The sequence below is a fragment of the Trachemys scripta genome, chromosome 1 (genome assembly GCF_013100865.1).
Source record: "Trachemys scripta elegans isolate TJP31775 chromosome 1, CAS_Tse_1.0, whole genome shotgun sequence".
Classification (NCBI taxonomy): domain Eukaryota; kingdom Metazoa; phylum Chordata; order Testudines; family Emydidae; genus Trachemys; species Trachemys scripta.
Genome location: NC_048298.1, coordinates 248,737,693 through 248,809,781, shown reverse-complemented (window position 1 = coordinate 248,809,781; position 72,089 = coordinate 248,737,693). Strand labels below are relative to the sequence as shown.

Genomic DNA, 72,089 nt, shown 5'->3' with positions numbered 1-72,089 from the left:
ATTTTCTGTCAGAACTAGACTTTTTATAAAAAACAATTTTGAGGCTAATGGGGAGAAGCCAAAGTGAGCCCACCAGGCAAAAAGCAGTAAGCTCACAAGCATTAAGAAATCTGTTTGCCGGGAGGCCAAGTGGTTTTCTGCAGCTCTTAAAAAAATAACAAAAAGCTATTTTGTGCTTGAAATTAAAGAAAACAAAGGATGCCTCCTACATGTCTATACCTGAGATTCTGGAATATTACATTCTTGTATAAAATGTGTGCCAACCAAACTGCAATAGCAGCAAAATACCTAGGACTACAATGTTGCAAGCTAGCTGCAATAATATGTGCATACATAGATAGCTACGTTTACTCTTCTACCATCTTTAAAAATATTCAATAACCTATGGAGGCCCTGTGAGGGAAAGAGGTAGTTCGTATTATATCCATTTTACAGATGTGGAAAGTGAGGTTGGAGTGCTTTGCAAAATCAGTGTTAGAGCTGGGATTAGAATGTGGGGAGTCCTAGCTCTCAAGTCCATGCACAGCTCATTAGATTCCACCTCTCTGAATACATATTTGATGGAAGATTTTCATTTCCATTATATGGGCAGGAGGGAGGGGGAAATATTCTACCTGCTGATTAAGAGAATTATTTCCTTAGGAAAGGGCTCATTAAACATCCTTCCAATGCTGTGTTCTGTTGAGGGCACTGTTAGGATTAGCTGGGTTTAAAATTCCCACTGTTGACTAAAATCTAATGTTCCAAAGTGGCCTAACATAAGACATGCATTTCCGAGCAGGGAATAACATAGATTGTAAATAATCATCAGCAACATAAAGGATCAGATGAAAATGTGGACACAGAGCCTGATAAATGATAAATGGTCAGATTCTGTTCCGGGGGACCCCCCCCCATAAATCAATGTGCCTGCAGGGATTAAGTTTTAAAACTCCTTACAAATGTTGCTCTTATATTGGACTGGCTCACCTTCCTCTCTTCCAGCCACCCAGCTCCAGCATGGAGCAACCAATCTAGCTCCCATGAAGTCTAAGTCAGAACTCCCTTTGACTTCAGTGGGAGAAAGAATGGGTCCTGGCATCTCAACCCATTGCCACCTGTCCCCGCCCTCCCAAAGACAGAGGCAGTCTCCTTAGGAAGTGGGCACAACATCCAGACTATATAGAATTGGGAGGAGAGGGGAGGTCTTATCTTCCCTCCCCCTTCCATGCTCACAAGCTGTCACTACAAGTTATCTTCCCACTTTTGAGATCAGCCAGCAAGTCTCCTGAGTGGAAAATAAGTGTTATAAGGGGGGGAGATGAAGGTAACAATCCTGTCCACAACTGCCTCTTTCCCCATATCTCGAGAGCTGACTATGCCTCTCCTTCAGCACTCCCTCCAAGGTTGCAGAATGAGAAAGAGTGGCCCCTGGTTGGCACAATGGTACCTTCCAAGCATCATGTCAGCTGGATTGCCCCTTTAAGATGTAATGTCAGATAGTGATTGAAGATGGGTGTAACTATGTGCTGCCTTTTCATCTCAGGTCTGGAAGATTTCTGAGAGCATGACAGAAATATGAGATTGTACTTTGGCAATACAGACCTCTCCTTCAAATGTAGGAAGGCCATTTATAATCTTTGCACTGTAAAACATGTGGATTATGTAATCCTTGTATTCCAGACAACCTGACAGTAGTCGAATTCGTTTCTGCTTCAATAGTGTTCTGTGAATATTGCGGTTTTAGACACAGCCTGGTTAGGTGAGATCTTCTCCTGTCGCCCGGCTTGTTGATTTAACACCGCCTCGGTTACTAACACCTGCTGACGAGACAGCATAGCTTGGCAAAGTAATCCTCAGGAGTCTATGTCTGAATCTATAGAGAGTGCATCCCTAATCATTAATGCAGGGCACACCCTCGCTGGTCATTTAAAACATATTCTTAGCCAAAAGAGAATTAATGTGTAGGTTTAAATTTCGCATATAGAGCTCCAAAGTTTTCAAATCTCTTAAAGAACAAAAGAATGATTATGCAGCACACTACAAAAGTGTGTGTGTGCGTGCGTGTGTGTGGATCAACTTTTTGTAGACATGTATTTAAAACCGACCAGTGAGGGTTATATATATATGTATGTAGGTTTCTCCTCGCTGCATTATATTCTGGAGTTTCTCACTTCCCATATGAATTCTTGCTCTACTGTATCCTACAAGTTGCTTATGAAGAAGTATGCTCCTGTTTTAATCCTATATTCTCATCAAGTATTTCTCTACTTGTCATCTCTTCCCAGCTTTATACAAAAAGAACAGGAGTACTTGTGGCACCTTAGAGACTAACAAATTTATAGAGTTACACTTTTCACTACCTAGACGCCTTGATTTGTATGTTATATCCCTCAACAAAAATATCTTCCCCTGATTTTTGTTTCCTCGCCGTAGTCTGGATTACTCAGGTTTAAAAAGCAAAGGACTGTTTTCTAAATTCCTCTGTGTGCAGACTTCAGACAAATCCACACAAGGAAGGCAAACGTGGAAAGTCAACCCAGCGCGTGCACTGGGTAACGGATAAGTCTCTTGCCCCGTAGCAATCACAGATTTTCAGGCGCTATTTAGCCAAGACTTGGTTTAGCCACGTTTCTAAAACTGCCAACTTGATAAACACCCTGGTTTCCTGGAATAATTGGCACGAGGCACCCACCGCAAATCCACACAAAACCAGGCATCCCAACCAGTAAAGAGTCTGTGCGTTTGGATTGTATTGATCAGCTTTGGGTTCCCGTGTAAGAAACTGACAACAACCTGAAGGGCCCGTGCCTTGGGGCCCGGATGTCCCTCTTTCTTTTGGCGTCCCTGGGCACCAGGGCCGTGGCATACAGCAAACAATGACGCTATTCTTTGCCAGCCGGGTGCGCGCAGTTCCCGGGACTCTGAGCAACGCATCCTCCCGCATCGGGCAGCGCCCGCCGGGTCGCCAGGGAAGATGGCAGCGGGAGTTAGGCGTGGGAGAAGATAATGAAGAACTATTAATGAGTGAATACGCTCCGCCCCTCCTGTCCTGGGCAAAACCTTTGGGTCCAAAGCTGTTGCCCACAGCCAGGCAACGCGTCGTGCCGATGGGAGTAAGGAGGGCAACGTTTGGCCCTTGGTTTTCGGAACCGCTGGGACCAATTTCCCACCAAACAGCCGCGCGATGGGCTCTCTGGTGGCGCTGGGAAGTTTGCCTTGGCGGCCCCCCTGCCTGGGGGCGGTTGTTGAGAAAGGAGCCCCCTTTGCTTGGCGCCTGGGCAGGATGGGGTGGGGGGTGCCTGGGCCTTTCCTAGGGCCAGGGCAAGGAACAGCCCTGCCCATCTGGCTGTGCCTGTGTCGGCTCAGGTGCGGGGCGGGAGGAAGAGAGCAATTGTCTAGTCCCAGCAGCGTTTTCTCTCTGTCTTTCGCTCCCTGGTCTCCGGATTCTGGCCTTTGCTTGGAGCTGACTTTCAAATCCCATTTCTTTTTTATTTTGAACCCAGCTCAAAGCAAGGCACGTGCATTGTAAAACATGTACTTCTTCGGCCCCTGGGAGAGAGAGGTGCCCTGCCCCACGGATGACTTGGTTTATTGAACAGGGGAGTAAAAAAAGCCAACTCTGCAGAACCAGCCAAACCATACCCGTATATATGCCTTTAAATAGCCATCCCCCCTCCCCCCTCAAGGACTCTTTCTGCTGAGGTCTGTTGTGCCCTTCAGGGACCCACCAACCATAGGGGCCGCCGATGGGGATATTGAATGCCAGCCTTTATTCAGTTTGGATGCATCCTGGAGGAAAATCGCCACGATTTTACTTCTCTAATGAACATGATCCTGAAGATATTTGTCTCATGGCCGACGATTCTGCTAATCATAAATGGGGGGGGTTAAGTTGTGATCACACAAATAGATACTTTGGGGGGGAATATTAAATAAAACTGTAGCAAAGGCGGGGGGGAAATCTCTTGTTTCTACGGTGGTTTAAAGGGGGGAAATGAAATACCGTTTAAACAAGTTCCATAGTTAACAAATGCTGCTAAATCCTTAGATCTCCAACTGATTAATGTCTCCAAGTACCTTGGGCATACGTTCCAATATTTAGTTACCCCTCAGGAACTTGACTGGGTCTTCGCTTTCATTTTTTAAAATATCTTCTTAGGGTTGTTGTTGGTTTTTGTTGTTGTTTGTTTTGTGTGTGTGTGTGTGTGTGAGAGAGAGAGAGAGAGAGAGAGAGAGAGAGAGAGAGAGAGACGTTAATAGTTTTCTGCTTAAGATCATAATAATGTTGGGTTCCATCAATGAATTCCTAAAACTTCACCTGTGAGCCTCGTCTGCCAGGCTTGTATCCATGGGAACGTGGTTCATTGTCAAGTACCCGGAATTTAAGTGTCAAATAATACAGGGACACTACTACTAACAATCAATGAAGGTTAGGTTCAGTTGTAGAACCGATAATTGGTTACATTTCTCCAACCGCTGCAGGATATAACAAACGGCAAACGCATCTGGCATGTGAACATTGCCAACTAGAGAACAGACCTGTAAGTGCTGACAAAGTAAATGGAAAAAGCAGGGCTCCGTAATATCCTTGTGCAGCTTGTTCTGTGCTCTGACTGGGGAGATGGAGTCGCATAAAATAGTCGAAGATCCCCCGTGAACGGATGATGGACAGTTTAGAGAGAGACTTTTCCTCTGGCATGGAAGGGGAAACAAAATTCAAGGGCTGTCCCTGGAAATTAGCCTCTGTTGGCAGTGCTGTTTAAAACACCGGCTGGGGCTCTTTCCTGGCTAACCACCAGAAAACTTGAACTCAGAAGAGTTGGTTTAGTTTAATACTCCCTGAATACCGTTAAAAAAAATCCCTCTTGAGAGGCAGGAATTATTTTGTTTTAAAGGCTGTACCCTTGAGCCCATCCATAATTCTCGGGATTTTGCTCATGATTTTAAAGAAGTTTTATGTCACCTCCGAGACTCTGCCTTTTTGGGGAAGTCAAATATTCCTTAATTAGCTGCTGTCTCTTAACAGAAAGCCACGGCGGCTTTTATTTCATTTTACTTTGCCATTTTAATTTACTCCCTTTCGCGTTTAATAACTAGGCAGGGAAATGCTCAACAGCTGCTGTAAAACATTCCATCTCCGCCTTACTGTTGTGTGCGCTCACAACACAACTTTCCAATATGATCTCCCATCTCCGGGAGCGGAACGGAATAGGAGAAGCGCGGTAGGCTAGTCTTAGAGCGAGCCAATGTGTCAGGGAGCTGTTTTAAAACTCTCTTTTTAAAAAATCCGCTTGGCGCGGGATACAACCTTTCTCGTGTCTTACTGAAGATGGAAGAGTAGGCTCTTGGGTGGTGAAATGCCCAGTAAATATATATTAACTCCATGTAAGCGATTTGCTCCCGCTAGTAATAGCGCTAACTCCAGAAACTTCGGAATAGTTTGTTCGCAAGGGAGCAGACTAATGCGTTAATTCAGCTGAGAGGTGGGATAGACGGTCAGAAACCCACCAGAATAAGCAGAAATGACAACCAAAAAAAAGAGGTTCATCTTTAGAATTGCATAACAGCACCTTGGGAGATACCAGGGGGGAAACCCGCTAGCAGGAGCTGCCGCTGATGTACCAGAACCCTGGCACTTTCCCTCCCAGAGATCCCCACCTAGTTTGGAGACAACGTTAAAAACGAATTTGTTAGTAAAGGGTCACTGCGTTGTTTTCAAGCCCGTGATGCTGCCTTGGGAATCCGAAGCGCAGTTTGTTTATACCAGGCACAAAAGCAATATAAAAATAGGGCTCAGCCCGGCGTGCTGGGGAGGGGGTGCGCGCCCGCCCTTCTGGCGGACGCACCTACCATAAAATCTAATATTGACTGTAAAACAAACCAGGGCTTTGAAAGTGCTCGCGCCCGACGCTTTCATAAAACCCTCCCGGCACGTGCATAACCTGCTTTGGATAACGGCATTAGTGTGTGAACGGTTCCGCCAAGACGCGTTAGACATTATTTAGGATTACGGACAGGAATGCGTACACACAGCCCAGGGTGTGTTTGCATGTGGTCAGCGAATTAAGGAAGGGTTAGGTTCTGCGTTGCTTTGGTTTTTGTACTAGTGCTGAGACCGTCTAGCTCGTTTCACATACGAAATTTGATACACTGAATTCCTGACTTGTAGCCAAATTTCTTTTCTGGCGTTGGGTTATATAACATTTTACCTTTATTCTCCATAAAATAAGACCAGCATAAACTCTATTAACGCCACAAAATTCTTTGGAAACACTGACGCTGAACTGATCTATACCGTTGTTCACACATAAAAATAATGCCCGAAGGATCAAGGAAGAGGAATAATTTGAAGTTTTTGCAACTTCCACAATTAGAAAGATATGTGTGAAAACTCGCAGCATTTGGAAAGGTCAACTCCATGGACTTGCCTAGCCCAGCAATGTAATACTTTGCATCAGGACGCCAAAATCTGAAGCAAAAAAGTGTCTGGTAGATCCTAAAGGACAATTCTGTCTGGGCCTCCTTGGTTATTATACCTCACCTTTGTCATTCAGACAAAAATAGCCCTTTCTTGCCAATCTGAAAGGTTTAGTCTCTGCAAATGCCCTTTCATTGAAAGTCGCCTTGCACATTTGAATGAAACTGTTTGGAGAAGCCTTTGCCAAATATTCAGTAACTATTTTATCATCTAAAAGGCTTGGTCTGATTTATGCTTTGGTAATAGGTTTGGCGTTTAAACAGAGCACACTAAAATGCGTTTTAATTGTAAGCTGTCTGTTTTCGTCTTTCAAGAGCTCTCGAGCAAAATGAACTTTATTTCACTGAACATGATGCCCTCCCTGGCTGTAGTAGTGTACGTTCCTTGTTAATACCGCATTATACCATCCTTCCTAGTCCCCTTACAAAAAGAAAGGTTCGGCATTGCAGTCCTTGCGATATTGAAAAAAGGAAATTCGGTTTGTATAGTAATTTTGAGAATTATATTGTTTGGATTTGTAACCAAGTGTTTTCGACAAAAGGGTCAGGTGAGGCTTGTCCCTTCCTTAGACATTTATTAAAATAAAACAAAATGTAATTATTAGTCTCTTCTGAATTTTTAATAGATTAGAACACGTATGCAAAGTGAATAATGCAAGCCATATTTTGGCTACTCGCAAACCACCATGATTTCCCCCCCCCCCCCAAATCTGGCCATTTCCGTCAAAAAGGATGTGAAGCTACTAAGATACTGACATATACACAGCTCCCAAACAGCATTTCCCATTTTTGTATATACAATATTTTCTGTTTTATGTTATAAATAGCCGTATAAGGCTATTCCAAATATTCCAGCATCTCAATGTATGTCTTTTGGTTTGCATTTGGGGGAAATAATGTTAAATATTCCCCCAAATTTGAAATATTTTCTGGATATGTACAGTCATATAACGTTGTATTTGTATTTATTTTTAACATTACTATTGTATTTTTATTTTAAATATTTGCTTTCCTAATAATGAATGTTGTAACCACACTTGATCGAATGCTGCTTTTCTTACTCAGATCCTTTTAACTGCAGCTATAGTTTGAGGAAGGCGAGTAGGAGTTGGTTTTCATATACAGAAGAGCTCAGATTTTGTTACTGTGCATTGAGGTGATCACAAAGTTCCTTAATGTAGGCGGAACTCTGAAACAGTTTGATTAGGACAAGACTCTGGGGCTTGCAAAAAAGAGGTGTTCAGGCTGCATATTCATAAAGCGGTTAGATTCACAGCTGTCATGTATGAAATACAACCAAAGAAATGTTTGGACAGCCAACTCTTAGTCAGTCTAGGCTTTAAAAGCAATTAGGTCAGAAAGTAAAGATAATGAACATTACATCACACCTCAGTGATAAAAAAAAATTGTCCCCTGTTCATTGCAATGTTTTAAGAAGGTCAAAGTCTCATTAACCCTGTCGATTTTAAGTAGCTAAGGGCTGAGCTCGTCAGCCTGGAAAAAAAAAGTACCGTATGGGTAAAGATGAATAGTTTAAATATGGGCAGCACCCGAAGAATAGTTTGGCTAATAACAGGGTGAGGCTATAGACACACCTATGCGCTCTCTCCGCCCGGGCTTTGAAATGTTTTGTATCTGATTTTTCATAACTTAATATTTCTCGTTATGGGTGGACCTGACTTTGAGTCGGGAGTCTTCTGATTTATTACGGTTTTCAATAACACTCCTTTTCACGTTAGTGCAAGGTTGGGTGGGTTATTTTATGAGTTGGTCAATGATCTATTTCGAGAGTGCAGCGATCGAGCGAAATATGCAGTATTACAATAGATCAATGCGGCTTTTCCTGGCCAGGGACACGTTTGTGACACCTGAGTTATTGCTGTTTGTTCTGACCCCGCCTCCCTCCACATACACCCCTGGCACCACAGACCTCCTCGGTATTACGCTAACGCTGCCTCTGAGTGTTTCTCTGTCTAGGCGCGCACAGGGAAGATGCGTTCCAGGGGCCGGGGAAGGGGCGATGTTATTGCGCGTAGCGTGGTGTAACGGGTTCTAGAAATATTTTTTTCTTTACAATCTGCTAAAAAGCGAAAGGTTAAAATGCACGGGGACCGTGCTGAACGCAGCTCCTTCCTCGCCAGCCGTGCCAGCCAGGCTGACCCAGCTGAGCGATCGTGTCAGAAGGCTTTGAGAAGGCGTGTGAATTCTCCAGGTTAGCAGCCGCGTTGGAGGGAAAGGCAGCTCTCCGAAGTGCTCTGCGCGCACACACACACACACACACACACACACTTAGGCACGGCTAGACAAACCGACAGACACATGCGCACAGCGATGGCAATGATAGACACGCACAGGCTTAGAGAAAAAGTCCCAGTAGGTGCCAAAAACACAGGCGTACAGCCAGCCAGATGCCTGCAAAGCCACCCAGCTCACATATGTAAAAACACACACTCAGAGCCAGCCACCGAGTCAGTGTCTGGCGCGCACACACACACACACACACACACACACACACACACACACACATGCCGTTACATGCAAACATCTATCCAGAGAAATCCAATGCCCCCCGCCCAACACACGTACCCCCCGCGCCCCACAGACCGCTCAGCCACACATAGGCAGTGATTAAAGCCTGTCTCTAACCCCCCTCCCTGTCGCCAGCGCTTCGCTCCGCACAACAGCCCGCAGCAGCCCCTTCCATTCCCCTCCAGTTCCGGAGCAGTTGAACTTTGATTCACTAGGAAAGTTTCTCCTTCCCAGAGAGGCAGGCGCGTCCCACTGAACGCCTGGGAAGCTGGTGGTGTGTGTGGGGGGGGGGAGGGGGTCCCTAGGGTACACCAGAAACAGAATCGCCTCCTGGAGATCCTCTGAAACCTCTAGAGACTTTGTGCCATGGGGGGGGGGGTAGCTCTTCCCCACGAGCGGAACCAGAACACCCGAGGGAACTAGTTTACACCCAGAGAATATTTACTACTTACAGGGGAACGAGCACACACACACACACACACACACACACACACACACAGAGGTACTGCAGGGAAAGCACCATTTTGCCTCTCTCACACCGCTCGCTCTCGCTCTCCTCTGTTGCTCTCGTTTCTGACACACACACTCCCTGGCTCTGGCCAGTCGGTTTGCAGCCGTAATGCTTATTTCATGCTCCTCGGGGCCCCTCGCTGTTTCCTTTTGTCCTGAGTTTTGATGACCCATTTCCCTCTCCCCCCTTCTCTTTGTCCCCCCGCTTTTTCTCTCGCCACCTCTCTGTCCTCTCCCATTCCTTCCTCTGCTCTCCCCCCCACACACTCCTTTCCCCACTTCCTCTGCGCCCCTCGCCCGCCCCAGCCCGAGCTGCAGCCCCAGCAGAAGGAAGGGGACAGGGACCCGCGCGATCCCTGCCCCACGCCCCGGGATCCCCAGCTAGCGGGGTAGGGGTGGGGGTTGGGGTGGGGGGAATCGCCTCCTCGCCCGCGCCTTGTTTGTTTTCCTTTCCCCTCGGAACGCCAGATGAAGACGTGACGCTTACACACTTTTAGTGTGACGGCCGAATAATACCACGAGTCAACACACCCAGCAAACAAAAGTGCTTGTAGTACATGGCCAACCCCGCTGGGAACTGGGCTGCGGTCTGCTGCAAAAATCAAGCTCTTCAGTGCTAATTACAAATAAATGATGATGTGCTCACTAAGTAATTGATTTAATGAAGTTCCTATGAAACTATTAAAACCGAGTAGAGGTCAGGCTGGAGACGCCCCAGAGCGCCCATTGTGGGATGTTTAACTCCACCAATCTCCTCGGGAAGACATCGGGGCTAATAGGTGAAGTCACAGCTGTTCCAGGCTGACTTCTGGAGCACCAGGACTCGCTCCCCAAACATCCCAAGCAGCCGGCCCCAGCCCCTTGGAGGAAGCCCGGGCAGTACCCTTCCACTATCCTTCCACTGCGGCCCGTGGCCCGCTTCGGCTGCGAGGTCCCTCCCCAAGCCACCCAACGCATCCCGCCACCCCCCGCCCAGTCCCCCCAGTTCAGGTAGGCAGTGCTGATGGTACTCACTCAAACCTCCAGCCTGGCTGGCTCGCAACTGGGCGCCTTCCACAGAAATCCCGAGTCTCATTAGAGAGGGGGGAGCTGAGCACTGAACTTGTCTCAACTACTACAAGTCGACTGTAATTTCCCCCACTTCTTCAAGAAACTTAAGCTAGTATGCCAGGTAGGGTGCTTGGAAGGTTTTGGCAAGGTGCCTGGAATGGGAATGTATGCCCATTTTTACTTGAAGGGCTTTCTTTTTGAAAGGCCACTCGGAGCTCTTAAAGGGGTGAACCGCCAGTTGTATGAAAGTAGGAGAGGGAGGGAAACAGAATTTTTTTTTTTTTAAAAGAAGAACACAGCGATTTTATTTTAAGACCCATGTTTGGCTTTTCCTTCCTGCTACTCTGGCGGGACAGAAGGGGCTTGGCAGATTAGAGCTGTTTCCCCCCTCCCCCCTTTTTTTTTTAAACACCAAGTTTACAAAGTTAGTTTTGAAGTGGAGCCCTCGCCGATGTTTGTGATCCTAGCTGCATTTTTTATTTTCTTCTAAAGCTGTCCCAGCTCTCGCACTCTGCGCGGCACAAAGACCCTCTAGTGCCCCTTCCTCTTAACAATCAATATCTATCTCCTTTGTGGGTGTGAAAACGAGAGTTAGAGAGGAAGAAAGAAATGTCCTTGAGTTCTAACATGGTCTGTTTGTATTTGTTTAGCACACAGGCGATGCCTCAGAAAGGGAGGGCTGATTGGCATGTCCCTTTCATCCTAGTCTAGTGCTTCCTCCAACAAGGGATCTAACCCTGCACTTTGCCCTTTTTTGCTGGACACTTTATATTCTATAGTACTGGGGGATGCTACTGTGTCTGCCGCCATATATTTACAATCTACTTTGTATCTCTCCCATCTACCTCTGTATTCAGATTTAGGTTGGATATTTATAGACTAAGCCTCACTTCTGTGTGAGATCATACTAGTTTACACTAAACTGGCAGTTCATTTAGTTCAGGTTTTTATAGGGAGCCTCACAGAAACAATACTTTCTTATATTTCATGATGACCCCCACTGCTCCCCAAAACTCTCCGGAGAGCTGGTTGTGCAATTGCTTCTTATATAAAACAAGATGGCACGCAGTCCTCACGGGGGGAAATAACGCGTTTTCTCCTGGTCCGCAACAACTTATTCCAGACAATGCCCATATCCTTTTGAGTTAATGACTCCCCAAGCCATGTGGCTATCTACATCTTTCACTTTGAAAATCACCTACAGCCTCTTCTGTTTCCCTGCACAACAGACGAGTTGATTATCTCATTGCATATGTAGGCATAGGGGTGGAATGTTTAGAACACCAAATCCTTTAATACATTCTTTCAGGTTTGTTTTCATTATCTGGGGAGGGACATTTCTGACGATTAATTTGAAACAAATGAAGCCCGCTTGTCTCTTGTTTGCCAAACAGGCTCTAGAAAATGTGCAAACACAGCCATTCACTTCGGCTTTCTGCACCCACTACGCCATTTGCTGCTGTTTGAATTCAGCTCAGGACCTAACACCATCCAATCTTCCCCCTCGATCTCCCCCCACTCCACTCCCGCCCTAATATTCCTATAATACCAGTTGATTACTATATCCACGCTCTCTTTAATGTACGATCCGGGTTTCTCTTCAGCTTCACAATAAGTGACACATGCACCGCGAAACCAACGTGTGAGGAGAGCTCTGGGTGCAGAGGGCTATTGACAGGAATACTGCCAGGAGACAAAGCTGGAGTATAGTGGAATCAAGCGCAGCCTTAATTAACACCATCTTAAAGAGTCCAATAGGCACCGACGACAAAGTTGAAGAAAGACTTTAAGGCTGAGTGCCCCTCGACAAGCTCTTTTTTCCCCTCGTGTCATTCAATATTTAATGCACTGTGCTTGTAATGCTACTACTGGTGCTCCTTTCTCAGCGAGTACATTATTTTTTCACGGTGCCCATAGCCAGGGAAAGCCCTTTAGGCAAAGAAAATCAAAATGTTTGTTGTTTTGGATGACTTATAACTCTTGTTTAACACAAGCACTTGCAAGGAAGTATAACAGGCGCAGCCTCCAAAGCAAACAACGGCATCCTTGTGACAGAGCCCAGCACAAAAAGCACATTGTGCTATGGACGATTCCTTTTCTCTGGGGCTAGATGGGTGCCTGTAGGAGAGGGAACGCCACGATGCCATTTTACTTTTGAACGATTGTTTTTGAGTTATGCCATGTGGTCAAAAGGAGCGAAGGGGAGGCTGTTGCCAAGCTCCTAAGACAAACGAGTTGCCTTTCATTGAGCTACCCCGGCGCTCCTCTACAACGAGGTTTAAATGTCACCTCCATGTTTTTAATGGACACAGGGCTTCAGGGGCGACCCTTCAAAGCGCCTTCAGAATAAACCACCCTTATTAAATATGGCTCTGCCTGGGAAAATCACTTGGCAGAAAAAGGGGGTCGGGGTGGGGAGCACAGAGAGCGCCTTGCGAGAGACCATGTGGCGTTCCTCTTGCTGCACTCCGGGTTGGGATGGAGAGAAAGCTGTGTCCCATTTTGAGTGTGTGTGTGTGTTTTGTTGAGGGAGGGGTCTGGTGTGTATGGAGGGAGGGGTATGTGTGTGCGCGCAGAGCGGGGGGGGGGGAAGTTGTAATACAACCTCCTTTTCCTCCCCCCATTCCCAACACACACACCCCAAAAAAGAAATTGAGTGAAAGGTTGGGGTGTTTTCCTCCTGACTTCTTTTTGTCCTTAGGAGAGTGGCGTCTGCAAGTCTGAGCTGGGAAGTTACTGATTTGCAGGCTGCATGTTAAGGCAGCCCATGTAAGTAATTTCTACGGGCATCCCAGCAAAGGAGAACAAATCGTTGACAAAGGCGAGCCCTTTCAATTCAGCAGCGTCGTTAGGGCAACCAAAAAGTATTCCTCCTATAATAAGTTCCACTTCAAAGGATTTCTCATTCAACGGTGACTGCTTCGCACTTTTATTAAGTCCGGGCTTTTTCACTCGGAGGAATCATCTGTTTGGTTATTTTTCATCGTGTTTATTTTTCACCATTCACACAGTACTTGTATTAAATAAACAAAGAACAATCGCTCTGCAAATAAAAGTGCTTAGGTGGGGGGAGGTGAGAGGAGCTAGGGATGGCGCTTTCTTTCCATTTGTTTGTTTGTTTATTTATTTAAGCCGGCCATGATTGTGAAGGGCCTAAAAAAGAATGGGACGGAAGCCAAAAAATATGAGAGGTTCTGATGAAGTGAAAATTGACTGAACTAACACGGCATGAAACTAAAGGTCAATGCAACTGTATCTTAATAGAGTGTCTCGAATCGAGGTGGACTGTTTTCAATGCAGCCTGCTTTTGCTGTCCTCATTGCCATAGCAATCCTAGCGCTCCATGTTGATGTACCATAAAAGCAGTAGTTTGAATTTCAAAGACCCTGCCTTTGAACTTCTCCCTGCCTGATTAGGCACTTGCGTTGTGTGTGAATATGTGGCTGTGAGTGTGTTTGTGTGTGTGTGTGTGTGTGTTCATGTCAGTGTGGGGGGTGTGAGGCGCTCAGCTTCTCCAGTAATGGGGTCGGGGGCGTATAAGTAGCTAGGTGGACAGATAGGAAGAGGTGGGTTTGGAATTAGTTGGAATGTGTGTGGAAGCGATAAACCGATCGTGTGGCTGAGTAGGATTGTAGCAATTTTTGTGTGTTGACGCGTGTGTTTCCTGGAATACTCTCTTGCCTTCTTTCGAGGGAGTACCTGAAGTATTTTCCTTGAGACAATAGCAGGCCATGTTTCCAAGTGTATTTACAGCGACTTGTCTTAATAGTCCTATGTACACAATGTGTAAAGAAAGCACTGGCCATTTCTCCCCTGAAAACAAAGCCATATTCTTCCACCAAACTGGCTGTGGATGAAGTGACAGTGCTACACATGTACGTGAGTCTGTAAAAACTATACCTCATTGCCAATACTGCTACTATGTTGTACGTGGTTCTCAAAGGCACCCGCCCCTATAGTGTCTTGACACGTAATTTCCCATACTCAAGAATTTTCGAATTCTGTTAGTTTGGTATCACTGCTTTACCCCTCAAAGAACTGAACAACCTCTGCAAATAATAATGTGTGGTGAAATGTCTCACAGTTCTTAATACAAAGGTAGATGATTTAAACAGTGTTTGTTAGGAACACGTTTTGCCTAGAAAAGATGAAGTCTTTGATGATGGCCAACTTAGTGTCAATAAGTGGCTTTCTTTGAGACATATTCAGATGGGAACGTCTTGCTTGCCAATTGCCATAGAAATCTTAACACACCATGAAGATTGTCCAAGCGCCAAGCCTTCCGTTCTGGGCTAAATTACTTTGAAGTGGCGCAGGACGTGCACTGGTCAATTTTAACTCTATACACTGGACAGAGAACACTAGGAGTGGGAGATTGTGCGTTTTAAAGCAGAAAATAAGAAGGGGAAACTTGTTTTATACTCTCTATACAAGATTCTGCTCATTGTCAGATATCTTTTATCTTTTATATTTCCCATGAATGATTCATGTCTTGGTGGCTTTGTGTTGCCCTCCTTTTCACGAGAAACTTCATTAGAGAGCTATAAGTTTTCCCATTGATTGGAGCGCTCATTTATGAGTGTTTTTCTGCTTCGTATGTTGGTTATTGTCATTCTGCTTGAAACAACTCTTTGCAACCTGTTTCACCTTTACCACATTTAACAAAACTGACTTTAAAAAAACACTATAACCTTTTGGTGAAACTGTTATTGACATTTTGACCAGTCATTTTCAAGTGTTGGGACATCACATTCAAAATTCCTGAACTAGCTTTAAAAAATAAATAAAAACAGAGAGAAAAATCTTCAATAATACTTACGTACAGATATAATAGTTTTATCTAGGTTTTTTCTATAGTAGCTTTCACTCAGTTTTCATTTTCTGCACAGAAACTCATTGATATATAGTGATGTATTTTATGCAGTTTGCGAGAAGTTTCTTTGACGTAATCCCATAACATTATATAATATGTATAATATATAAATATATTAAATATAATGTTATGAGAATATTTATATCGTCCAGCATAATTCACTGTAACACAATTTTTATGCCAGGATAGCTAATAATTAAACCATTCGATACTCTGCATGCATTATTTGTCATGAGTGCCGGAAAGGTCCAGCAAGCTATAACAAAATAAATATTAGTATTTAACTACTGGAATTGTCCATTTTGACTAGCTGTCATTAGAATTTTGATTAGCTATCATTGCAGAAGCGAGATGTAACATAGCATATAATCAGCTATCTATCTATCTATTGTGTCTCTGCACGTAAAGATATTCGTAGAATGTCTCATTGTTTCATTATTAGGAGCCAAATCCTGTAATTCTCCTCGCGATTAGCCCGGTTGGCTTCAGTGGGAAACTACTCAGGAGAGTAAATATAGCAGAAATTGATTATGAAGAATGGATATATATATAGTTAGAACCTCCCAGTATATACACATATTTGTTGACTGAAAATCAACTCTAAATAACAAAAAGAAACATTCTTTACTTATATTTTTGTTGGAAATAATCACAGTATCTCACATGACCAAGAACAATATCATAACGATTGATATTATTGTTCTTCACTGGTGTGCTATGACCTGAGGTACAAAAGTATCTATCTATCTATCTACTGTTTGGTCTCCAGCTCTCTCTCATCTATCAGTAAAGCACATGCAATCCATAGAAAGAATATTTTTATTTTTTTGCTTGATGATCATTCTTGCTTTCTTATGCTCGGGTTTACAGAGATGACGGGCGTTTTTATTTAGGAGGTATCATGTGTCATAAAATTTATGGGCAGGTGTGTGACCTTATGTGTGGCATAGTACATAAAAATAGTAGTATATCCCTCAGTTTCATATTTTAAAACCCCTGTAATGTAGTAATGTATAGTGCAATCTATTGTTGAAAATTTGTATAAATTAAACAATTCGTTATAAATCAGTAAGAAAATTATTTCTAACAAGATATTACATAAATTACCCTTAAAAAGTCCATACCTTACGTTATCATTTTCTATTTATTTGAATGGGCTTTGAAAGTGAAAAAAGCAAATAAAATAAACTTTAAAAATTATTTTCTATTCAAGTTTTCTTGTTGTTTTTAAGGAATGTCTGTATCTTTAAATTCACCATAACAATATGAAGACAACGTTTAAAGGCTTCCAGATTGACAGCACCATGCACTGTACTAATAATATAATATCTCTATAAACTATATATATCATCACCAACACACTGCACAGAAGACATGCAGGAAGAGCTTGTTTTCACATTACATTGTTCATTCAAGTAAGCTGAAAAATATAATGATTTTTTTAAACAAATCACGGAATCATAAACAACAATCTATCACCAAAATTAATAATATAATTCTTTGGTGTGTTCTGTACTCTTCCAGAAAAGGATGATGTCCGAAAATAAATTAATTCAACTGTACAAAATAATAGCAGTCACATACAAGTTATTAACAATGACAAGACTACATCAACCAGTCACAGCACACAAAACAAATTTCTACAAACCCTGTGGGAGGGGAGGCTACCTGTTTATGTATTCAGGGTCTCTGAGGATAAATTAGTGCTCTTTAGTTTATTTGTATGATGTTTATGATGGACTAACATTTTGCATGGGAAATGTGTCGTACCAACCGCAAATAAATTGACTCAGAGTTATCGTCATAGTTCCCTGACCTTTTTCTTTAATAGCTTGACAGCTATGCCAAAGGTCATGCACTCATCATTTTTTTTTTTGCTCTAACTACAACCTTTTTAAATTTTAATATTTGTGACAATTGTTTTTCTCTTTTAATGTAACTGACCACTATACGTGGTCATTTGAGGATTGCATGGGAGGGGGAGAATGAATACAATCGTGGTTTTAGATGTTGAAAAAAATAAAGCATTTTCAAATGAGTATCCACAATGGTATAAAAGGAGATTGATCGGTCTAAAATATCAGCTTTCACAACAGTGTCACAGCTTCTCATACTTGAAGATTTTTAAGTAATAATGGCTCTGATGTCCAAAGCACTTTTGACCTAACAACAAACTCTACTACACACATGGTCTGACATAGCAAGATGCAGGAGCTTCTCTTTTAAACAAACTTTGCTAAAGGGAACAGAATTCACTTTTGAATTTTGTGTGCTATATTAAAAAAAATCACAGTATCACAGTTGTCAGATAGCAGCGGTTTTCTTTTATTCTCCATTTTAGTCTCAGGACTCATAACAATACAAATTTGTGGAGAAATGTTAAGAGAAATGCTGCATCTTTTTTTTTTCTTTTTAAAAAAACATTTTCACATTGTATACAGCTAAGGGATAAGGAAACAAGCCTAGGTATAAAATATCAGATTTAGGTGAAACCTAAGGACTCAGAATAAAAAGCAAAAATTACAAAAGATCTGAACTGAAAGAGGAAAAAAACATTTTTTTAATATGTAACCAGTCCAAGATTTGTTGGAAATTCAGCAGGTGGTGGTGGTTTACAATTAAGAGGCCATTGCGGAATTGGGGTCTACTCAAGCTGTTAAGAAGACCCCAGAATGATCTCTAAAGTATTTAAGAGCCACTCCAGTAAATGGAGAGACCCTATCAGCTTGCAGGCTACATAATGAACACTCTTCCTCTCTCTCTCTTTTAGAACTATTGCATTGGCAGTGTATAATCTTGATGAACAGATCTGTCCATTGAGCTCCCTTGGCATCTTCCCCATACCTGCAAACATGCAACTTGGTTCACTGAGATAGTCCAGCTTGGTATTTTCATTTATTATTTTTTATAAAAGGGTCCAAGTGTCTTAATTAAATTAGTTAAGTGTACAAACACCATAGGGTTTTATATACTGAATAAATAGCGGTGATTCAACATGATGGCAATTCTATGCCATCCATTTCTTTCAAGCTTTGTGTCATTACAGTTCAGGAGAATGGTCCAAGTACTCCCAAGTCAGAAACTTGTTGTTGTTTTTCTTCTAATGGTTAGTTCTGGTATCAGAGTTTCTATAAGCCTCTTCATCTTCAGATTCAGAGGATGTTACATTGCTGGAAGGTGTATGAAGGTTATTAGAAGCCCCACTGGCCTGACAGACGTACCACTCATTGAGGTTGGTGACCTGAGGGGAAAGATTGGCAGAACGGCCCCTGGCTGAGTCCTGGGCAGGGGACAGGGGAGCACCTAGGGGGGTTCCTGCAGACTGATAACCGTGAGATCCAGGTGTAGGAGAAAGTGGTGGAGACTTGCAGTGTATCTTCATGTGTTTTCTTAAAGAGCTGGGATGCGTGTAAGATTTATCACAGCCTCTGACTTTGCAGTAATATGGCTTATCACTCGTGTGGACGTGAGAGTGTTTCTTTCTGTCACTGCTATTGGCAAACTTCCTGTCGCAGCCATCAAATTCGCATTTAAAAGGCTTCTCTCCTACAAGTGAAAACATTAATAATTATCTTCTGGGGGAGAAATCCTAAATCTTGGTCACTTAATTTTCAGGTCAGAGCTATGATTAGTTTAAAAACAAACAACAACAGCACTAAGTGGAACATTTCACAGCTCTTATAAAACACGGTCCCCATGGAAAAATTCACTGCAAATCGTTTCTGTGCTTGTCATTAGGAGACTCGTGATATGGTTGGGAAATAAGGTTATACCTGCCGGAGAGTTCAGACTGCACTGGTGTCAAATGAATAATATTTTGTAAACTGTGAAATGTTAACTATGATTTTCAAAAAGATTCAGACAGAACCATGAAGTGTCTACTTTTTCCATGCACAAATTCTCTTGCAAATGAAAAATTTAAATGATGCATTAACAAACAAAACTACCCCCATCAATACATTTGTCATCTAGGGGTGGCTTTCTCTATAGACTGGCACATCTTGTCCTAATCCTTTCACAATGGTTTATAGTATATGGAGAATCTTCCCTTTTCGGAAATAAAAATAACACCTATTTAAGCACATAACCATAACATCGGATTTTTGCAGGCCATACTTTAAATGTAGACCAATATCTATCAACCTTTATTCACAATCTGCACGTTAGTGAGCATAATATACTGTAATAGCAATAGACAGTAATAATGACAACAGTGGACTGCTATTACGGTATCTATTTACCTGAGGCTAATTTGTGTCTAAAAATCTATAGCAAATCTATTTTAATAGCTTTACGCATTGCTTAACAGTTAAAGTGGTTGTGAAAATCAGCCTCAGGCCTTTTTGTCTGGCATACCTTTAAGTTCCACCGGGTCCTGTAATACAATACTTTGGTTCATGTGTATTTTGTTACATATAGCTGTGCTCCAGATAAACTCTTTCCCATAGTTCTTGAATCAGGGATGTGTAAATGCCTATTATTGAGATAACAGGGAAAAATGTGCCATATCATTTTATTGCAAATGTAATATAATTTAGAAGAGTAACTTTTTTTCTCTGTCATATTACACGTGAATCTGATATATCTAAAATGCATAACACCATTACTGCAAACATTTATTTAAAATGATGAAGTTTTATGCCAGATTATGTCTGACGCAAACTTTCATATATATTTTGTTCAACATTTTCAAAAATAACAATGTACTCTAGCCCCCGCAGTGGAAGCACTTCGAGTTTTATTGAAGAAAACCTTGTTAGTCACTACTTTTTGTATAATTATATAATCTTACAATAAAATATTAATTGAAAACAAGCACACTTTTGATAACTGTCGTCTTTTTTTTTTTTTTTTGCTAATGCTATGCAAACATTTCTTTCTATATTCTAATTCCAAATCAAGTTATTCAGTTTGAAATCGTTCAGATACATTTGCACTTAGTCACAACTATCAGCAAATATTTAGCTCCACACAAAACAAACACTATTATCTCTCTCCTACCCCAGAAATTACGTTGATTAAGAAAACCAATCTGGTCCTTTTTAAATGCAGTTTTCGTATACACATAAGCGCTCGCGCACTCACACTTCTCACTGAAAAGGATTTCACAACATAGATGAAGTCACTTTATCTGTTCATTTTATCTGAAAAATAGCGTATCTATTTGAAAATTTCGCTACATCTGTATTGTTTTACAAAAATATTAGGTTTACATAGCCGATTGTAATGTGCACTCCGGATATTCTTAAGGAAAGCTATTTGACAGATAAACTGATTTGTACTATTTGCATCAGACACAGGGATAGTTATTAAAATTGGTTCCATCAGTGTTTCAAAAAAAGAAAATGGTTCTTTCAAGGACACCTAGATTGCAGTGATCAAATATATTTGGTACTCTGACGGAGACTTTACGTCAGAGTTTAACCATTTGCAGATTGTTCCGGTTTAACATTGCTAGATGAAAAGGATTTGAAGGTACACAAGTGCATCTTTGCAAAGTTCTTCCCGTGCACAAAAACACAGTTGTGAAAACATTTGTTTATTTATTGCCAAAGAGTGATAATGCTAAACACTTTCCTGTTGAGGGTTCACAGTTTTAAGCCATATGTTCCATTAACATTATGAAGCAAACATCTTCAGGGATCAATAAAATATTTTGTTTGAGATAATGGATTAGTTACGCGTTACAGTCTTAAACTATTAGACCGAAATAGTTTGGGATCATATTGTCCAGTGCAGCTTAAGAAGGGGGGGGGGGAACAATTAAAATTATAGACATATTTCTCCTGTCTGGGGGCCTATAAGAAACACACAAAATCCACTAATAATGAAACATAAAATTACTCTGGTTATTTTAAACAATGACACTAAGAATGGATAATTAGTAAATCCTTAGCGCACTTTGACTGTACATTGTTGAATTAGATCTAAGTGGTAAACACAAGGCTACGGTAATTATCTGATCTTTTCATTTGACTTTCAGATTTGGGTCTTTAAAACAAGTAAATCTTCTGTGCAGACATGTGTTTGCACGTTATGAGATGGTCCTGGCAAAGAGCAGCCCGGGCCGAGTGGCCTAAAATAACCCCTTCCACCTTCCCTGGGCCGGGCTGTCAGCAGGCTGGAGGGAAGATTTTCTTTCTCTGCTGCAGCCCAGAAGGGGCAGTTTGTCTGTTGCATCCTCCTTCCTTTCTCGAAGGCTGCTGGTTTGCAATGGCCTCCCCGGTGGCTTCTGTGTATGTGTGTCAGTGTGTCTCTGATATCAGTCTCTCTCTCTCTCTGTGCCACTGTTCGGTGTGTGCCAGTATCTGAGCTTCTCGCACGCGCTCTCTGTCTCCGTATCTCTGTGTGTGCGGATCGGTATCCGTCTGTATCTCGGTGTGTGTTTTTAGGGTGTATTTATTTATATCGATCTCTCCGTGTGTCTCTCTCCCCGTGTAAGTGTATTTTAGTGTGTATTTATTTATATCGATCTCTGTGTGTCTTTGTATCCGTGTATATTTATTTACAGCTGCGTGCCACTCGGTATCTATAGAGATCAGTCTCTCTGTGTCTCTTTGTGTGGATTTACTTCTGTACGCGTGTGTGAGAGCTGCTGTACCTCACTGTGCATCTCTGTGGACTGAAGTGCACAGAGATCAGTGATCGTGCGTGTTTCCCACTCTGCGGGTGTGTCTCCGTAAGTTTCTACAGCTGCATTTGGATGTCTCTCTGCTCTGCATTGGAGGCCACTATCCAGAGAAGCTGCGAGGGCCAAGGCCCAGCCGCCTCTTTCTCCAGCCGTGGCCCGCTCCCCATCCGCTGCGGACCATCGGACCAGAAAGAGAAGGCGCCTCATCCTTGGGCTCAACTGCCAGGGAGAGCTGACACCGAAAATCGCCCCTTGCTTTGTAAACAGGATGCCAGAGTGGGAATTAAACCCAGCGGAACCCAGCCGGTCCTGACAGCAGCGACAAGGTTCAAGTCCCCAAACTCTGTTTCTAGCGGCGGTGTATTTTGTGCACTGTCGAATGTTACTCCAGCTGCTCCCACACGGGAAAAGTTGAGAGCAGCGGTAGGAAAGGGAATGCGCTTCCCGAGTCATAAATCTGAGCTCCCTTTTAATTGCAAAAGGGGAAACGTGCTCTGTGGGCCGCCCTTTGTTGTTGTTTAGGGTTTCTTTTTACAAAGATAAATGAATAAGCCTGCTCCGCTCTCTCTCCCTGCCTCCCCAACCGCACTCCAACCTTCTGCTCACTGCACTGGAAATACGAGAAGGCTCCCAAGCTGCAAATCATATTTTTAGGATTTGGCACCATTCCCTTTTAATATGCAGGAGCCATCTCCACCGCCTTGCGCTGTGACAGGGACAAGGAGCTGTAAGTGTCGGGTTTAAGTTTTGTTTTCCAAATCATCGCGACAGATGGATACAGATACATTTCAAAAACATGGTAGGGAAACAAGGATTCTCGGAAATGCCTCCAGCATTTCACTCTGTCCGCAATGCCATTAACAAAAAGCTGTCAGCCTGCCTGCAGCAGCAATCCTTCCTGGCTCGGAACTGAACAGCCAGGGCTGGGTGTCCTCATCTCTCTGCGCGTACATCTGGGCTCTTGTCTGACATATTCTGTAGATAAAATCTATAATCCTTTCAGCCATGGGCCATTTGGCTTTACATTGAAACAACACGTTGCATGTTGTCCGCTTTTCTCTTTGCAGCAACACACAATAAATCAAGAAAGCAATTATGTAAACTCCATTTCCTTAACTATCCTCCAAGGAATAATATTTGTCTACAACTATCAATCCCAACTTCGTTCATTTTTCTCAGAGGTTTTTGTTTTGTTTTGGGGTGTTTTTTTGAGGGGTGGGGAGTTAACCTAAACCAAAATGTCTATTTGTAAACCAACACAAGTCCTATAAACAAAACTCTAGTGAGGGATCCAGGCTGACTGGGGATTTCCCTACAAGTGAAGTGTGCCTTTTTCTCCATGTTTAACTTAGACATCTTAAAATCACAACTTGCGCTGTGAAGAGGCTGCTTTGAAGTTTCCTCCTCAAAACAACAATAAGAAACTTCTTTACACACACACACACACCCAAAACCACACCAAATGTTACTCATCTTGGAACCTTTAAACGATCAGCATTTAACCAGTGAAACTCCCTATAGCTCAAGTCTTTTCACTGCCCCTAGCAAACACGTTTGCTTAATTTAAAGAGGAACTGCGCCCCCCTGGGCCCCCACCTTCCCACTTCAAATGAAACTTTGCCTGGGACAACCCTCCCATGCGACGTTCGGTTGAAACCCTGCCTGGGACAAGCTCCCCTCCTCCCTCCAGAAGCGCAGACGCGGAAACACCACCCGGGATTTTCGGGTGGGGTGGGATTTGGTCTGCAGTGGGAGATCCCCGCTCCTCATATTCCACGAGGGAAAGCGGGGCCTGGCGAGACTGGCCTTGGTCTTCACCTCCTCCTTCCTGGCGTTTCCTGTTTCCCAGGCCCGGCCTAATTTCCTAGCTCTAGGTGTTTATCGGCTTGAATTTTCTGCTGCGGGTCTAGGGATTGGCTGTGCGGTTGTGTGTGTGCGCGAGAGACTGTGTGTGTGTGAGAGAGAGAGAGAGAGCGACTCTGTGTGTGTGTGTGTGTGTGTGTGTGTGAACGCGCCCTGGGTGCTCCTGAATTACTTATTCATGAAAAAAAGTCACATGTTTGAATGGCCGCGTGATGAGAGGAGGAGAAGAAAACAACCCCACGGAGGGAGCGAGGCAGAGGGAGCGGGGGAAATACCCACCTGTATGAGTGCGCTTGTGAATCTTGAGGTTCTCGGAGCGGGCGAAGACCTTGCCGCAGCCCGGGAAGGGGCAAGGGAAGGGCTTCTCCCCGGTGTGCACGCGGATGTGGTTGATCAGTTTGTACTTGGCCTTGAAAGGTTTCCCTTCCCGGGGACACTCCTCCCAGTAGCACACGTGGCTGCTCTGCTCCGGCCCGCCGACGTGCTCCACGGTGACATGGTTCACCAGCTCGTGCATGGTGCTGAAAGTTTTCGAGCAAGGCTTCCCGGCGGCGCTGGGCGGCGGCTCCTGCTCCAGCCACTTGCAGATGAGCTCCTGCTTGATGGGCTGCCGCATGTACCGGAGGAAGGCCGCCGCCGCCGCCCCCGGGTGGTGGTGGGGGGCCGGGTGGTGCCCGTGGCTGGCGGCCGCCAGGTTGACGTTCAAGCCCAGGGAGCCGTAGCCGTGCAGCGAGGAGGCGGCCCCGTAGGGCTCAGCCCGGCCGTACAGCTCCGCGGCCGCCAGCCCCAGGCGCATCTGGCCGTTCAGCGGGTGGTGGCCTCCGGGGGCCGGCTGCTCGTGCAGCGCCGGGAAGACCGCGTGGGCCGCGGCCCCGTCCGACGGGCCGTAGGTGCCGGCGGCGGAGATGAACACGCCGTGGTGGGGGTGCGGGTGGGGGGAGCTGGCCGCGGGGTGCGGCTCCCCCAGCGCCCCGTGCATGGCCGCGCCGGGCAGCTCCCTCCGCAGGATGAAGTCCCTGGCGCTGCTGGTGCCGGCGCTGCTGGCGGCGTAGCCCGGGTGGGGAGCCGGGGGAGCCGCGCCGGCCGGGTAGCTGCTGACCGCGGCGGCGGCGCCGCTCTGGGCCGCCGGCGAGGCAAAGGCGGCCGCTGTCTGCGCCTCGGGATGCTGCGAGGGGCTGAGTTTGAGGACGCTCGCTTGGGCCATGTGCTCGGGTCCGAATGGCGTGAGGGCCACGCCGGGGTCACTCCCCATCTCCCCAGGGTGGAGGTGAGCGGCGGGGTGGGAGTGGACGTGGTGGCTCCCCAGCCCCGGGAAGCCTGTCATATTCTGATGAGGATGGGGCTGAGCCGCTGCCAAATCCGCTAATCTCAGTGTCGGGTTCCTCTTGCTCAAAGGGGGCTCCATAACTACACAATCCAGCCCATCTACACTCACTGTTGTTATTTTTTTCCCTCTGCCCGCCTTCAAAAACATGTATATATTAAGCGGCTCTTTAACTTCTTTTGTCTCCGCTCCTAACTCCGCTTATTCCTTTCCCCACTCTGTCCTCCAGCGATTGGCAGAGCGCTCACCACATTTGAGCGGCACAGTGGGAACTAGAGTTTGGAAATGGCACTGGTGGGATTGGAGGGAGCCGAGTGATTGGCAGAGGCCAGGGCAGCGCGATTGGCTCCCTTTCAGGCCGGCTGCTCAGCGGGGACCCGCCCTTACGCGCTCTCCCCCTCTGGTTTCTTTCCCAAAGTTGGGCTGGCCGAAAGTGAGCGCTGAACCTGTGAGTGCCAGCCGGCGTGCCAAAGCCAAGCGTCTCATGCCGGCTACTCGCCTTGTAGAAATAAGGCCCTGGGATCAAACACGCTCTCACACACACTTACTCAATCACGGGACACTGGGCTTCCCAGCCATCCTGGGAAAGAGATTTTACAACTTAAACACACACACACACCCTTATGGCTCGTTCAGCTCCCTCAGCAACGTGCTTCTGTGTTTATTTTCAGGCTGCAGGCATTTTTACTCCTGTGTTCTTCTGTTCAGCACAACTCTGCCAATTGGAACAGTTATTCAGGCAACTGTTGAAAGAAGCCAAGCCATTCGTTGAATAGGAGGAGATTGTTAAATTCCGGGGAAATAATGTCTTGATGCAGCACTGGAAGACAAAACTTACACTCTAAGTACTGATTACAGAATAAAGCACAGTATTTAAGACATTAACTGCAGAAGCAGCACAAATTACAACTGTAATTTCTTCCATTAATAAAATAAAATAAAATAAAAGGCATGTTGCACATGGTAGAAGCGAGTTTTGGAAGGTTCTGCTCAACGTGTATTCTCGAGCTTTATATAGAGATATAGAACACTTACTATTCACAATCAGGCAAAATAACTGCGCTGTATATCTCTCAGGTAAAGTGGCTGGAATGATACAAGCGGATCTGAGAATCTTTTCACTTACATATGGCACTACAAAGAACCCACAATCAGCATATTTTATAGAAAACGCTAGATCGGTCCCTTCATTTCTCACCATTTCAGTAAAACTCACAAATACGTTAAGAGTCTATGCAAAAAATAGCTGATGAAGTCATCAGATAATAAAATAATGTTACGTCTTAGTTTTTCCTTTAGGGCATTAAAAGTTTGATAGAATGGATACATTACATGATGCTTGTTCTTAAAATTTAAAAGCCTCCGACCTTCTGAACTTTGTGCTGTATACAATCTGTGAAACCTTCTAAAGAGAAGCTATTAATTGTTTGTTCTTATCGATTTTTATAACCAGGTGCACAACAGTCGAAGAAAACATTGAAAGTTTCCTTTAGGTTGAAACGTTGTGGCTCTGATACGTAATTTGGCCGAGATGGCAAACATTTTTATACTGATCCTCGAAAGTGAAGCGAAGTTGAGACATTTTCGCTTCTAGGGTATCCGTTAACTTGTTCTTAATAAATTATAAAGTGATAAGACTATCCTTTGAACACGAAAGGTTGATGTCCCTATTTTGGTGTGCTACAAGGAAAGCTATGCTGAATTCTTCTGCAAAACAAATAAAATATAGAAGTTACTGTCTTCTAAAGCAGCCAGATATAAAATAGCAAGAACTAGTATGACTGTTATAGTTGGTGCTAAAGTTGGTGTACATTCTGTACTCCATCTAATTTGCTTTCTTTAGTGACGTGTCCCTGCGGAAGCTAAGTGCAATGAAGTGGTCATTAGAGACAGAAATCAAATAAACGAAAACCCTGCACGTAACCTTCCGTTTTCTGTACATGTACAAGTAAGAAACTCTCCTTTTGAACGTTATGAGAGAAAACTTTGAACTGGGGATCACATGAGAACTGTCATCTTAGTTCAGAGTATCCCCATCTAACCAGTGCTACTGACAAAAGTGTTATCGATTAGGTAATAATTCGGGTTATTTTGCTTGTTTATTTTTCACACGTGTTTAAGAAAATCCTGTGGTGCTTCTGCGAGTCCCGCTTGAGGGTGGATATGGCGAGCGCAATTTGGACCATAATGACTTCAGAAACACAAGGGTTCACTTTACATTTCACTACATCAGACTGGGGCTTGCGCAGCGCACCGTGGTGTAGCTTTGTTTCATTCACCTGCCAAAAATGTTTGAAACCTGCTCCAAAAACAAGCTTCAGCCCTTTCCTGAAGATCTTTTGGGATTTTAGTCAGGTTAGAAGAACAGTACAAAAATAAACAACCCCTTGCTTTTAAAATGGGCTGCTTGGTGCTTTTATTATGCAATAAAACCTTTTCTCTTCAAAATGGCTTTTTACAAAAATTCTAAGCACTTTGTTTTATTGAATTACTGAGATTTAATGGTGTAATGGGTGAATGCATGGAGGACAAGCTGTAAACGTGAATAATAGTATCGCAGCTATGCGGTATCTTGTACACGCCTCCTTGTACAACTCTTGTTAAACACAGCATGATATGTATCTGTCATCGATTTAATATGTCTTAATTCAAATATATCTCCCTGATCAATTTCATTTTATGGGGACTGTAAAATAAAGAAAATATTTTATGGTTAAACAATAGTCAGAAAAACGCCGACAGACAAGAAAGACGTTTACATGATCACATGAAAATTCGTCAACCTCTGAGTAAACATAAACCATGGAAAATGTAGGCGACTGCTCAGGTACTTTGATTTTGGACGCTGGAATTTAAAAAAAAAATTCAAACCAAAGACATTACCATCCAGGACTACTAATATGATTTCATATTAGGCCTAAATTGTCCTAAAGATACATATTGTGCTATATTTATGTATATGAGTACACAGAAAATCGCAGACACAGGATGTTTGTGGGTATGCACATATACATACACACGCATAGCTGCATCTCCAGAGAGTTTTAGAAACCCAACAGGCCCTTTAAACTCTGGTGAATAGTGAATCACTAGTACAATATAAATGCTACAAATAAACGCTCAGGTGACAGTTTAAAAAAGTCAAAATTAACTCTATTAAGTCTTGAAGCATTTTTTAAAGATTCCACTTCAAAATATATAATTATCTTGGCTTTTTTATGTTTGCTTTAAATATTTTGTTGATAGTTGCATTATGTAAATATATGCTAATGAACACGAGCATCATTTATAAACTGTCGCCTTTAATGCACGTCTTATTGATATTTAGGGAAAAGAGAACAATATTTTATAACATATAAACCTTCTGGGGAACAATTAACATTCAAGCTTTTCTCAACAAGTCCTTAAAACCTGTTAGTAGACCAAAACTAAAGTAGATTACCCTTCCCCCCACGTACAATTAGATTACTTTTTAGCAAAACAGTCAACAAGACACCCCAAAACTTTCTTCAGCGCCAGACTTGGTTAAACCACTGCAAGTTTTATACACACGCAGTGGTGTGTCTGTCAGGGCGGCCCCACGTTCTTACAAGGTGCTCCCCTGCTCCATTACCTCGCGCCTTGTAAGGCTGTATTCACAGAGACTCCAGCATAACGCTTGATTGCACGCCCTTAATTATTGAACAGATACAAGTTTCTTTCCGATGGATGTAGGTAATTAATAAACGATAAAGGAAGTGAACAGGACGGCTTCCTGGCAGCTTTGCTTTGTTTGTAGTTTTGTTCTTGATCTAAGGGAAAAGACGTACAGAATGGAAAATCCATGTTTATTGCAACGCAAATTACCCTATCGTCAGTCAGGCGTGGTTTATGCCAGGTTTACTTTCTGACAGGCAAGATATTGAAAATGCGACAGAGTGTATCTGCGAGGGGAGACTAAGATTGGAAATGGTTTCAAGTATTAATTCTATGGTAAGCTTTTCACACTAATAATGGTGGAGTCCTCAGAGTTCAAGCCTGATGCACCAATGGCCTCAAAACTCTTATCAGAAAACATGTGTGTGCAGAAAGAGTCACAACACTATTATGGGTGAAGTATATGGGTAATAATTATTTGATACCAACAGAACAAGTGGAAAGAACCCCGCCAAACACACAGGTGATAATAAATGGAAAGTATTTGTTGACGTGGAGATTATCCATGCGCTCACACATACCCTGTTTCACATCCCATCAAGTTCCCCAAATTCAGATAGCAGACTAAAAGAAGCCAAGATATGATTTGTTTGTACATTATACCTACGATGACATATTTATACATGACAGGCCCTTCTGTTTCTTTCAGAACAGAGTTCTCTTTACACACGCCTTTTTATTATTAAATGTTCTATTGGGTGGTATTGCAAGTTAGTGAAAATGCGATCAAACCGATTGGTCTCTGTTGCTACAGAATGGATGTACTATATACGTGTGGAATGCACAGTACAGTCCATCAGTGAAAGGACTCTATTAGCAATGATTTCTAGAAGTACAACTTCTTTGGTTACCACAAAAGAGTATGGAACATAGAGGATTTACTTTTGGTCACACTGCAGTGCGAGGGTTTAAGATTAAACGTCATATATTCTTGCATAAATACATGGTAGTGAAATGACCTAAAGGTAAAAAAGCAGCAGACTTTGGGATTCTAGATTTTTTCCCTTGATGCAGTGTTCAACTGGATATAGTTTACACATGCTGTGTCTCTTTTAAACTTCAGCTGTTAACAATAAACGCCAACTTTCCATGGCCTCTTTTAATATATCCAAATGAAGGTAGAATCATCATGATGGTACAATACAAATTGAGTGTATTTAATTGAATAGTATCCACTTAGTCCTAAATGCTTTTGTGACAAAGGACTGATGATATTGTTTGAAAAATCAAGAGAATTTATAATATAAACATATTGTGAATGAACTACAATGATATTTTTAAAATATATTTTTATATGGCAACAAAACTTGAAAAGCAATAATTTTCAATACACTACCAGTTAGTAAAATCATGTCATAGTTCTAATAGTCTGATTTATTCCCTAAAACTTTTTTTTAAATAGTAAATAGTGTTTTACATGGCACCGTGTTTATTAAAATTAGTTCAAAATTTGGCGTATTTTTCTCTATATCTGAACGTCAACGTTTGAAGAAGCTGTTGAGATAAATCAAATGGTGACATTTTGACGGCTTTACTTGTATAAGCAATATGGTTACCATATGGCATTGTTATTTATGAATGACAGCATAAATTGTATTACAAAGTCTATCGCAATAATAGTGCAGTTTATTGGAAAGCTGCTCTGCTGTCACTAGCATTTATAAGGCAACCTCCATATGAAAAAGGTATGTCAGTCAAATTACATATTCATGTTTAACATCTTGCTTTTAGTGTTTTCGGTGTTTTTATTTTTACGGTTATAAAAATACTCCTAGTCTGGTAGGGAATTCAGAGTGCCTCCTGTGACAACATAAATCTGCAGTGTGATGCAGTAGCACAATAACAACTGTAAAAATACTGTCCAAGTATTCGCTGTTACTTGGCCGATTTTTCATCCCTTAAAAAAATCCACTGTACTCTGCATCACTAAATCACTGGCAAATTCATTTTTATATAGGAACTTTTTATAAGTACAACTGAGAGAACAATAAATTTTAATGGTATGAAAGAAAGGTGCTCCTTTGTAGGTTCCCTATACGTTGTAGTGGGTTTTAAGAAATGGCATTTAAAAGTTACAACTTTGGCTGAGATTTTCATTATTTCCCTTTTCTTTTACATTACACTTCTATTAAACTCTGACAAAGAACTTTTGTTCCAAAGTGTGTTTTACAGAGGGAGGCTACAACACAACACATGTGGTCTTCACGGGTCATAGGTCGAACGGCCTAGAAGTGGCTAAGATCGGCAAAATCAAAGGTAACCTGCAACTTAATATCCTGTTGATGATCTTGTTGAATTTATGAGTGTCTGTGATACAGACAACGGTGCAAGTGATTCTGTTAAATTGCTCTGTTCTTTTCAGGTTAAACAGAGCATCATCCCCCTCTCTACGCTCCTTCTCTTCCCTCCATAAGGAAACAAAGCTTGGATTTTGTACTGAATGGTGCGCATCTTATCTCTACTTTAAATCTTTAATTTCATTTTTCTTAACCCTAATATATATGCATTTAAATAGACGGTGCAAGCACGCTTTGAAATTCATCTTCACATAACCATACATTCTATGCACATGTCCATATCAACTTTTATAATACAACTAGTCGACAGTTCCCAATGTAAACAACAATCTAGTGGGGGGAAAATCTAGCGGAGTTTACATTCTAATACTCAACTGTCCTCTTGAACGTTGATTCCTAGGAAGAGGAAGATTATAAAAGACGAAGACAATACCCGAAGTTAGGAAAAATCCCTTGCTATCACACCCTATCTGCATAAGCAATCGGTAATAGTAAGAGCAGTGTAGTTTTAAAGAGAAATACGTAAAACTTACAAACAGGGAAATGTGAAGCGGCTGTTTGTTCTGCGGGTCTGACACCACTGCACTGCGGTCACCTCCGCAAGCCTGTTGAAAAACTTATTTCACTGAAACAGTTTAGAAGGGAGTTTGACTGGCCGCTGTCTTCCCTCTAAAGAATGAGCTTAAGTCTGCATTTCTGGCAATGGCCCTGAAAGCGATTGCAGGTTTTTTTTTCCCCTCTCTCTGTCTTTTTCCCTTTTCACCCTGTGACATGGGGGAAAGAGGTTTTGCGGTTCGTAGAGAAATAAAGCACTTCTTAGAGGGGACGGCGACATGACTTTGAACTTGGATCAGCTCCTCTGTTTCCTGCAGAGAGAGTAGAACTGGAGCCCTGAAAGAATAGCAAAGAGAGTCCAGCCTGCGGGGTCTCCGGCTGGAATTAACGAATTCTCCCCAAACTGTCCCAATGCCGCCGCCTGAAGCCACAGAGCCAGCATATAGCAGCAGGGTGATCTGGAAATGGGAAAGAAAGAAAGAAAGAAAGAAAGAAAGAAAGAAAGAAAGAAAGAAAGAAAGAAAGAAAGAGGTAGGCATTTGAATATGTTAACATTGTTTTACTAGGAAATATGTTTAACACAATATTTTTCTCTGACATGTTTGGGGGCTCTTCCTTTCTTAGATGCAGAATCTTCCTTTAAACTCTTCTGCTGAAAAGTGGTCTAGATAAGTAAGTATATGTGGCTATCAGTGTTTATGATTATTCGGTTTTCCGGAGGCAGACACTGTAGATGACTATAACCTCCAAGTTGTGCTCTATCTCCCTAGCTCTGATTCAAGGGGCATCCCTCAAATCCTCTTTTCTGAAGCGTTGTAGGGAAAGGACAATACAATCTGTTTGCTGTCTGGCCATATAGGTTGTAGGGTCAATACAAGGACAGCAAATGCATGAATTCTGCAGTCTGGAAAGAGAACTTTGGGGAGCAGCACTCCCACGTAGAAAGACATGACCAAGGAACGGCTTGGAAGAAGGGCTCGGGGCTTTAGCTAACAGAGGGGTATGTCTAGATACATTTGGAGTTTGTGGGTTTTAACGATAATTTTAGATTAGAAGGAATTCCTGTTATTCATAAAGGAACCCCTCGCGTTTTACGAAGAGTAATAAACCCAGCGATATTTTGATGTTTCAGCTTGTTCCAAGGCAGGCTTTTAATTGTTTTTAACTATTTGGTGGAGAGGGGAAATACTAATTTAACCAAATCCAGGGAGAAAAGCTGTTTGCAATGTTGTTTTGATTTCACATATCGTTAGACACTGTCGTATCATCTATCATCTATCTATCTAACTATCTATCAGCAGAGCATTATAAAAGCCCCCCTCCCTCCCACGCAAAGTCCACTTGTATTTGGTGCAGTACACAATAACGTGAGGAGTGACAGGAATGTCGCTGGTAAGAGTATTTATTCCGCCTCTTTAAAAAAAAACACTACATTTTGGGTTGATTCTCTCTGGTGAGCACAGAGATGATTAGAGTGTAAACGTCAGGTTGAGTGCAGAAAGGTCAGTATTACAAATATTATATTTTTTAAAGCGCCTTGTTTATTGGATACTGGCCCCAACATGATTATTTTCCAGCCACTGCAAAACAAACCCAACCAGGGGCCAGCCATGTATTTAGTGGAGGGGGAGGGGAAGCGGACTTGTTCGGTGTGTAGAGTGTGCTGCTTTTTATTATTATTTATTGTTATTATTATTCCTGCCCTCTAATAATACGGTTTTCAAACAACAACAGCAAGTTTTGTTGTTGCGGTTATTGTTAGAAATTAGAAAGGAACCATCAAGCCCTATAGCCCCTGCTCTGCAATGCACATGCATAGGCAGTCTGAGCTCTCCGCTCTATACAAGTGGTTTAAAACACCAAATAGCTGTTTGGTGTTTTTCTCTCTCTTCCCTCCCCCGACGAAATAGCACCGTTATCAATAGTGTATTTGATTTTTCTCTGTCCCTTTCGATTATTTGGCGGATTTGCTTTTGGAGCAGAGGAGAGAAAAGGGGGAGGGGAGCGGCAGTATTGGCAGGTCCCCCCTCCCCAGTTCATGTTTTAAGCGCCTTGTTTTGCTTGTTTGTTTCCCCCAAGAAGGAAGGCTGGAACGGGCAGAGGCAGGCTGGCTCTGGCGGCTCCCCTGCTCCTTCCCCCGATCGCTTCCCCAGCAAACAGAAACAGCGAAAAAGGGGTTTCAATAAACCCCCCGTTTCCAGCCTCGCTCGCACTTGGTGGCTGGAGCTGCGGCAGCCCCACTCTGCCTCACCCTGTGGCCGAGCTCGGGGGTGGGGTTGTGCTGGGGGAGGGGGGGACAGAGCCCGGCGCTGCTGCTGCTGCTGCTCGCTGCCGCCGCCCAGCCTTGGTGCCGGAGGGGGAGGCGGGAAGGACCCGAAGAAGCTCGAGTCGCTATTAGCCGCTCTTAGGGGGACGCCAGGATTGATGAGGCCAGTTTGACCAATGAGCTGGCGCCTGGAGAATGACCGGGCTGCTGTTAAAGGGGGCGTTTGAAGAGGAGCTGCCAGTCCAGTCAGAGAGTAAGAGAGAGAGGCTGGGAGAAGGGGGGTGGGGAGGGGAAAAAAATAAAAGCAGCAGCGGCGGTGCCCACCGAAATAAACAGAGGCGGAGAGACACGGGAGGAAAATAAAACCCCGCATTGAGGGAGCAGCCAGGCGCAGGAGGAGAAGGGCTCACTTCCCCCAGCCTGCTCCAGAGAGGCTTGATCATCTGCAGGGGCTGCGTGTCCTGCTGCTGAGCCCCCCCGCTCGGCTCGGAGACCCAGAGAGGGGATCACTTTTTTTTTATTGTTATTGTTTTTAATCCGCATCTCCCCCCTTCTCCTCCTCTCCCCTCCCCTCCCACCATCACCCCCCCCCACCCAACTTAAAGAAAGAGAGGAGGCTACAGAGAGAGGACAGAGACGCGTCTGATTCCTTCATCTGTGGGAATTCGTTCCTGCGAGTTTACTACGTGAGACACATCTAATGCCCAGCCGAGAAGAAGAGGAATAAAAAGAGAGGGGGGGAGGGGACACCCCAGCCGCAGCCGCAGGAGGAGAGGGGGGGGAAGCCAGCGAGGTGTGGGGGAGCAGGGAGGCATAAAAGGGGCCAGCGCTTCTGGGGGTGCGGGGCTCAGGGCGGAGGTTGGCGGCAGTGACATTTCCTTGGCAGGGTGTGAGTGAGTGTGTGTGTGTGTATTGAAGGGAAAGGCAACGCGATTGTCCCCCCCTCCCTCCTTCCCTCCCCCCTGCTCCCCCTCCTCTGCCCTGCCCGCCCGCCCCCGCCTCAGCTCCTTTAATACACTTTGGTTCTCCGCCTGGCTTTGGACTCGTCTCTCTGTGGCTCGCTCGGTCGCTCGGCGGCTGCTGCTGCTGCTCGGTGCAGCGGGGGGAAGCCTGGTCCCTGGATCCTCCTGCTGCTGCTGCCGGGTGGTGCCCGGGAAGGAAGAGGAGCAGCCGCGGGGGAGGAAGCGGAGAGGAGCGGCAGGACCATGCTGCTGGACGCCGGACCCCAGTTCCCTGCCATTGGAGTGGGCACTTTCGCTCGGCACCATCACTCGGCCGCCGCCGAGATGCAGGACCGGGAGCTGAGCCTGGCGGCGCAGAACAGCTTTGTGGACTCGGCAGCCCACATGGGGGCTTTTAAACTCAACCCCGGGGCCCACGATCTGTCCCCCGGCCAGAGCTCGGCTTTCACCTCGCAGGCTCCCGGCTACCCAGCGGCAGCGTTGGGTCCCCATGCCGCCCATGTCAGCTCCTATTCCGGGGCGCCTTTCAACTCCACCCGGGACTTCTTGTTTCGCAGCCGGGGCTTTGGGGACTCGTCTCCGGCCGGCGGCCAGCACGGGATCTTTGGCCCTGCGGCCGGGACCCTCCATCACCCGCACACGGACGCTCAGAGCCACATCCTCTTCCCCGCCATTCACGACCAGCATGGCCCCCACGCCTCCCAAAACGTCCTGAATGGGCAGATGCGCCTGGGTTTGCCCGGGGAGGTCTTCGCCCGATCGGATCAATACCGCCAGGTCTCTAGCCCCAGGACTGATCCCTATTCGGCGGCTCAGCTGCACAACCAGTATGGCCCCATGAATATGAATATGGGCATGAACATGGCAGCTCACCACCATCACCACCCAGGTGCCTTTTTTCGATACATGAGACAACAGTGCATCAAGCAAGAGCTGATCTGCAAGTGGATCGACCCCGAGCAGCTGAACAACCCCAAAAAGAGTTGCAATAAAACTTTTAGCACCATGCACGAGCTGGTCACCCATGTCTCGGTGGAACATGTTGGGGGACCCGAGCAGAGCAACCATATCTGTTATTGGGAGGAGTGTCCCCGGGAAGGCAAACCTTTCAAAGCCAAATACAAACTGGTCAATCATATCCGAGTGCACACGGGAGAGAAGCCGTTCCCCTGTCCTTTTCCTGGCTGTGGGAAAGTTTTCGCCAGATCAGAAAACCTAAAAATCCACAAAAGGACACACACAGGTAATTATGTTTGGTTTCGAAGATTTAAAAATGGCTTATTTATTTAAAAAAATGCACTTAAAGATGCTCCCGTATGTAAAGACTTCAAATTTCAGCATGCTGCAGCGTTTCTCGGGGTGTTTTCTCCGGGTCTTTCAGTTTGAAAGGATTTTTTTTTGTTACTAATTGCTTTTATCTGTGGTCATTTATTAATGTGAAAACATGTCAAGACTTGACCGAACTCTTTCCCTTTCAAAGTAAAATACAGGCGAGATATATTCATTAATACTATTAAAATATGGATTGACATATGTATAGATAAAATATTGTCCGTAAGTAATGTACATATTTATATATGACTTGGGTGTGTGCGTGCGTGCATAGGTATTGTAAATATAAAAATATCTCGTAGTAAGTGGCGAAATGTCCCTTTCTGGGAATGCTTTTCATTAAATTTAAATGGTGTGAGTGAGGGCAATAAAATTTTCTAATTTAGAAAGTGTTTTTAAAGTCTCATGTGAGGTGGTTTAGGGTGGTGTTGCAACAGTTTATTAAATTATATAATAGGTAGCAGAGGATTTGAGGTTCAGAAACTTACACAAAAATCAGGTCAGATATGAGAGAAGGACACAACACTTCCTGGTGGTAAATTGCGTGAGCTGAACAGTAACAAAACAAACGCATCATCCTGCTTCATAGAGTACTCATTTACTATTACTCCCAGCTTAGAATTGTGCCAGAGTATTTCATAAAAGACAGCCAAATATTTTAGCAACTTCCACTATAAATATTTACTTGAATACGGGTAACATCTATAGGCCTATTGTTTTCTTAAGTGTTAAGAATGATGCTAGGTGCGAGACGAGCTTTAACAAGGTTTAAAATTTGAGAAATTTATTTGCATGAAATGCCCGCACTTAAGTCATTGTGTCTGAGCGGATGTCTTTAAGAAACAATTTAGGTGCTAATGGAATTTAATGTTAAATGGTTCCCCCTCCAAATGGGTGGATGTTTGAGTTCTCACCTCCAAATTACTCTGAGCATTTGGAATTCTGGCAACAGGGTGAAGAAACTGTATGAAAATTAAATGGAGTATTTTACAGACATTTAGTTTCCCCCAGCGGATATGTGTTTACTTCGAAGATCCATACATGAAATAAAATGTGTGTAGCCTTAACTCTTTTGTTAATGGTTTATAGTTTAACAGGATATTGGATTTTATACAAAGGTGCAAACGTCTCAATTTTTAAAAAAATGCTTTCGAGCCGATTGTGTGATAGCACCAGTTGAAACAAAACAAAATCCGTAAATTCATTGGAGCCATATCGTGTCACCAGTTTTGACGGAGAACTCCCTTTTGGTTTCACTGGGGAGTCCTACTTAAAAAGCAATGGCGAGATATGGCTCCAATATTTTTGTATTTTTTGATAAAATATCTTGTCAACTGCACATCAAGGCGTCATCAGAAAACAATCCACACAGTGACATCAATCTTTTGTTAACCATTTTAGTGGATTTGACATTAGTAAACAAAGCACTAGAAATTTAAAAAATATATATTCTTATGAACCCCTATTTTAAGGCAGGCATGTGTGGATTGTTGTGCAATAAGTAGGGGAGAAGTCCAAGTTAAGTGTTTACTATAACCAAATCCTCCTTGTTTATCTTCCAGGAGAAAAGCCTTTCCAGTGTGAATTTGAAGGCTGTGACAGACGTTTTGCCAACAGCAGCGATAGGAAGAAGCACATGCATGTCCACACTTCAGATAAGCCCTATCTGTGCAAAATGTGCGACAAATCCTACACCCACCCCAGCTCTCTGCGGAAGCACATGAAGGTATACCACCACATTGCCGTTTTTCCAGCGGACATCCTCTGAGGGGGTCGGTCTGGGAGAAGGGTTTAACTCGCGTTTTCTTTATTGGGAAGGGAAACAAAAACAGGAGCCGCCTCATCGCCAGGTTGTAAAGCTAGGGAGCCTTTGCGTGGCACAGGAGGCCGGACCTGGGTGCCTGGGAGTGCGCTGGCCCTGCGAGGGTGGTGTGAGCTCTGGCTGGGAGTGCCTTGCTCATAGGGACACTTACTCCACCCTGTCTTGTTGCATTTGCTTTCCAGGTCCATGAATCTTCCCCTCAAGGCTCTGAATCGTCCCCGGCTGCCAGCTCGGGCTATGAGTCCTCCACCCCCCCGGGCCTGGTGTCCCCCAGCGCCGAGACTCAGAGCACCACCAACCTATCCCCGGCGGCGGCGGCGGCTGCAGCTGCGGCGGCGGCCGCGGTGTCTGCGGTGCACAGAGGCAGCGGCGGCGGCGGCGGCGGGGGAGGCAGCGGCAGCGGAGCCGGCGGGGGTGGAGGGGCCAGCGGGAGCCACAGCGGCCTCTCCTCCAACTTCAACGAATGGTACGTGTAGGGGCCCTGCCGGACTGCTGGGCAAGGCCCCCGCGCCTGCCCTCCCCGCCGAGGAGGAGGAAGAAGCAGACACACCGGGAAGGTGCTGGATCCTGTTTGGTTTGGGTTTAATTCTTAACCAGCGAAAGGATTAACAACTTAAACGGCTCTAGAGCCCAGGAGAGCAAATCCCCGCCAGAGCCTCCAAAGCAAAAAAAATCCGCCACAGCTAAACTCTTCTTGTGTCCCACCCACCCGTTTCCCTCTGCCCCAGCACCCTCCATCCCGACCAGCTGTGTATATAGAGGACTCCTCCTTCCTCCTCCAAGGTGGTAAACGAAGTTTTATCCGATTATTGGTGTATAGAAGTTCGTCCCATTTGTAAACTACGGATTGATTTCCTCCCACCCCCAAAAAGTGATGGACTTTTTTCGTTTCTTTTCTCTTTTTAGTTCATCCATTTAAAAAAAAAAGTAACGTGGAAGAAAATGGTTTCTTTTGTAATTGTGATAATGAATATTGTGTTCTTTTTTAAGAGGCAATTTGATTGTAAACTTAATTCAACTATAGACTGGGGGAAAAACTGTGCCAAAGTCTCCATTTTGTTACACACACACACACACAACAACAACAACGCTTGTGAATGTATTTTTCTGTTAGCTGGGTTTACATGTGATGTTTTAGTGCTTTTGCAAGTTCCAATTTGTTAGTTCCTGTTTGGAAGATTGTGAGGAAAAATAAACGTCGTGCCGTTAGCTTTTCCCTAATAACACCCTTCCTTCTGTAAATACCTGTTACCATATTTATCCATTTGTAATTAAATTATGGTATTAACTTGCTACAGAGGAAACAGTATTTATAAAGAATGTTTCTTAACTATAAATATGTACAATTGTGAGCATAAACTGTTTCAGATTTTTTATTTGAAGGTTTAAGTGGTTTCATCATTTTTTGTGATATGTTTTGAGAGTAATGCATACAGAAATATAATAAAATGTGTTGAAACTGCATGTACTGGTTCTTTTTACGTCCAAAGGCTTTCTTTAACTGGGTAGGTTGCACCTAAAGAATGAAAATCAGTGTGGCTAGAAAATGGAAAACATTTTTTAAAAACTAGCAAAATCACCTTCAGGTATTTTGTTTTGAAATTATATAAAATTTCTTCAGTTATGATAGCTTTAACTTTCCTCCAAAATATCATTAAAAAATAACAACAACAACAAACCCCTACATGATGTGCCAGTAAAACAATAACATTTTGGAAAGCCCTGTGATGACTATAAGAGCGAGCTTTTCAAGTATTCTACGATATATATATATATTTATATCTGTTAGGTATATGTTTACATTGAATATAAGATACCTCGAGCTTTTCTCAGGAAAGTACACATTTGTCATCTGTTTTACTCTATTATATTTATGTTCTACATTACTTGTTTTTGTAGAAGGTACCAAAAATAGTGGACACTGGAATGTTGGTAGATTAGAAATTCACAAACATTGCTCTAAAGTTGTTCCTTTGGTCATGGCATTTGAAATTTACGTTTATTCTTTAAATCTTTAAAATATTTTTACAGCTTATATACACCACTGAAGAAGTGAAAGACGGCATAAGGTAGCTTCATTTTCTCTTAAAGAAAAAATTAAATAAATTTTAAAAAGCAAATATAGTGATTTTAATTTAAATGTATTAAATGAGTAATCAACACAAACAAATCTACAGATATTAGTCGTGGGGTTTGCAAGGAAAAAGAATAAATCTTGATCTTAATTTACTCTTGCTTATCGCTGGATTTTAGTGAGAGGGTGAAAGGGTGTGGACCAGCATCCAGGCTTTCTTAAGGAATTAGATATCAAATAAAATAGGGGATTTCCCCCTTTAATGGGCAGGAAGCGGCTTTCTAGGAATACCGGAATAATCAAGACACCCAAGGTGTGTGTGGCACAGCTTGGGAATCTTGGAAAGCTTGGACTTTGCCAAACCGATTTCTAGCCACGGAAGTATTGAAAACAGGCAGATCGAAGAGCCAAGCAGCTCCTTGGAATAGAACTCCTAGCGCCCTATTGTGGCTACACTGTCTTCAGCAAAAACATGTACAGATAGGTTTGCCTCTCAAACGCAGCCAACCACATCAGCTTTCTTTTCTCCCAGTTATTGTTTTGTTCTCCTAGTTTAAATGACAATAGAAGTATCCCACGATGGCTGGGGAGCTGTGTGTGTTTGTGGGATCCTGTTCTTTTTTTGGATGGGAATGACACACGGCTGGGAATGAATGATACATGCTCAGCAGCAGAAGACTAAATCACATGTGGGGTTGGGAAGGGGAAGAACTAAGAAAAATCTCCCCAAATGCTGCTCCAGGAGCAAAGTTTTGGTAGGATTCAGAGACTGCGCCTTTCCTATACTGAGCTCTGTGGGTTGGAGTCTGGCGTTCATTCATGTTGCATAATGTAAGACCCTGAAGTAATCAAACAGCTATTAAAATCTAATTTATGTTCTGTAATAATATTACGCAAAATTATTAAAGCCATTGGCATACGCCGCCGATCCCTTGGAGAGATCACTGGAAAAGGCAGCTCGAGTAAAGTTCTTTTCTTATTGAAAAATGTAACCTCATAAAAATAGGGCTTGTTTCAGATTAAAAGTGTTCGAAGTGTGGTTGAAATTCTGGTTATTTTTTGTAATCATCCCCCCCACTACCACCCAGCTATTGCTACCCTGTTTCCGAGCGGGTTAAAGTTAGTGTGGGGGACTGTAGAAATTAACGCACAGCGCTGGATACACATTCCCCTTTAAGAACAATTCCTCTGCTATTTTTTAGTCCTAAGAACTCTTCCCCGGGGTTTTGTGTTTGGTTGTCTCCTGTGCATAGGAGGTAGCTCCCTGACCCCGGCGGGAGGGACAGCGAGTCTGTGGAGGAAGAGGCATCCTTATGCGCCTCGGAGTTAGTCGAAGTGGCTGCCGTGTTAGCCCAGCCCGGTTGAAGGGAGCGGCTCCGGGGCTCTTGCTGGCTCGTCCACTCGTTCCCCGCTCCGTGGCTGGCCAGTGCACTCAGGAGCTATTGATGGCAGCTCCACTCTTCGCTTCCGTTTGTCAGCCCGCAGGAGCATCGGGAGAAGTTTGTACTTCGCTTGCTATCGACTGTGGTTTCCCTTCCCCGGCCCTGGAAACAGATTCTCCGCCGCCCGCCAGCTGGAGTTGTGTTTTCATTTCTTGTAGCCTAATATCTGTTTTGGCGTGACATCTCTGCCGTAGGACCCACTACCTCTATTTTAAAATAACCCCCAAAGCCTCATCACCACCAGAACCGCAACGGGGCTGGGCTCTCTCCCGGCCATTATTTAGGAGCAGCAGATACAGGAAAGTAAAACAAGTCCCCGCCGCCCGGCTAACAAAGCTGCCTTTTCATGACGGGCCCTAGGGAAGGGAGGGCAACAACCGTGGTCATGAGAATGGCTTTTTTTCCCCCCTCGCCAGACTGGCCATGAACTTGAACTTGAATTTGACTTGGCTCGCCCGCTACCTAAAGTAAAGCAGTTGCCTCCCCCCTCAAGGCTGCCCGGCTTTCCCAGGACCCAGGCAGGGCCCACACCGCCTCTGTTGTTAGTAATAGTTCATAATACATTTAAACCGCCTTTCCTTTCTGAGCCTAGTGATTTCTATGGCGATTGCCAGCCTTGCAGGGTTCCCAGCGGACATTGTGTACAGCCACACACGGATCGACAGCACAAACACACACGCATGCATCCGTGGGGTTGAAGGGTTCTCTGGGGATGGGAACCAATGGGCAGTACACAGCCGTCTGGGCTTGGCAGATGTAGCTCTGCAAGCAAGACCCCTGTCTCTATCGCGCCGGCTCTTTCTCTTCATCCATCTCCTCTCTCCCACCTTCCCCCACCCTTCTTCCCTCCCTCCCCCCTCCTCTCACTTTTCTCTTTGTCTCTCAGGTTGAGCCTGGTGTTTCCAAACCTGGAGTGTCTTGCTCGCTGCACTTTTGCACACCCCGAAGGGAAACCAAGGACAAATCGTAGGCAAGGCCAGCGGCTCTCTTGGCAGCCCTGGACCCTGCTGCATCCGCACCCCTCCTCCCACCCGCACCCGCACACCAAGGAGTTGGAGAGAGCCAGCTCTATTCCCCAGCAGACAAACTAAAGGCCAGGACAGCACCGAGGTCTGCAGAAGACCAGAAGAGCTCCAGTGGTCTCTCTGTCTCGCACACACCTAGTTCCAGTGACATAACAAAAGGGGGGCAGGATTTCACAGCTAAGGCAGCAGCATTCACTTTGAAAAACACAATATATCAAAAACGACGCACAGATTACATGTATTTACTGCAAAATTGCAGCTTCTTTTGCAATGAGGCCGCTGTATTACACTGAAAATCAGTATCAGGCAATACTGTTCTTTTTATCACTTCTCCTGATTTTGGATTTTTACTCTTTCTTCATATGCCCTATGGAGTACATTTAACGATTTTACCTTTAGCTGGTTTCCTAACACTTTGTTCCCAAAGCTGCAAACTCAGATTTAATGTATAAAAGAGTTTAGATGTTTTCTCCTGATTTCTCCCTGCCTGTAGGTAATATAGATTGTATCGCGTAATTTTCTAAAATATCCTACCTTTACCTGTACCTTTATTTGACATGACTGTAACAAATCCAACATTTTTAAAAACTATTTAAACATCCCTAGGGGAAAAAACTCCGTGTGCCAGGGAGGCCAGCATTAAAGTTATATATTTAATACGGTGTGAGTCATTTTATGATTTAATGCCCAGAACAGGCTCCCTTCTGCCCAGCAAAATAAAAATACAACATAAAATACAAGCTAAAGGTCAGCTTGCCTGGGATCAGCCCCGCAGAGGATTCATATGGAGAGTCTCCAAGATTGTTCAGTTTCATTCTGTCTAGACTCCACTAAGCCTATAGCAGCCTTTTAAGTTTCTCCTTTGTTTTCAGAAACTCACACTCTTTTTTCTACCAAATATGAAGACAGCAAGCGACACAAAACTGCTACTCAACCGCATGTGCACACTGGACATGCTAATTGGTACAGCGAGGTACGTATATTTTTCATCTACAACTTTTGGGGTTTTGGGGCTGGCTTCCCCCCTTCGGCCCCCCGAAACACACACACTGGAGGGCTTCTCATTTTACAAGCCGAGACTCCGGTATTGTAGTGCAAACGTAAATAGCAACGATTAAACCCACTCTAGGGCACCATGACTCCCTCGCTCCGAAAGTGCGATTTAACTCAAGTTCTGTGGATTTTTACTTCCTTCATTCAGCAGCGCCCCCCCTTCCCCGCACACGCTGAAAGATTTCACTGCACAAAATGTCCGTGTTTAGTGCTTGCCCTTTTCAAAAGGGGTGCCAGAGGTTTCATGTCTTTATTTAATCATACTTCAAAGTCATTGCTGCTATACTGTTGTCCTAAGGAGAGGAAGCATAACACAAAATGTACTGGCGATCTGACTTCCTACCAGGGAGTTGCACCGGGCAGTAAACAATAACAGGTTATTCCAAATACCTACCATCCCCGAACATTTTAACATGTTTCAAATAGCTTTTTAATGACGCCCTCGGTGGGAATTTTTATGGCCGGGGTATACATTTCCGAGCTGCAAGAAGTTGTTAGTTTACCATTTTTAGAACAATCCTCCTAATTCTTGGTGTAACCCCAGGTGTGGTAGCCATCTGTTGCTTCCTATATGGGAAAACAATTTATTAATTAACCAGGACACTTCACCTTTTTTGCCACGATCCACACAGACAGAGGGTTGAGTTTTGATGCGAATGTCACCTCTTTAAAATATGGTATAACTGTTAACGGTCCTGTTTTCATGGGCATATGCGTAGTTGGGGCTAGGAGCAGAAGTGATTGCCAATTAACAGTTTTATATTTAGAGACCATTTTCTAAAGAGGAACAATATGTGGGAAACACAGGTTCTGTGTGAAACATGGAAAATACATCTGGAGTCTCAGATTGCAATGGTAAATATTTTCTGCCCAAATCTCTTTCCAGCGATTTCCAAGATACAGCAGTTTGATCTCTGCTGTCTAGTTCCCCGCCTCTCCCTTTGATTATTGGGGTACTGATATGCGGCAGCCAGCGGAGGTGCTGGGTTCTGGGCCACGAGGAAACGTTTGTTGCTCTGGTCAGGACTATAATGTGGGTGATTAATGTGAGGGCTCCTCCTTGCACCAGCTACAATTACCAGCTACAGATATGGACGGTCTAGTTCACACACAAGGGACCCACTTCAACATAGCAACTTCATCAGAACTGGGCTGGTGACTAACCATTTCTGTGTGAGTGTCTGCGGAGTTATCTTTGGATCTTAGGTCTCGCAGGAGAGCGATTGTTTTGTTTTGTTTTGTTTTGTTTTGTTTTGTTTGGATCTCGATTTAAGCCAGTTGCTTGTGGCGGAGAAAAGAGCAGTGTCCATTCCGACTTTTAAAGTAACAATTCCGCGGTGTGTGTAAACAGCCTTTCCTCGCCTTCTAGTCCTAGTCGCAGGCTGTAGATTAAATAACAGTTTTAATGAGAGCGGTGGCTATTGCTGCATTAGGTGGTGCTAGTTATGAAGATGATCTGACCTGTTTTGATGAAGATGATATGACCTGTAGGGAGAGAGTGAAAGGTCAGCTACATGCAGTGACCAGATTTCTGCTCATTCCTGGCACATGCTGCTACGATATTGATCCATGGAGAAAGATAAACATAAAAGCCAGATCCTATGTCATGAATACTAATGAATGTTGGTTCCAGGTTTTAATTGGTGTTGACTTCTTTTTTTTTCCTACGGTAAACATTTATTGCAGACCTCCGTGAAGCAAATCTTCGCTGGTTTTCCTTTTTCCCTGTATCTCTCTCTTGTTGCAAATCTTCGCAGCAATTTACTTTCCCGAACAGCGAATGTATAATCCCAGAGACGCCATTGCCTGCACTCATTTCCATACTACAGTTCACAGGGGGAGATATTACTGAATTCATTAAAACTTGAAACGCAGAAAAGTTCTTATAAAATGCACTATTTCGACCAGGACCCGCATTTCGACCTTCCGGATATTTATTCAATATATTTCTTTGTATCATTATGTGGTGAACTTGTTCTTCTTTATTTTATCTTCTCTCCGGACTCTGGACCAAAATTATCAATATAAATAGGGGAGTGATTTCTGGTTAGAGACATCCTAGCTCATGAAATGTTACCAGACTAGTCATCCCTATACTAGTCAATTATCGCATACACATTACACTTATCACGGAGAAGCCCTCATTTTAAATTAACTTTCCTCTCTCGTTTTATCTGTTCTGTGTGTATAAAATAGATATGGAAACACACTGAAGGGAATTCAGAAATGTTTCCAGCAATGCCCCTCTTACGAATTTACTTGTTAATAATCACTTTATCTGCAAACTAGTATCTGAATGGTTTTGTCTTATGAAATTGACTCAATTATCTGGGAACCAGGTGAAGCTGTGTGTGCCATACCGCTAGTAACACATCTGCTTCATACTGCTGTTAACTTAACATATGTACAATGGGCACAATCCGCTGTACGAAAACAATCACCTCTATCAAGCTGACATTTTTGAAAAAGTTAAACTCATAGGTCATATGGTTACAGATCATTTTCAAGCAAGTAACTCCACGAAAGATTTCCCCCCCTCCTTTACACTTTTCAGGCTATTTTTTTTATCCCCGGAGTGATTTATTATGTAAGTAATTTTAGGGGATACAGTTTACAGCCTGAATTATTAGACTGAACACCTCTGGCTGACACCAGAATGCATTTTTTTCCTGCCTGCAGCTGTGAGTCACAACCCCATTTTCATACCAAACCTCTGCGCATTCCTTTACAATGTAGACTTCCTTTTTGCAAAGATCAAACATGCTTCAGCCAATGTGTTTATTTTAAAATACAGGAAAATTAAAACTAAACATGGGCTTACAAGGAAAACAAATGCATCATTTCTTTCCCTATCCTCCTCTCCTCCCCCCCCCCCAAATAACCATGGAGCTGACTAGTCCTCTGAAGTAAAACATTATCATAGCAGAATCAAAACAATTGATTTCAACCGAAATGCTGAAAGAGGAATGGATCCCTTTGTTTTGTATTGCGGGTATGTTTTTAATTATATGTGGAAATGTCAGGGGGAAATGCTGTAACCGTAGTCTCCCCATAGCACACTTTCCCTGGTTATTTAACTTCAACACTACAAACCCAAAATAGACATACTAAGCAAAATAATCTCAGTATTCTGCTAAATGGTTTACAAACGGGATTCCGGATTTGGATAGCTGCTCAGGGCCTGGTCCATTGAAAGGCCTCACAGAATCGGGCCCTGTACAGAGTAGATTTCACAACCGTCTATTGTTTCAGAGTTGTTGTCTATTGTTCGTTTGCTAATGAAGGTGACAAGTTCCAATTGCCGGCCCTACTTCTAAACCACTTCAAAGCCTTTAACGTGGTGGTGATTTAAAAGCCTTCTTGCAGCCTAGCTGCCCTTACGCTTAGCAATCTTCCTCCACATTTAACATCTACTTTAGGTACAGATGGGAATAGATTTTAGCTGTCTGCTTTTAAGGCAATTTACTCCCCACCTCTCAAAACGCCTTCATGGGAACTGCTGAACTTTTTCTCTCTTCAATACAAACTTGATTCTAGCTCCGCTTTCCTCCTGCCTTTTGCCCTGAGATAGATTTCGGCTCGTCTTTTCTCCACTCATCCATGCGTTCTTCATTCATCTCTTTACACACACAGTCAAAGAATGAAATTTCAATACCAGGGAGCAGGACAGATGCTCTTTCACTTATTAGATAACCTTAATTGCCTATACGTACAAAAAAGACGATTCCCTGGAAAACAGATCAAAAACTTTGGGAAACTGATCAAAAAACTTACTGGAACTTTGAATAAGTGAATTAAAACTAATAATCGCAGTGCGGTGTTTCTGCAGGTGAAAGGCTGGAAAGGTTTATGACCTTGTTTAACTGGAACAACTCCAGCTTCCCTAAATTATTCACCAGGACACACCGATCACTTTTCGAGAAAAGGAATCATCTCTTGGATCCCTTGTGATTGCAGGGTAACTTCTGGTTAAAATGTAAAGCGTAAAGTACATATAATCGGTTAATAATTCAATACTTATATATATAAATATATTACCAGCACAATCGTAAAGACACTGAATTAAGCTGCTCACTCAACTTTTAGTATTGTCAAGATGAGTGTACAGGTGATGTTGTTTTTCTCCCTTAGAGCTGGACATGATTGTGTGAGCTGGTTGTTTGCCAAGTGTTTGACTTTTATTCAAAAACTGAAAACCTGAACTTCAGCCTGTTTAGGAGGGGTGGAGGAGAGAAGGACTCAGTCCGTCGTATTGTCCGATTTGGATTGCTAAAAGTCAGCAAAGACAACACAGAAATCTTTAGACAACCAGTTCCGCGTATAGAAACTGTCTATTCCTGAATATTTGGATATACTTGGTAATGTAATTTTGTTTCTTCCGTTTCACCTGGACAGTATAGGAGGCATTGGACATCCCGCTCTCAGATCCCATTGACCGATCTGGCAGGATCGGGCCGCTTATGACTTACCTTATTACTATTTGTAATGACTTTTGACGCGCATTCCTGTATTTGAAGGAAGTAGGGTAAGAGGAGGTGGATTATGCAGTATACACTACAAATCACGAAGAGGCAACTTATTCTACACTGGACAGCACGGCTTCTCCATCAGACTGTGAGTCTTTATCTTTACTGCGCCAGAAACCCACCATATATATGCATAACTTTTGAATGAATCCTTTGAAAAAGATTTGTAATCTGCTGATACATTGTCAGGAAGAAAAGCTCCACAACTGTGAATCACACACACACACACGAGCACGCGCACACACACGAGCGCTCCCACACCAGTTGGGAAAATACTATTATTTTTCGTATGCTAACATTGAACGGGGAAGAGCTAGACATTTACTACATATCAAAAGTGGTTAGCTGACAAATTGAGCTTGATCTTTGAAGATTCTCCAGCTGACTAGGCGGTTGGAAGTTTCAAATTGTGGATTTGGCTAGTTCCTTTGGGCAGAACTCCTGCGCTATTTCTCTTGGCATTGAGTTCTTGGTAGACATTTTATATAATTTCTTGTACCACTTCAGCACTTAAACCGATCACTGAAACGTTTGCAGGCGAGAATGAGTGTCAAAAGGTGCTGCAGTTGGCTTGGTTTGTCTACCTCAAAGGGGATGTCGCACTTTGAGAGCTGATGCTTTGGGATGGGAGGCAGGAAACGCCGCGACAAATTAGCCTTTATTTGGGCAGCTACAATTTCTCCCAGGTTCGGGGTCCCACGGTTGTTTGTACAGTATATGCCATAATGTATTTAGTAACAATTTTAAAGTCGCTTTTGACCTGTGCTTTGGTTTGGATCCTTTAACCCGTCGATGCAGGTGCAACGTAACAAGACTAATCGAAGCAAGAATTTACTTAGAAAATTAATCTGTTAAGCGTTTGCCTTTGCAAAAAGGCTGTATTCAAGGCAACAATAATTATTTGGCTCTGATCTTCGCGTTTCATTTGGTTCCTGAACACGCGTTATACTTCGAAGAACTAAATATCAGCCCCTTTATAGGTAAATCGTCAATTATACTCTGAGTAGTATTTGGTTTCACAATAGTTTTACTAAAGAACAAACAAAGATTGAAAATATGTATTGGATAGATTCAAAATACAGCCGGGAGATCGTTAGCTTTCCCTTACATACTCCTCTCATAATTACCCAACTTCGCTATCATTTTTGGTTTAACGTAATACACTCATATCAAATCCCTGAATTCCCCACAGTGCGTCTGCAGAATGGGTTCCTAATTAAATGTGCTATTTGGGTTTCCCATCTGCAAACAAAAATAGCTAATCGGCTGGATTTTGAAGTCCCGTGTATCACTCTCTATCTAGAGCGTGTTCTGCTGTCCAGCCCTTGATGATCTAGTTGAATGTCTGGACATTGTGCCAAGGAGCGTATTTGAAGCAGATAAGTATGTACAATACAAATGCGTTTTGTTAGACCTGATGGATGCTATTTTTCCTTTAATAGGTTTGTAGCAAACTAACACAATAACACAATGTATTCCTTTTCAAGGTGCATTGTTAATAAGGTCTATTAAGAGTGCGTTGAGCTATTTCTCGTCCCTATTGAACAGTCTGTTGCTCAAACACAACAGCCAACAAGCGCCAGCTGCCTCAACAAAAGTAGAACCCTAACCCTTGTATGTAGTGTTTTAACAGACAGGGGTAGCTGTGTTTAATTAAAAACATTGATGTTTCACTGAAACAATGGGAACTCGAGTTCAAGTGCTGCTCTATTGATTTAAGATGATTTGACTAGCAATGGGTATCATTCCTTCTTTCTGCTTTCACTCCTGCTAAAGGGAGCCTTCTTTCGGCATTATTTGGGTGAATGGTAAAAGACAGAGATGGCGATTGCCTTAGAAACCTGATGAACGCCACTTTGCTACTACAGGAGAAGGTGTTTAATTTCTGAGCGCACCCCATATTTTCTGTCAGTTTATTCACCGTAGGGAAGCTTTGAAAGGAGCTCCTCTCAGCAGGTTAAAAAGTGAAGTATGCGTCCTGGCATTTAAATGTCTTTGTTACCGTGTCAAGGCCAGTTGTTGGGAGCTGCACGGCCGGAATACTAACGGTTTGCAGCGAGTGGCGGAAAGTTCCTTTGTGTGCGTGTCCACACTTCTCACTTCGGTAACAACTTGATCACTCTGCTGGGCTTTCAGCCCTGGGGCTTGTCTGGGAAAGCCACTCTCCGAAGGGATACTTCCGGTCTGGGGCTTTTCAGACTTTAATCAGACACTGAGAAACGAAGCAGCTAGCTCTTGTCCCGGGGAAATAGAATTTAGCGCCGTACATGTCTGGCCACGTGGAATAAAATACATGTTACCGCAAAGAAATGTGTCTAAGCCTACTGCTCCTTAGCGCACTGGCGTGTGTTGCTTTATATTTCCGCATCCAGGGCATGCACTAAAGTCCTAACCCTCCCACGAGCCCATCACTAGGGTGGCATAAATCACAGCCTTTAGCCCCTCCCCAGTGTGGGGAGCACATGCTTTTCCTATGGGTTCGGGGTCTTGTTTCTTTTCGAGTCATCGGAATCATAAGAAATCCCTTCCCCTGGCTTTCCATCGGGTTTAAAGGGAGGCAACCCGCTCCCTCCCCGACAAGGCGTGGCTGTGAAATGACACAAAGCACGCGCCACCGCTGCTGGCTTGAAGGAAACCCCAAGGATACACCCGCACACAGCATCGCGGCTTGCTGGGCATCAGCAGCTCTCCGAAGCAAACCCGTGTCAGGAGATAGGGAGTTAAACATTCAACTCTCTAACTTGAACTCTCTAATCTGCCAGCTGCATCCAAACCCGCTCGGAGGCAGACGGGCCGGGGGGAGGACTCCCTTTGCCTGCGGGGAGGGAGAATCATGTCCTCGCTTTTACTCCGGATTACCATGAGTGGGTACACTGCGCAGTGGAGCAGGCGCCTTTCAAACAGACGCCCTTTACACAGTGCTCGAAACTAGCGGTCCCCCCTCGCTGGCAGAGTGAGCGAGGAGCGCTCCCGAGGCATAGGCCTGGGGAGACCGAGAGGACTCCCTTCCCCAGGGGAGCATCTCCCCCCCTTCCCCCAGCCGCTCCCTCTCCAGCGCCCACTCCTCTCCCCCACCTCCACTACTGCCTGCCTCATTTCCGCCCCCCATTCCCCTCCTGCCCCCCATTCCCACTTCTGTTGGGCCCCACCTCCCACATCACCAATCCCTGGTCCCCTCCCGACTTCCCCCTTCTCCTGCCCCTCACCAGGCTGTTGTCCAGGCTTCTTGGCAGTGCCAAGTTGGCACAGCCCCTTAGGAGGTGCAGTAAGTGTACTGTATTTCTTTCAAGAAAAAGTAAACACGTTGGGGTGTCTCTTCCCTGTTTTCATAGGCAGCTCAACATAAGTTATGTCAGCCCCTCCCGCTCTTTCCACTCCAATCTACAGGATCCTGGTTTCACAATGTAGCCAGCCACATTGTCAAAGGGAGATCTCTGGAGCTTACGTTTTGTGGGGGAGGAACGGAACACTGAGTGTTTTATAATGCACGAGGAATCCCAGGGTCTTTCCCTTACTGCTGCATCCCGTGGGTAATCCCACTTTGTGGATGAAAGCTATTGGGGTGTAGCTGAAAAGAAACCTGGCAGATCACACATGGAATCATAGGTGATCAGTGGTTTATTTATAGGGAGATGAGAGAGAGTACTTCTTCCCAGGGCCACCACCAAGCAACCTGCCTAATGACCAAATTTTGGTGGAGTATTTTCCTCTTCTCTTCATTATATATTGTCTGTGGTTTACATTATTTAGTAATTTTATTAGGAAATGGTTACTTCCCCCCACAGCTTTCTGTGTGGCCTTCCACAGCCACTCTAGTCCTTTTCAAATGAATCCAGGCTAGACTATGATAACATTACTCAGGACCTTACAATTTGAGTAGTCCCCCAGAAGACACTGGAACTGGTGGGATGACATACTATTTAGAGTGACTAAAGGGATCAGTGAGTCTGGCCCCATTTTATTAATTAAAAGCAAAACTGTAGGTAGAGGGGAAGTCTGCTTTCTCTGCACTGAGTATGGGAACCACACCTGTACATCTAGGAGAACTTAACAAATACAAAATCTTGGTTCAAATGCAGAGCTGTACACCTCTACCCCGATATAACGCGACCCGATATAACACGAATTCGGATATAACTCGGTAAAGCAGCGCTCCGGGTGGGCGGGGCTGTGCACTCCCGCGGATCAAAGCAAGTTTGATATAATGCGGTTTCATCTATAACGCAGTAAGATTTTTTGGCTCCCGAGGACAGAGTTATATCGGGGTAGAGGTATAATTTGTTGGGTTATTTCAAATCCTGTCCCCAGCTACAAAGATGTATTATTCAAGTGTTTAAGAATATTTGTAATTTGTAAAGAATATTACAAAATATGGGACAGTGTTGGCTCCTTCAGCACATTATTATTTTTTTTAGTTTATTTTCGACCAAATAACCAATATTTTCAAAGAATGAAGAACTTCTTTTTAAGTGTTTAAATGTGTTAATGTCTTGTAAATAAATCAAAGTGAGAGGAAATAATGTCAATTATTATAAATTATTATTATTATCATTTGCTGTTTGCACTATGGTAGCATCTAGGGGTTCCAATCAGGGATCAGAACTCCATTGAGTAATTAACCATTGGAACAATTTATCAAGAGTTGTGGTGGATTTTCTATCATGGACCATTTTTAACTCAGGATTGACATTTTCCTAAAAGTTATGCTGTAGGAATTATTCTGGGGAAGTTCTGTGGCCTGTGCTACACAGGAGGTCAAGACTAGATGATCACACTGGTCCCTTCTAGCCTTCAAATCTGTGAATTATACGAGGCACTGAATACCCCTGGGACCCCTGCCTTGAAAAGCTTGCAATCTAGATAGCTGGTACACCTCTACCTCGATATAACGTGACCTGATATAACATGAATTCGGATATAACTCGGTAAAGCAGCGCACTCCGGGGGGGCGGGGCTGTGCACTCCAGCAGATCAAAGCAAGTTTGATATAATGCAGTTTCACCTATAATGCGGTAAGATTTTTTGGCTCTCGAGGACAGAGTTATATCGGGGTAGAGGTGTATTTGGCAAATGTCCTATTAAGATATTACTAATATTTTGCAGTTGAGCTGGAACAATATAACAGGGTGACTTTCCGTTTAAGGTCTAGAGGCCTAGGGCCAGCCAAGCCTAGTTACTAAGTAGGTGCACCTGAGCAGAGGTCAGCTGATTCTTCTATAAGAGCAGCAGAAAACTGGAGTGGGAGAGTGGGGGGAGGAAACAGCATCAGCTCATCCCAGAAGGAGGACTGGGGACTCCTTATCTAAGAGAGACATTTACTGGACTTGGGGCCTGGAGGACCAATGAGTGTCAGAACTAAATAAACTGGTCTCCAAGAAGTTGTTTTAATTACCTTTAGGACTATGATCTGGAGTTTTGAGAAGTCCACAAAGGGAAATCGAGGCAGGGTGGTGCAGAGTGACCTCCAGCCACAAGGGGGCACATGGGAAGAGGCTGACTCTGGTAAAAGCAAAAAATAGTTCTCTTGAGATTCCTCTGGGAAGAGAAGAAAAATCCTCTTGAATGTTCTGTCCATCCATTCATGATACATAAATATCCTATATATGTAGAGAAATTTAGATGCAAATAATATCTGATTTATAGGTTCCGTAGGAACAATATACACATTACATATAAAAAAAACATGCTGAAAGAACATTAAGGGGCAAGGTCAAGTACTCAAAAGTTAGGAAATGCCAGAATTAAGGTTGTGCCATGCAAACTTAATTTGATCCCCTCGTGCACAGACATTATGCTAGCCTTCCCCTATATCCACATGAGAAATCTGTGGCAGAGCCAAGTTTAGAACCATGCTCTACTGGATAGCCATCCTGTGTCTTAAGTACAAAAGAATAGCCTCTCTGTCTTTGGAAACCTCTGCCTCAATCTGAGTCTCTTGAGCACTGAATGAGGCTAGGACTCTGAAAAACAAAGAGAATAGTTTAATTACAATAGTGTAATTAAAGACTATATCACTGTATGGATCTCCTAGGTAAAAAAACAAACGAACAGCAAAATGAGAAATTCCACTGTGTGGCATCATACTGGATTCCCACATCGCTACACCAGCTGAGCTAATGGGATAACTGGTAGCAATAGTAGACTGTTATTGTCAAAGTAGACCAGCCACCAGAGGGAAGCAACTGAGGGAGAAGTCACTATTTTACAGTCATTTTCCTTCCCATCCTTTAGACTAGGACATCTAAGAAGGGTTGGTGTTGTTCAATGGCCACAAGAAAAGCAAAGAACTTGAAGGATTCAAATCCAGGAGGAGCCACTCCAACACTGCTGTAGTTACTCCAAGTGCAGATATTGGGCTAAAGAAGCAGGCCCCATCAATAGTCAGTAAACAACTACTGACTGCGTCTTCTTCTGGTAAATGCACTTCAAATATTGTCTGTGTAACAAATGAGTGTGTTAATTCATGTTCAAGTTCAGTAGTGATCATTTAAAAGAAGGTACACTTGAGGAGCCAAAGTTTACTTGCCTTGCTCATACAGGCAGTTCCACTGACGTCTTGTGTGAGCAAGGCAAGAAGGATTTGACCCCGGGATAACTTATACTAGCAGTTATTTTTCCTGAATGTTCATATTCTGAACCCATCACACCCTCACATGCCACCAGACACAGTGTCTTCCTGCTCCTCCTAGGGTGACCAGACAGGAAGTGTGAAAAATCGGGACAGAGGGTGGGAGGTAAGAGGAGCCTATATAAGAAAAAACCCCAAATATCAGGACTGTCCCTATAAAATCGGGACATCTGGTCACCCTAGCTCCTCCTCACCTCTGAGACTACCTGATGCACCCCATCTTGCCCACAGCAGAGGCTCTCTAATGTGCTCCTGTTATATTCCCCCTCCTGGGACATGAGATAACCCCCATTGAAGTCAATGGAAAAACCCCCATTGACTTCAAAAGAGCTGGATCCAGCTGCAATAAGACCTCTTGTCCACCCTGTCTGTTTGTAGAGGAAGTGCTCATCCTCCACGTGTAAAATGGATCTTTTGGGTTTTTTTAACCAATTGAGAGCAAGGGACTTGCTTTGGCCTGAAAAGGTGGGAAACAAACAAATAATGCTATCCTTGTTCTGATGGTTGTTTCTGGGGGGGTTGAGTATTGTTCAGAAGCCCTTGCACTTTCATTTTCTTTAATTTGTGTTTACATGGATTACATTTTTGAGGCATTGGAAGAACACCTACACAGGAAGCGATCCTTAACATAGCACAAACATCTCCTCTGAGAGCTTAACAAAGGCTCTGTTGTACAGAGCTACAGTAACAGAAACAGTCTTGCCAGAAGAATTAATGTCCAGCACACCAAACCGTATGCATATTGAAGTATGTATTTAAATTGATACCTGTTGAAGAAATAAGCATGTTTAAAGAATAATCCTTTACTGCACACAAGTTACAATGAAGTGTAATGTTAACCTAGTATTGGAACTGCTATGTGAAATGACTTTTTCTGAGTGCTACACCAATCATTTCCTTCCAATGAAGTCCTGTTACATATTATAGACAAAGGGAGTTTTACAAATGAATGACTGAATGATCACCCCCTACAAAATTATAAAAATTGTAAAATATTTTGTTTGTGTTCAATGGAGTTGTATATTCAATGTGTTGTTACTGTCCCATACAGCCTCAAGAAAGTCCCAGTTAGACTAGGCGGTAGCAACGGTGTGTTGTAATGTATATTCTGATAGCTGTCTCTATACGGCAGTTGTTAAAATAGGAGATTTATGGTGCAACAGGAGGGAATTTGTTTGAACCATAAACCACTTAAGATATTAAGTATCAGTCTGTATCAGTTTTGTTTGCAGTTATTACCGTATACAGTCATAAGAGGTTGCCCCTCTATTTAGACCACTTTAAAGTATTATCAACCTTGATCTATACAATGAAATACAAGTGAAATACAAGTGTTCAGTTTGTGCTATCAAAGAAATAGTTTATTACATCTAAGTTGTGATTACATCAACGTTAATTCATATACTTTTTCTCCACAGTTTGTATCTCTGTGAGAGAATGAAGAAGCAAAGATTCTAGTAGCCACATACATTATGGACCTGTTCCAAAGCTCACTGAAGTCAATGAGAATCTTTCAGCTTACTTGGTATACAGAGGTATGCATGATCTTATCATGAGGCAACAGAAACCAAGTAGGTATTTTTATCCTTAAAGTATATTCCATTGCTATCCTTAATTAATCCTTACATATATTTCCTATTCCATTAGTAGGGTTTAAGCATATCTTAAGTGATGTAGAGACCTTGGGTAGCCCCTTTTACAGAGGAATATATTTTACCCACTGTGCCTAGATATTTTGCCAAGTAACTCTTGGGTAGGTGTGTCAGAAATATTTAGATAGACAACACAATCCTCTGGGATATCAGACTTAGTTGCTGAAATGATTTGTAGTAAAGAGACTGCAAATAAGGAATGAGTTGCAGGAACAAATGAACTTCTAAGGGTATGTCTACACTGCAAAGTTGTTGACAAAATTATTGTCTTTCACGGGTACTTAAAAAAGCCCCACCGCGAAAGCAGGGCCGGCTCCAGGCACCAGCCCTCCAAGCATGTGCTTGGGGCGGCACCTGGAGGGGGGCGGCGCTCACCCGGGGAGAGCGGGGCCGCAGCTGGGCTCACCGCCCTCCCCTGGCGCTCTGGCCGGTCGGGGAGAGCGGGGCCCTGGCCGGGCTCTCTGCCCTCCTCCCGGCGCTCCGGCCGGTCGGGGAGAGCGGGGCCGCAGCCGGGCTTGCCGCCCTCCCCTGCTGCACTCCCCGCCGGGGGGAGGGGCGGGGGGCGGCAGGAGGCTTTTTTGCCTGGGGCGGCAAAAAAGCCAGAGCCGGCCCTGCACGAAAGACAAAAGCTTTGCCGATGCAAGTGGCAGTGTGAACGTGGCTTTGTCGGCAGGAGCGCTCGCGGAGCTGGAAGTATTTTGTTGGCAAAAGTGCTGACAAAGAGCGTTTATACACGCTGACTTTTAGCAACAAGGCTGGGTCAACACAGCCTTGTCGCTAAAAGCTGCATTGTGTAGACAGGTCCTAAGTAAAAAAGAGCTTCTTTTTATTCAGTAATCAAGAATGAGAGAAGACAAATACAGAAAATATTTGATACTTCAGCAGAAACGTTTTGTTAGAGAATGGTTTCCATGATATGTCAACAGCCCTTTAAGCATACAGCATTTAATAATATTTACTTTTCTAGTTGTTATTCAGAAGTGTTTTGACATATGTTTCATTTGACCCATCCTGATTCTTTGCCATTTTCTGCCTGTAGGCACCTCACATTACTGCATTTCTATATCCTCCACAGTCGGTCTCTTTATGTATTAGTGTTGTCTCTTGAGAAGATTGGGCAAAAGGAACACTGAGCTATGTGATTTGAACAGCTGACTAGACTGTCTAGTGTAAGGGCCCAGTCCTGTCCCCCTTGAACTCAATGGCAAAAATCTGATTGGAGCAGGATCAGACTTTCTGTAGAAGATGTCAGGGTCTGGAGAGTGTATAAATATTCCATTTATTTTTCCAGATTTTAAATCCAGATTTTAAAAACAATGCAGAAATATGCAGACTGGAATTCTATGTATAGTTATGAGGTAATATCTCCTCCACAAAATGATGTGTTAAAATGCTGCCTCAGTGCTTGATTGTGACTGGTTGTGACAGTGACTTAAAATTTACAAGTGAGGTAGATGAATACGGATATCAGAAATTTTTTTCTGAATCTGTCCTTACAAAATATAAATGTTAGGTTGAAATTATTAAGCATAATTATAGTCCGTGTAAACCTATTTTAAAGACTGAATTTTTAAAAAATCAGTTAGGGCCTGATTTTTAGATTGTTTCCTAGGAAAAATTCTATTTGAGACAAATCCTGGTTCCAATTAAGTTCAGAGGACAGCTTCTGTTGATTTAAATAGAACCAGAATTTGGGCAACTGATTTTAGAGAGAGTTTTCTGCATATAATCATAAAAGGATATTACTCCTAGTCAACAACTATACACTCTCAAGCCATTTCCCAGTGAGCAGGTGTGCACATCTCTCACTCACTCCCCTCTCCTCTCAACAAACAAACAAACAAACAAACAAACAAAAACACCACCAGAAATGTCACTATTTTATAGGCTTGTGGGCAATCTCAGTGAGGAAGTCCATGATTGACTAGGCATGGAAATTGAACTACCTTCTCTCCCCTACCAGTGATTCCTCCAAGCCAGGATTAAAGAAAATAGGTGGGGCAGGATGAGGAAGGGTTGTCCACGTAGCAGCTTTCATGAACACTAAATGCAGTTGCACAAAATTGCAAGTAAAGAAAAACCTATATCTACATTCTGCAGAGAGAAGAACGACTGCATGCTCCTTGCAACATCATATGCACATTTGGGAAAAAAAATACAATGCTGATGCTTATAGATATAAAATATAGAAATATGTCCAAAACATTCATGTTTTCAGTATGTAAATAAAATAATTTGTCAAAGTATTTTTTTATATTGAAGTTGGAACCATTTGGAATACAGCATTTGAGCTCTGCTCAGAAATCTTAGCTTTTATTGTTTTAAATACTAAGTAGGGATATTTACTATACTTTCACAAAGATTGGATTACAATTTCCCATGATTAAAATTGATGAAACTCCATAATCATTATGGGACTGTAACTACCACTATGGAACTTCGGAAATAAAGTCCAACATGAGACACAGTAGATAGATATTGAAAATACTGCATGTTTGTACTACACCATCAGACCAACATTTAAGATGGAGTCAATTTTCAAACTCCTACAAAAGCAATTATGGGTGGTATATAAGACATTTTCAAAGAAGAGTACACTCCCATATGCAGAGCATCACGTTATTAGATCAGTGGTGGATGGAGACTGGGAAGGGCTATGAATCTAGACCACATAAACTGCCTTTTTAAGAAATGTCAGGTGGACAAGAGTCATTCTGTTCTGACAGTCATAGATGAGTGAAACTGATAACTAAGAAAAATTAGATTTGTTAACAAATAACAAAATCCAGCAGATACTGTAGTGTCACTTGATGGCATGCCCATAACTTGAATACTGTATGCCGTTCTGGTCACCCTATCTTAAAAAAATATATATTAGAATTGGAAAAGATACAGAAAAGGGCAACAAAAATATTGGGGATATATAGAACAGCTTCCATATGAGGAGAAATTTTAAAAAGTAGGACTGTTCAGCTAAGAAAAGAAACAACTAAGGGGGGATGTGATAGAGGTCTATAAAGTTGTGACTGTTGTGGAGAATGTGGATAGGGAAGTGTTATTTACCCCTTCACATAACACGAGAACTAGGGGCCACCGAGTGAAACTAATAGGCAATGGGTTTAAAACAAACTAAAGGAAGTATTTCTTCACGCAGTGCACAGTCAACCTGTAAACCTCATTGCCATGGATTGTTGTGAAGACCAAAAGTGTAACTGGATCCAAAGAAGAACTAGATAAATTCATGGAGGATAAGTCCATGACCTGGCCCCACCCACACTCCACCCTCAGGCCCCCTCCTGCTTTCTGCCAGTGCAGACTGCGGCTCTTCCCCTGTTGCCGGGGCCACGGGCTGGGGCTGAGGCTAGTGGGGGCCGGCCTTTAGCCCAGGACTCCGGGCTGCTGGAGCCAGAGCTTGTGCCAACCACCTGGTGCTCAGGGGCTGGGACCGCTGGTGGCCACGGCACCTGCCTGCCCACCCAGTGCTCGGGGGCTGGAGGCTCTGGGGGCCACGCTGCCCGCCTGCCCAGCACTCCAGGGCTGTGGGGGGGGGGCAATACCTGCCTGCCCAGAACTCTGGGACTGGGGCCACATTGCCCACCCAGTGCTCCGGGGCTGGAGGCACTCAGGCAGCCTGGGGCTGGGGGTAAGCTGGTGGCCACAGGGGTGGGGGGTGGCTCTGGGCTCCAGTGGAGGAAGGGGGGCAGGAAGAGTGGGGCCCCAGGTAGAAGAAGGGGCAGGCCGGGCCAGCGACTAGCCTCCTTGAACCTGCAGTTCACCCGTCGCCCATGCCAGGGACACAAGCCCATACTCCCAGTGCCACTAAACCTTCAATGGCCCGAAGCTGGGGCTGGGAGTGGACTACAGGGGATGGATCAATCAAAATTGCCCTGTTCTATTCATTCCCACTAAAGCATCTGGCACTGGTCACTGTCAGGGACAGGATACTGAGCTAGATGAACCACTGTATGCCCATTCTTAAGTTCTTACTTTATGGTCTTATAGTATGCACTTTACATTAGTGCCAATCCTCGATGGTGTAAACTGGCATAGCTCTATGAGCTGAGGCTGTTCTAAGTAACCCTGTGGGTTGAATCAACCTCTGACAACTCTGAAGAACAGAGCAATGCAAGTGTAGCTTTCAAACACCTTTGCCCAAACCCAGGTCCACAGGCTGGTTGGACAGACCCAAGGATCAGGGCCATTATGTTTCAGCAGTGGCAACTGTCTCTGTAGGGTGAGTCCTTTGCTAGTATTATTATTATTAGTAGTAGTAGTAATACTACATTATTAGTAGCTTTGCATCTGTATTACCTTGGGTTTTCTTTTCTTTCTCTCTCTCTCAAGATACATAGAGTCCGGTCTGCACAGTACTTGGATGGGAATCTCTAAAGAAAACCCAGTTGTAAGTGGCACTCTTCTATTTGGATCAGCAATGAAATAATATCCTAGCATGGTGAAAAGAAGGTACTGAGCTGCTGTTTTAGGTGAGAAGTGATCATTATAGTTCCATAGAGCTTTCCACACTGTTAGATTGTAACCCTAGAATACTGGGTTGTTATTTTCTACCTACCTAAACTTTCCCTGAATTTTCAGTTAGATAGCCTTTTCTAATTTTCCCTCCTAAAAATCTGTTGTGTGATGTTACAGAACAGCTGTTATATTCTACCTTATCAGTAGATGAGTGTTCACTACGTATACATGCCTGCATCATCCGAATGGTTCACTACATATCCATGTCTCCTCACCTAATGGGTTATCTGTGGTAAGCTTTAGGAGGAGGAGAAGGGGACTGGCCATACTGTATTACCATTTTGTGTTGTCCTGTAGGATTTCCTCATGGATATCCAGCAGAATGTTTGTACTGTTGGAAGATGTATTAGTTCCCGTGGGGCCCTCTCTATGGCTGCTTATGATACAAAGCCAATAATAGCAGAACTCTTGAGGGACCAGAGAAACAGCATGGATACTCCAGTCTCTTCTGAAGGGAGGAGCAATTCCTCAGGAAATCCCAGGAGCCACGGGGTTAGGACAACTCCCACACTTAATCCCAAAAATCTTGCTTGTTTTATGATCCACTAGAATGTTGCCACTCTCCAAAGATCACAGACATTCTATTAACCAGTTCCCAGCATTTGGGTTGATGCTTCTTTGAAAAGGTTTGTTTTAGGTAAAAATTGTCAAATTACAAAAATTCTGAAGGTCTTTGTATACTACTTTCCTTTGCAAGAGAATATGAAACCAGTCACTGATGTATACATTTTATGTATGTGAATAGAGGGGATAAAAGCACAAAGTTGAGTTGAAATTTGAAAAAGTAGCAATAGTCTTTCTTTCTTTTGTTTTTTTGGTTTACATTTCAGTGTCCGGCATTCCAGAAGGTGAAGGTGCCCAATGCACACATAGCAGAAAGTAATAGCCAATCTTTGATGGAATCATAATTGTTTTAGTCTCCTCAGATTTAATGTAGTGGGATCTGTCTAACTTAACTATTTTAAAGCTGAATAAGTGACCCCAAAACTTTGCATTCAGAGAGATTATATGGTTGCGTGACACTCCATGCAGGACGTGGAATTCATGAACTCAGGAACAGATTATCATGCTCTATTAATATAGTATTTCAGTTGGAAAAGAGAGAATCTTGATCCTATATTCTCCATTTTTCACAAGTTTTCAAGAATAAGTGAGAGAAAACAAAGAAAATAGAATTTTATTATAGATAATGGTGTAATAAATATATGTCAGGTAGGATATGAGACATATTTTATATATTGCATTAACTAGTATATGTATAGTATATACAACAGGAGACAATTGCTGGTGCCCACTATATTTAAGATTGTCTAATAATTTCAATCAATCATACTCTTTCCTGTTTTCTCTTTATAATGCCTTTCTAAATTATTATTCTTTGGGGCCTAGTCTCTGTCCAAAAGTGATTTTTTTTAAAGTTTAGCAAATTTTCTTTATCCACTTTTGAGTTTAGCGGAGATGTCAATTTTTTCCTATATAAAAGAAACCTTCCAAACTATAACCAGACCTTTTTAGAATGGGGTAGAGAAAAAATGTCTTAAGTTTGAAGACTGAAATTTAACATGACCATAACCCTCAGTGAGGGCCAGCGCCTTTCATCCAGATTGGACACTCATTTATAGCATGTGTCATATACACCAGACATCAGTGGGATTGAATAGGTTATAAGTGATGGCAAAATATATCCCTTTGGTTTGAAAAATAATGACTTTGGTTTCACAGATACACCTCTACCCCGATATAACACGACCCGATATAACACGAATTCGGATAGAACGCGGTAAAGCAGTGCTCCAGGGGGGTGGGGCTGCGCACTCCGGTGGATCAAAGCAAGTTCGATATAACGCGGTTTCACCTATAACGTGATAAGATTTTTTGGCTCCCGAGGACAGCGTTATATCGAGGCAGAGGTGTATATGATTGAAAATTGTGTATTGAGCATACTCACTAGGCAATCTTAAGGCTACACATACAGGCTTCTAAAGTGTTCAGCTTCTTAGTTCTGTGCTTCTTGGCTCAAAGAAGCACCACTTGTATCATCTACAAGATGATAGCCTTGGAGGAAGGAATTTACAAGCTCCACAAAATGATTAGTTCTAGATTTCTTCTCCCTCCTCCTTCCCTCCACACACCTTTTCAAATTCATTTTCCTTAAAGAAATCTAAGAAAATTAGCATTAATGCATCATTAAGGTTGCAAGATCAAGCGCTTTAAAGTCAGGAAATTCCCATAGTTAAAATTGCAATGGCAAGATCTATATGATCTGTGTCTCCCTCAAAATGTACGACATATATTGTAACTACAGATAGGCTCAAGCTACAGCATTTAGATCTGGAATCTGATCATCTCAAGATTCAGACGTTTTCAGATTTCCCCCCAAAATGTATAAAACTAGGGTCCAAATGCAACATTCAAATCCAAATCTGGGTTCAGATTCTGAACATCCTCTTGTTCTGGGAAGTTCAGAGATCAAGGTTTGGTCCAGGCCTATTTCTAGTTCTAACTATTGTGTAAGAATCTGACCATTTAATCAGAAGCCCATGTGCAGCCTCTGTGATGGGATATACAAACCCAACACTGGACAACAAAGGGTTAAGGGTTAAGACTTGGAGAGGCTGGAAGAGGAGCTTAAAAGGAAAGCAGAGTAGCTCACTTGTTGGCAGACCAGGGAAGAGAATGGACCTTTAGCTCCTGTGGAGAGGGATGACTGAAGACAGGAGCTTCCCAGACAATACTGTTTGACGATCCCTCCCTGAAGAAGGGGAGGCCAGATCTTGATGCACCCTGAGAGGGAGTCATTCCCTTCTGTGTTTTACTAAGTCAGTCTATTTGAGTTAATTCCCCTTGCTTATTGGTCATAGACTGCCCCAGAATGGGAGAGAATTTAAAGTGACCTGGCTGGAGGGCAAAATCACAGGAAGCAGCAGGCTACTACAGAGGCAGAGCAGCCATTGACAGGAGACACCCAGTGGAAAGAGAGCTGCTATGCCATGCCTAGCCATAAAGAGGGGCCACCGGTGAGTTGACCCCTTCACAAGCTCTCCTTGGCTTCAGTGGGAGTTGAAAGTACAAAACTGAGTGTCTGATCAGCTCCTTGAGTTCACTATTGAGTAATAAGTTTAGGAGTTAGCTGCTGGAGCCCTAGTATTTTCAGATATGTCCCCCAAGCCATTTGAATAATTAGGGTTTATCTGAATTAATTAATTTTCTGCTAATGCTAGTCACGCTTAGTAACATGACCAACTGTAGATTAAGAAATTAGTAGGCAGTTCTGTACAGTATTTGAAACCCAGTGTGAGGCTTGTTTTGGAAACAAAAATGTCTAACAATAATGCAAAGGTGTGGCAAAATTATAGGTTTAACATATTACTTTTGGTCAAACTAACCAAATGTATACAGAACCATCAAAATGGAACTTCCAGAATGAAAGATCACTATTACCAACTAAGGTACACTGACCAAGTGCCAAACAGATCTCCATGAAAATTTTTATTTGAAAGGGCAGAATTTGGCCCCTAAAAATGCTGAGAAGTGTCCAACTTGTGTACTCTGCTTTCAGAGATAAAGTCCACAGCCTGACCAGAGACAGCTGGCCAGTATGCTTTTTTTACATGCACATATATTTTGTGGGTTTTGCTGAGTGAGGACTTATTTTATTTCAGTGGAGAAAGCACTCAGTCCCAAAATATTATAAACAAAAATATTGGAAACAATTCTATTCAATCAATTTGTATACTTTTTTTTTTGCTGCATATATTATATCACAACAATGGATTTTATATACACATTGCTAGTTCAGACTGATATTTTAGATCAACCTTTCAATCTAAAATGAATGTAGCTGGTTGTATAGGCCACACCCAAAGGTTAGCAGGAAAGGGTTTAGTCATCTTGATTTGGCTACTAGAGGGAGGGCAGTTTGCTGCTTTAGGTGCAGGGATTTGCAGGATAGCAAAAGAGGGCCAGCTTTGGAGAATCCTGTTCTATATAACAAGTTTCAGAGTTCTATATAGATTCCGTGTGGTTCACCTCTATTTTCTCCCTCACCTTCATTTCATAAACAATGAAGGGGGTCATGGTGAATAAGTGCCCAGCATGGGTCTGATTAAAAATATGATTCTGTTTATCTTGCGGAATAGAAACAAGCATTACCCTATGACCTTCCCCTAAACTAGGACTGAACCCCAAATCATGTTATATCTGAAAGGGAGCTCCTTGGGGGTAGGGAGAGCAGCAGTAGCAAGTATGAAGCAGCTCAGTGGCTGAAACCAGCAAGAGGTATACTTTCTTCTAAAACAAATGATACATGATGGTTATTTATACTAAGGAAAGAAAATCAGGTAGAAGCACATATTGGAGGTGTTCCTGAGGCTGTATTAATATGCTGAACTGCTGTGCTTTTTGAAATCAAACCTAGAGTACAAAACACCTTTTCCACTAATTGTGGAGAATCAAATTTAGACAAAATTGTCTCAAAAGATCTCTAAACACTTCCTCCTGTGAAGCTTCCTGCAAGCCTAAAGCCCACAATTTTTAGATTAAAATAGCTTTCCCTTTTTCTTTTGTTAATATACATTCTTATGTAAAGAGCTTTTTAATGCAGCTTTTCAGTATAGATTCATACTTTCAAACTCCATGCGCACAGCATTCTGACATATGTTAACATTAATTTCCATAGTTTCAAATGTTCAGTTCTTCTTTCTAACCCTTTCTCCATATCTTTAATAGTAATGAAACTGCATTTTAGGGGGCATCATGCAATTCCAAGATATTTTCCCCCAGAATAACTGAGTTACCAGTGAGAAAGGGCAGAAGAGGAAGGAGCAGATGCACCTGTCTCTTCCACAACTCAGTCTATACCTTCTTCACACAATGCACAGTCAACCTGTGGGAACTTGTTGCCGGAGGATGTTGCGAAGGCCAAAAATATAATTGGTTAAAAATATAATTAGATAAGTTTGTGGAGGACAGGTCCATTAATGGCTATTAGCCAAGATGATCATAGACACAACCCCATGCTCTGGGTGTCCTTAAACCTCCAACTTCTAGAAGCTGGGACTGAATCACAAGGGATGGATAACTCAATAATAGCTCTGTTCTGTTCCTTCCCTCTGAAGCATCTGGCACCCACTACCATCAAAAGATGGGATACTGGGCAAGCTGGACCATTGGTCTGACCCAGTATGGCTGTCCTTATGAATGTAATTCAGTTTCTTAATCTGCTGTTGCTGAGTCTGTTTTATTTCCTTAGCACTTTATCCCCACACTTCTCCCTCTTATCAGTTAGAAAAGAGAAAAGGAAAGGAAAAAAGTACTTAGGTCAGGTGATGCAAAAGCTGTGGGTCCTGTGTGAGAAAAAGAAAATGTCAGCCATTTATATACAGCTAAGGAAGCAGTTGCTAGTAAAAGATCACTTAATCAAAGTAATATATTTAATTTGTATATTATTTAAATAAGAAATGTACCACCAGACAATTTTTGGAAGGTAATACTGACACAGGGGCTGATCTTGCTTTGTGGGAACTCAGTGAAAGTTTTACCAAGGACCTCACTGGGAGCAGAATCAGGCCCAAAATAATTAAACCACTTAATTGCTTCGAAAAGTCCATAGCAAAGTCCAGTAAGCACAAGAGAGAATATGTATTTTAAAAAAACTGCCATCCAAAAATAATATTCCGATGGTGCAAGAGGGAGCTGGCATTTTATTTTCATTCCCCTCCTCCCAGAAATGACGTAAGCAGGGGCCATGTAATGTCACACAGCCCACTGAATTTGGGAGCACAGGAGAAATGGTATTTTATGCTGCCCACATGCCATCCCGGGAGGGCTGTTGGCTGGGGATGCTGGTGATAACAGTGGGGTGAGCAGGCCCTTGTGATTTTGAATACAAGTGTGTATCTATACTGGGTGTGAAAAGCCACTTGAGTGAGGTTGGCTGAGTTAAGGTTCCATTTTAAAAAGCTAGTTAGATGTTGCTAAATTATTAAATTAAATATGATAATGAGAAGTAGTATTCAGTGAATGATTTAACTGAGCAATACAGCAAGGTACATGTTGTATGTTAAGCTGTCTAAGAAATTCCAGTTTTGTCTTATATCTTACAGACAAAGGCCATATTTTAAGGCATATGCTTGAGGTGGCAGAGATGAAGGTGTATGATAAACCTTTTGTAATTTCTTGACTTTTCAGAACTTAATTTCTCTACCTTAGCAGGTGTTAAATAGTTTTTTTTTGTGTGTGTAGTATTAATGGAGGCCAGAATTTTCAAATTTGGATGCATAAAGATAGGCACCTAAACAGAACTGGCATGATTGTCAGTGGTGTTGAGCACAGCCCTCGTTAACCTCAGTGGGAGTTGCTGGTGCTCACCACCTGTGAACATCAGACCTTATTCAGGTGCTTTATGTTAGGCACCCAAATGTGAATATTTGGGGCATATTTCCCAATGTGCAACATATTTGAAGTTTTTCTCCCCATAAGGATAGAAGGTCACCAGGGAGAGAGGACATCCATACAAGAATGGGAAGTGAGACTGAAACTGAAGCCAGGTTTCAGAGTGGTAGCCATGTTAGTCTGTAACAGCAAAAAGAACGAGTACTTGTGGCACCTTAGAGACTAACAAATTTATTTGAACATAAGGCTTTAGCCCACAAAAGCTTATGCTCAAATAAATTTGTTAGTCTCTAAGGTGCCACAGTACTCCTTGTTCTTTTTGAAACTGAAGAGACTCTTAACAACATATTTACATGGTCATGCTGAGGATTCTTTAGGACAAGATGGTAAGTCACAAAATATCTTCTCCTGAAAAGAGGTGGCTAGGGACATAAATGGAAAACAAAGGACAGGACAGTGGTTTGCCATTAGTTAGAAGAAAGATTTGCAAAACATTTTAAGGGATCAGACATGGAGAAACATTATGAAAAACACAGCTGAAGTATGTTTTAGAGACAGAAGATCTTGTTACCCTACTAATTTGTCATTCTCTGTAAATATTGTTGACATTGTGGAACAAGGAAAGTTGCGGGCAATACACTGAACATAGATTTGCAACAAGCAAAGTAAGTTAACAAGGGTTCATGTGTAGTATGACAAGTTAACATACTGCAACTGGGCACGCTTCTGTTAGATACTGATTAGCAGGGCCACTGAGAGCGGGTTCGGGCCCTGGTGAAAAATTTTTTTCAGGCTCCCCAGCAAGAGCCGACGAGGGGTAGGTAGGAAGCCGGGCCCTGGACCCCCTTCCGGACTGCCAGGACCCAGTAATTTGTATTGGCTTCCCCCTCTCTCATCCATCCTGCTGATTAGGCTCCTGTTCCACTGAAGTTAGTAGGAATTAAGGGGGTGGATTAATGAAAGGATGTGGCTCAAATTAGCCATAGAGGGAGCCTTACAATAAGGAGGGAAGTTACTAGTAAATAGGCTGACCAGACAACAAGTGTGAAAAATCAGGACGGGGGCTGGAGGTAATGGGAGCCCATATAAGAAAAAGACCCAAATATGGGGATTGTCCCTATAAAATCGGGACGTCTGGTCACTCTACTAGTAAAGGGATCAGAGTTAGATCACATTTAATTCTTTATGTAAACAACATGAATGGCATTACTCAAACCAAGATATTCAAGTTTACAATTAACAGAAATAATGAACAACAATGCTGCTAGATCAGGGGTAGGCAACCTTTCAGAAGTAGTGTGCCGAGTCTTCATTTATTCTCTTTAATTTAAGGTTTTGTGTGCCGGTAATACATGTTAACGTTTTTTAGAAGGTCTCTCTCTCTAAGTCTATATTATATAACTAAACTATTGTTGTATGTAAAGTAAACAAGGTTTTCAAAATGTTTAAGAAGCTTCATTTAAAATTAAATTAAAATGCTGATCTTACGCCACCAGTCTGCTCAGTCCGCTTCCAGCCTGGGGTTCTGTTCACCTAGGCCTGCAGTGGGCTGAGCGGGGTGACTCGAGGTCAGGGCAGAGGGCTGGAGTGTGTGTGGAGGTGCAGGGCAGAAGGCTGGGTGTTGGGGGTGACTTGAGGTCAGGGCAGAGGGCTGGATTGTGTGTGGAGGTGCAGGGCAGAAGGCTGGGGGGAGGTCAGGGCAGAGGGCTGGGGGTGCAGGGCAAAGGGCTGGGATGTGTGTGAAGGTGCAGGGCAGAAGGCTGGGTGTTGGAGGCGACTCAAGGTCAGGGTAGAGAGTTGGGCGGGGTGGGGGGTGCAAGGCAGAAGGCTGGGTGTTGGGGGGAGGTCAGGGCAGAGGGCTGGGATGTGTGTGGAGGTGCAGGGCAGAAGGCTGAGTGTGTGTTGGTGTGGGGGGATGCAGGGCAGAAGGCTGGGTGTGGGTTGGGGTGGGGGTCAGGGCAGAGGGCTGGGGGGTGTGTGGAGGTGCAGGGCAGAAGGCTGGGGTATGTGTGGAGGGTGCAGGGCAGATGGGTTGGGGGGGTATGGGGGTGCAGGGCAGAGGGCTGGGGCTGTAGGGGTGCAGGGCAGAGGGATGGGTGTGTGTTGGGGTGGGGAGGTGCAGGGCAGAAGGCTGGGGTGCTCGGCTCGTGGGGGTGCTCCCAGCCCCCTGCCCTGAGCGGCTCATGGCAGGGGCTGGGAGGGATATGCCCTGTTCCACCCGCTTCCCCCAGGCTTGTCCCTACCTCTCTCTGCCTGCTCCATACCCCTAATGATTTTTGTTGCCCTTTTCTGAACCTTTTCCAATTCCAATATATTTTTTTGAGATGGGGCGACCACATCTGCATGCAGTATTCAAGATGTGGGCATGCCATGGATTTATATAGAGGCAACAGGATATTTTCTATCTTATTATCTATCCCTTTCTTAATGATTCCCAACATTCTGTTCGCTTTTTTGACTGCCGCTGCACATTAAGTGGATGTTTTCAGAGAACTATCCACAATGACTCCAAGATCTCTTTCTTGAGCATTAGCAGCTAATTTAAACCTCATCATTTTGTACGTATAGTTGGGATTATGTTTTCCAATGTGCATTACTTTGCATTTATCAACATTGAATTTCGTCTGCCATTTTGTTGCCCAGTCACCCAATTTTGAGAGATTCTTTTGTAGCTCTTCGCAGTCTGCCTAGGACTGAAGTATCTTGAGTAGTTTTGTATCATCTGCAATTTTTGCCACCTCACTGTTTACCCCTTTTTCCAGATAATTTATGAATATGTTGAATAGGACTGGTCCCAGTACAGACCCTTGGGGGACACCACTATTTACCTCTCTCCATTCTGAAAACTGACCATTTATTCCTACCCTTTGTTTCCTATCTTTTAACCAGTTACCACTCTATGAGAGGACCTTCCCAAGACTGCTTACTTTGCTTAATAGTCTTTGGTAAGGAACCTTGTCGAAGGCTTTCTGAAAATCTAAATACACTATATTCACTGGATCCCCTTTGCCACATGCTTGTTGACCCCCTCAAAGAATTCTAGTAGATTGGTGAGGCATGATTTCCCTTTACAAAAAGCATGTTGACTCTTCCCCAACAAATTATGTTCATCTATGCGTCTGACAATTTTGTTCTTGACTATAGTTTCAACCAGTTTGCCCGGTACTGAAGTTAGGTTTACCAGCCTGTAATTTCCGGGGTCACATCTGGAGCCCTTTTTAAAATTGGCATCACATTAGCTATCCTCCAGTCATTTGGTTACAGACTACAGTTGTTAGTCCTGCAATTTCACATTTGCGTTCCTTCAGAACTCTCGTGTGAATACCATCTGGTCCTAGTTACTTATTACTGTTTAGTTTATCAATTTGTTCCAAAACCTCCTCTAATGACACCTCAATTTGGGATAATTCCTCAGATTTGTCACCTAAAAAGACTGGCTCAGGTTTGGGAATCTCCCTCACATCCTCAACCATGAAGACTGATGCAAAGAATTCATTTAGATTCTCCACAATGGCCTTATCGTTCTTGAGTGCTCCTTTAGCATCTCAATTGTTCAGTGGCCACACTGGTTGTTTAGCAGGCACCCTGCTTCTCATGTACTTAACATTTTTTTTGCTATTACTTTTTGAGTCTTTGTCTAGCTGTTCTTCAAATTATTTTTTGGCCTTCCTAACTATATTTTGACACTTCATTTGTCAGAGTTTATGCTCCTTTCTATTTTCCTCACTAGGATTTAACTTCCACTTTTTAAAGGATGCCTTTTTGCCTCTCACTGCTTCTTTACTGTGTTTTTACGGTGTCTTTAAAAAGTTTCCATGCAGCTTTGCAGGGATTTTACTTTTGGTGCTGTACCTTTTAATTTCTGTTTCACTAATCTCATTTTTGTGTAGTTCCCTTTTCTAAAATTAAATGCTACAGTGTTGTGCTGCTGTGGTGTTTTCCGCCCTCAGGGATGTTAAATTTAATTATATTATGGTCACTATTACTAAGTGGTCCAGATATATTCACCTCTTGGACCTGATCCTGTGTTCCACTTAGGACTAAATCAAGAATTGCCTCTCCTCTTGTGGGTTCAAGGACTAGCTGCTCCAAGAAGCAGTCATTTAAGGTGTCAAGAAACTTTATCTCTGCATCCTGTCCTGAGGTGATATGTAGCCAGTCAATATGGGAATAGTTGAAATCCCCCATTATTATTGAGATTTTTGTGCTCTAATCTCTCTGAGCATTTCACAGTCATTATCACCATCCTGGTCAGGTGGTCAGTAATATATCCCTACTGCTATCTTCTTATTCAAGCATGGAATTACTATCCATAGAGATTCTATGGTACAGTTTGGTTCATTTAAGATTTTTACTTCATTTGATTCTATACTTTTTTTCACATATAGTTCCACTCCTCCACCAGCACAACCTATTCTTTCCTTCCAATATTTTTTGTACCCTGGTATTACTGTGTCCTATTGATTATTCTCATTCTACCAAGTTTCTGTGATGCCTATTATATCAATATCCTCATTTAATATGAGGCACTCTAGTTCACCCATCCATAGGTACCGACTTCTAATGGTGCCGGTGGGTGCTCAACCACCCTTTACCC

At 43.3% G+C, this 72,089-nt stretch overlaps 2 protein-coding genes across 2 annotated transcripts; one reads left to right on the top strand and one right to left on the bottom strand.

Annotated features, from left to right (window-relative positions):
- Positions 1–16,211: 16,211 nt before the first annotated feature.
- ZIC5 (Zic family member 5) lies at positions 16,212–25,476 on the bottom strand. The gene is made up of 2 exons (XM_034758213.1): positions 24,195–25,476; positions 16,212–18,967 (listed from the first exon to the last, which is right to left on the bottom strand). Exons 1-2 carry the CDS (start codon positions 25,387–25,389, stop codon positions 18,522–18,524), a joined length of 1,641 nt encoding a protein of 546 aa, XP_034614104.1. The 5' UTR covers positions 25,390–25,476; the 3' UTR covers positions 16,212–18,521.
- Positions 25,477–35,045: 9,569 nt separating this feature from the next.
- Positions 35,046–39,096, top strand: ZIC2 (Zic family member 2). The gene is made up of 3 exons (XM_034758212.1): positions 35,046–36,258; positions 37,910–38,073; positions 38,352–39,096. Exons 1-3 carry the CDS (start codon positions 35,259–35,261, stop codon positions 38,643–38,645), a joined length of 1,458 nt encoding a protein of 485 aa, XP_034614103.1. The 5' UTR covers positions 35,046–35,258; the 3' UTR covers positions 38,646–39,096.
- The last annotated feature ends 32,993 nt before the right edge of the window (positions 39,097–72,089 follow it).

What these genes read in the sequence shown, in the direction of transcription:
- ZIC2 (XM_034758212.1), top strand. Translation starts at nt 35,259, where the DNA reads ATGCTGCTGGACGCCGGACCCCAGTTCCCTGCCATTGGAGTGGGCACT. An exon ending in CCACAAAAGGACACACACAG is followed by an intron (nt 36,259 to 37,909) that starts GTAATTATGTTT and finishes TTTATCTTCCAG; the next exon opens with GAGAAAAGCCTTTCCAGTGT. An exon ending in CTCTGCGGAAGCACATGAAG is followed by an intron (nt 38,074 to 38,351) that starts GTATACCACCAC and finishes TTTGCTTTCCAG; the next exon opens with GTCCATGAATCTTCCCCTCA.
- ZIC5 (XM_034758213.1), bottom strand. Translation starts at nt 25,389, where the DNA reads ATGTTTTTGAAGGCGGGCAGAGGGAAAAAAATAACAACAGTGAGTGTA. An exon ending in TCACAAGCGCACTCATACAG is followed by an intron (nt 18,968 to 24,194) that starts GTGGGTATTTCC and finishes TTTCACTTGTAG; the next exon opens with GAGAGAAGCCTTTTAAATGC.